General features: G+C 37.8%; 1 protein-coding gene and 1 non-coding gene across 3 annotated transcripts; one reads left to right on the forward strand and one right to left on the reverse strand.

The window, feature by feature from the left end:
- Window positions 1-24,898: 24,898 nt before the first annotated feature.
- LOC127082902 (ABC transporter D family member 1) lies at window positions 24,899-39,528 on the forward strand. 2 transcript variants are annotated; one of them, XM_051023126.1, is made up of 27 exons: window positions 24,899-25,089; window positions 25,223-25,403; window positions 27,013-27,160; window positions 27,954-28,233; window positions 28,506-28,730; window positions 29,353-29,550; window positions 29,713-30,167; window positions 30,319-30,457; window positions 30,546-30,624; window positions 30,751-30,989; window positions 31,107-31,411; window positions 31,518-31,623; window positions 31,709-31,867; window positions 34,042-34,141; window positions 34,218-34,326; window positions 34,837-34,927; window positions 35,927-36,051; window positions 36,170-36,319; window positions 36,407-36,479; window positions 36,899-37,079; window positions 37,156-37,314; window positions 37,439-37,597; window positions 37,692-37,928; window positions 38,311-38,474; window positions 38,632-38,684; window positions 38,784-38,862; window positions 39,120-39,528. In XM_051023126.1, exons 3-27 carry the CDS (start codon window positions 27,099-27,101, stop codon window positions 39,204-39,206), a joined length of 4,014 nt encoding a protein of 1,337 aa, XP_050879083.1. In that variant the 5' UTR covers window positions 24,899-25,089; window positions 25,223-25,403; window positions 27,013-27,098; the 3' UTR covers window positions 39,207-39,528. The 2 variants fall into 2 exon arrangements, with proteins under 2 accessions (XP_050879083.1, XP_050879082.1); XM_051023125.1 differs by having other exon boundaries at window positions 27,017-27,160.
- A 4,216-nt stretch (window positions 39,529-43,744) lies between these two features.
- Window positions 43,745-43,851, reverse strand: LOC127090174 (small nucleolar RNA R71). Its single transcript, XR_007791703.1, has one exon. It is a non-coding gene; the product is annotated as a small nucleolar RNA R71 (small nucleolar RNA).
- Between the last annotated feature and the right edge of the window lie 28,238 nt (window positions 43,852-72,089).

Genomic DNA, 72,089 nt, shown 5'->3' on the forward strand with positions numbered 1-72,089 from the left:
TTTTGATGCCTTGTATGAGCTTGCTTGAACATGCTTTGACTTGTTGATTTTAATTTCCATACTTCCACTTATCCTAATGCCATGAAATTTGGTGTGTTGCTCATTGAATGTGTTCTGTTTAAGCATGATTTTTCTTAGAATTTTTTGAGCCATTTTGGTATTGATATGCTTGTGTTCATTCTGTTTACATCAATGTGATTCCAACTTGCCTAGTTTGACATGATTTGCTTATGAAATGCAATTGGTGAAAGCTTTTGATGTGAGACCAATTGGAATTGGTTCTCATTTGATTAATTTTGATTTTGATTAACTTTCATGTTCTTTTTTGGTCTATTTCTCCTCCTTTGACCCTAGGCTTTGGCCTAAGGGTTTACTTCTCACATTTGAGTTTGTTTTCAGGTTGAAGAAGCAATTGCTTTAAGGAGATTAATTCAAGTTGATTAAGTTTGGTTTATTTGATTGTTATGGACTAACTTGGTTTGTTTTGTAGTATGCCTCTAGCTCATTTGATTTGAGTTTGTGCTTTGCACATGTGATTGATTGTGTTGACTGTTGGTTCTTAGCTTGTCTGTTTTGACTTTGTGATTGAGTACTGATTATATTTGATTGATTTCAGGTACCTTAGTTGCTATAGTTCATTATGAACTTGCTATTGCTTTGCTTGATAGCATTAGCATTGAGGTAGAATCTCTTGTCTCCATGTAGTCTGGAAGACCTGGCTTGTTACTTAGCCAGGCACCTGTCTGAAGTCCTCCTTAAGAGGCGATGTTTGTGATTGTTTAACTTTGTCCCCAAGCAGGAAAAGACCTCATGTGAGGCAATTGGTAGATAGAAGAGATATGTAGCCTATCTCCTACTATTTTGTGTGTCATTCACCTTGCTCACACCACATGTGTTGATGCATAGTGAGTAAAAACCCAAGATCTATCGAGTCATTAACTTGTGGAGAGAGTTCCAACTTTCTGAACTCCCACACCTTCTGATATTCAATGCTCTCCCTGACCAGGGATAAGAGTAATGAGGCATGTAACACCCTTCTAAAATACCCCAAATATTTAATTAAAACAACAAATATATATCAGAGTAGATATGCAATTAAGGGTGTCACACAATCACTTCACACCATTCACCAAAATAACTGTCATGCTCTTTATTTAATCAAAATAAACATTGCATAATTCGCAGCGGATAGAAATCAAATCAATCATGCAAAACATGTAACACATTACATGTAAACTGGTTCAACAACCAACAATAAAACAATTAAAACATCCCTTCCCGATGTTACATCTACCAGAGCATGACCCACTAAGGAACTACACTAGACTCCAAGTACTAGCTCCTACTCAATCACTGCTCGTTACCTGAAAAATAGTTGTAAGGGTGAGTTCCTCAATCGATATAAAAAGCATTATAAAATATCATGTAATGCTAAGTAAATAACACATTAATCACCCTAATTACATCACACATTCAGTAACGGCAACATCAACTCATACTCATAATCATACTCAACATAAACATCAAAACACACGTATAATATTGGAACACATCCATTCATATTATACACAATACATACATTATGCAATGAGACTCCATGCATGCGGTACTGACTATTCGTGAACATATAGTTCACCTCACCGATCAAATCCAGATACGGCTACCAAGCCCACTAGTCCCACTCATTTGAGACCTAGTGACTCACTCACTAATTCCTCACCACGGAAATTAGCTACCACCAACTCACTAATTCCTCACTATGGGAATTAGCTACCACCATACAGACTACAATATGCATGCTAAATCACCTAGCAATGCAAAATCATCAACAATAATCCACAATGATTTACTCACTAATTCCTCACCATGGGAATTAGCTACCACCATAAAGGCCACAATATGCATGCTAATTCACCTAGCAATGCAACATCATTAACAACAATCCACAATGGACATATGCTCACACTCTAAGCCATAAAACAGTCCATTCACCAACACATGCATAATATATACATTCACAACATTATGCATATTTTCACACATCATCAGTATATTTATCACATAATCATATCATGTCATGCCAATTAATCAATCACAGTATTAGCACACTCCACTAATACCTATACTGCTCAAAACAGCGGGAATAAATCCCTATTACATCATACGCCAATATAGGCCAAACACCAATTATGCACACATTATTCAAATATTAATTTTTTCCAATTTCCAACAGTGTTAACCGGTTAACGCCCTGGGTTAACCGGTTAACGCAACACAGAACACGCTTTCTGGCAAAAACTCAACAGTGTTAACCGGTTAACGCCCTGGGTTAACCGGTTAACGCAGACAGAACAACAATTTCTCAGAAATCACAACAGTGTTAACCGGTTAACGCCCTGGGTTAACCGGTTAACGCAAGCAAAACAACAATATTTTCACAGTTCATAACAGTGTTAACCGGTTAACACCCTGGGTTAACCGGTTAACGCAAGACAGAAAGCTGTTCCTGCGCTAACACGAAGCAGAATGCAGAATTCTCCGCATTTTCCGCCGTTGGAGGACTTCCGGACCTCCGATTCCGATTCCGTAAAAAGCTATACGTTCGGGAAATCACAACTCACACAAATACAGATTCAATTACAGTTTTCATATCATCTATTCATCACAATTTTTCAACATTCATAATCCAATTAGGGTCAAATCAACGGCTTATCACTACCCATTACATGTTAACCCATAATACCCATTAACCGACGATAAACCCCCCTTACCTGAGTTAATCCGGCAATCCTTTATCTTCAAGCTTTTCTCTTCTCCAACCTTCGTTCTCTTGCTCTTCCTCTTTGCCCTTTCTCCACTTCTCTGCCGCTTCTCTGTTTTCACGTGAAAACCCTCTTTACCAAATGAAACTCTTTTTCTTATTCCAACTTATATATTCCAATAATAAAATCCAATAATATTCTAAATTATTTAATTAAATTAATAAATATAATATTAACTTAAATTAAATAATTATCTTATTTTATCGGGGTAGTAGTTAACCTTCTCTTTAACTCTTGGAAACCTTCTTCACATTTTGAGTCCCAAACAAACGCTTGCCCCTTTCTAGTCAACATTGTCAACGGTAACGCCAACTTAGAAAATCCCTCAATGAATTTCCTATAATAACCTGCCAAACCAAGGAAACTTCGAATCTCAGCAACAGACTTAGGAGCTTCCCACTTAGATACCGCTTCTATCTTAGAAGGATCAACAGCAACACCACCTCTTGAAATCACATGACCAAGAAAACTAACTTCTTCTAACCAAAATTCACACTTAGAGAGTTTAGCAAATAACTTCTTTTCTCGTAGAACTCCTAAAACCACTCTCAAATGTTCAGCATGCTCTTCTTCAGATTTCGAATACACCAAAATATCGTCAATAAATACCACAACAAACTTGTCTAGGTACGGATGGAAAATCCTATTCATATACTCCATAAATACTCCAGGCGCATTAGTCACACCAAAAGGCATTACAAAATACTCATAGTGTCCATACCTTGTTCTGAAAGCAGTCTTCTGAATATCCTCAGTTTTCACACGTATCTGATGATACCCCGATCTCAAATCTATTTTGCTGAACACACTCACACCAACCAACTGATCCATCAAATCATCAATCCTTGGCAAAGGATACCGATTCTTGATCGTCACTTTATTCAGTTGCCTGTAGTCCACACACAACCTTATAGTACCTTCTTTCTTCTTAACCAATAACACTGGTGCACCCCACGGTGACACACTCGGACGAATAAATTTCTTATCCAACAGATCTTCCAGCTGACTCTTCAATTCAGTTAACTCAACAGCAGACATACGGTACGGAGCCATCGATATCGGCCTAGTACCAGGTACCAAATCAATCGAGAACTCAACTTCACGCTCTGGCGGTAATTCATTCACTTCTTCAGGAAACACATCAGGAAAATCACACACCACGGCTAGATCGCAAATCACCAGTTTATCTTTAGCCTCCAAAGTCGCTAACAGCATAAACAACTCTGCCCCATCTGCTACTGCCTCATTCACCTGCCTTGCTGATAGAAACAAACTCTTTCCTTCCTCAATCTCAGGAAAGATCACAGTCTTATCAAAACAGTTGATATAAACTCGGTTAAACACCAACCAGTTCATACCCAGGATAACATCAATCTGCACTAGTGGAAGACACACAAGGTCCATCCCAAAGTCTCTACCAAAAATACTCAAAGGATAATTCAAACAAACTGAAGTAGTAGTCACTGAACCCTTCGCAGAAGTATCAATCACCATACTTCCATGCATCTCAGATATCTTTAATTTAAGTTTCACAGCACAATCCAAAGATATAAAGGAATGAGTCGCACCGGTGTCAATAATAGCTACAAGAGGAAAGCCATTAATATAACACGTACCTCGGATCAAACGATCATCTGCAGAAGTCTCAGAACCCGATAAAGCAAAAACCTTGCCTCCCGACTGGTTCTCTCTCTTCGGCTTAGGACACTGTGGACTGATATGACCCACCTCTCCACAGTTGAAACAAGTCACAGTCTTCAACCGGCACTCTGCAGCCAAGTGACCACCTTTTCCACACTTGAAACACTTCTTCTCAATACTGGTACACTCATGGATACGATGTCCAGCCTGACCACACCTGTAACACTTAGCAGGAGCACTGGAGTCTCCCCCACTAGGCCTCTTCATTCCACTCTGCCTCTGGAAACCTTTGCCAGCTGCATACGGTTTTCCACGATCATTCTGATTCTTGCCTTTCCTATCAACCCTCTGCTGATAGCTCTCCGCTCTGGCCTTGGTATCCTGTTCGAAAATCCTGCAACAGTCAACCAAGTCAGAGAACACTCTGATCTGCTGATACCCAATAGCCTGCTTGATCTCGGGACGTAACCCGTTCTCAAACTTCACACATTTCAAAAATTCCCCAGTAGCCTCATCATAGGGAGTGTAATATTTCGACAGCTCTGTGAACTTAGCAGCATACTCAGTAACAGACCTGTTACCCTGCTTCAATTCTAAGAACTCTATCTCTTTCTTTCCTCTGACATCTTCTGGAAAGTACTTCCTCAGGAATCTCTCTCTGAACACAGCCCAAGTGATCTCAGCATCCCCAGCAGCTTCCAACTCAGAGCGTATAGCAACCCACCAATCATCTGCTTCCTCTGACAGCATATGCGTACCGAACCTGACCTTCTGGTTATCGGCACACTCAGTCACTCGGAAGATCCTCTCGATTTCCTTCAACCACTTCTGAGCACCATCTGGATCGTATGCTCCCTTGAACATTGGAGGATTGTTCTTCTGGAACTCACTCAGTTGACGAGCAGCTCCCATTCCCACAACATTCGGATTCCCTCCAAGTACTCCAGCTAGCATACCCAGAGCCTCAGCAATCGCAGCATCGTCTCTACCTCTTCCAGCCATCTCTATTCTGAGAACCCAACAAGATAAAACAATAAGTACTGATAGGGTTACACAACACCTATCACGTACAGGGGAAACAGAATAATTACGACTCGACTCGACCGACTATGCTCTGATACCACTAATGTAACACCCTTCTAAAATACCCCAAATATTTAATTAAAACAACAAATATATATCAGAGTAGATATGCAATTAAGGGTGTCACACAATCACTTCACACCATTCACCAAAATAACTGTCATGCTCTTTATTTAATCAAAATAAACATTGCATAATTCGCAGCGGATAGAAATCAAATCAATCATGCAAAACATGTAACACATTACATGTAAACTGGTTCAACAACCAACAATAAAACAATTAAAACATCCCTTCCCGATGTTACATCTACCAGAGCATGACCCACTAAGGAACTACACTAGACTCCAAGTACTAGCTCCTACTCAATCACTGCTCGTTACCTGAAAAATAGTTGTAAGGGTGAGTTCCTCAATCGATATAAAAAGCATTATAAAATATCATGTAATGCTAAGTAAATAACACATTAATCACCCTAATTACATCACACATTCAGTAACGGCAACATCAACTCATACTCATAATCATACTCAACATAAACATCAAAACACACGTATAATATTGGAACACATCCATTCATATTATACACAATACATACATTATGCAATGAGACTCCATGCATGCGGTACTGACTATTCGTGAACATATAGTTCACCTCACCGATCAAATCCAGATACGGCTACCAAGCCCACTAGTCCCACTCATTTGAGACCTAGTGACTCACTCACTAATTCCTCACCACGGAAATTAGCTACCACCAACTCACTAATTCCTCACTATGGGAATTAGCTACCACCATACAGACTACAATATGCATGCTAAATCACCTAGCAATGCAAAATCATCAACAATAATCCACAATGATTTACTCACTAATTCCTCACCATGGGAATTAGCTACCACCATAAAGGCCACAATATGCATGCTAATTCACCTAGCAATGCAACATCATTAACAACAATCCACAATGGACATATGCTCACACTCTAAGCCATAAAACAGTCCATTCACCAACACATGCATAATATATACATTCACAACATTATGCATATTTTCACACATCATCAGTATATTTATCACATAATCATATCATGTCATGCCAATTAATCAATCACAGTATTAGCACACTCCACTAATACCTATACTGCTCAAAACAGCGGGAATAAATCCCTATTACATCATACGCCAATATAGGCCAAACACCAATTATGCACACATTATTCAAATATTAATTTTTTCCAATTTCCAACAGTGTTAACCGGTTAACGCCCTGGGTTAACCGGTTAACGCAACACAGAACACGCTTTCTGGCAAAAACTCAACAGTGTTAACCGGTTAACGCCCTGGGTTAACCGGTTAACGCAGACAGAACAACAATTTCTCAGAAATCACAACAGTGTTAACCGGTTAACGCCCTGGGTTAACCGGTTAACGCAAGCAAAACAACAATATTTTCACAGTTCATAACAGTGTTAACCGGTTAACACCCTGGGTTAACCGGTTAACGCAAGACAGAAAGCTGTTCCTGCGCTAACACGAAGCAGAATGCAGAATTCTCCGCATTTTCCGCCGTTGGAGGACTTCCGGACCTCCGATTCCGATTCCGTAAAAAGCTATACGTTCGGGAAATCACAACTCACACAAATACAGATTCAATTACAGTTTTCACATCATCTATTCATCACAATTTTTCAACATTCATAATCCAATTAGGGTCAAATCAACGGCTTATCACTACCCATTACATGTTAACCCATAATACCCATTAACCGACGATAAACCCCCCTTACCTGAGTTAATCCGGCAATCCTTTATCTTCAAGCTTTTCTCTTCTCCAACCTTCGTTCTCTTGCTCTTCCTCTTTGCCCTTTCTCCACTTCTCTGCCGCTTCTCTGTTTTCACGTGAAAACCCTCTTTACCAAATGAAACTCTTTTTCTTATTCCAACTTATATATTCCAATAATAAAATCCAATAATATTCTAAATTATTTAATTAAATTAATAAATATAATATTAACTTAAATTAAATAATTATCTTATTTTATCGGGGTGTTACAACTCTCCCCCACTAAAAGAGTTTTCGTCCTCGAAAACATACCTCAAGCGAATAACTCGGGATAAGACTCCTTCATCTGACTCTCAAGTTCCCAAGTCACATTGCCACCTGCTGGTCCTCCCCAAGCTACCTTTACCAAAACAATCTCTTTACCCCGCAACTGCTTCAATTCTCGATCCTCGATCCTCATAGGTGATGTTTCAACAGTCAGGTTATCTCTCACCTGTACATCATCTACTTGGACCACATGCGACGGATCAGGAATGTACCTCCTCAACTGAGACACATGAAAAACCTCATGCAAATTCCCAAGTGACGGCGGTAAAGCGATACAATAGGCTACCTCCCCTATCCTCTCCAAAATCTAATAAGGACCAATAAGTCGAGGTGTCAACTTCTTCGACTTCAAAGCTCGACCAACCCCAGTTATCGGAGTAACGCGAAGAAACACATGATCTCCCTCTTGAAACTCAAGTGACTTCCTCCTCTTGTCGTGATAACTCTTCTGACGACTCTGAGCAATTCTCATCTTCTCCTGAATCATCTTAATCTTTTCCGTAGTTTGTTGAACAATCTCCGGTCCAACCACAACACTCTCACCGGACTCATACCAACATAAAGGTGTCCGACATCTCCTACCATACAAAGCTTCAAACGGTGCCATACCAATGCTCGAATGAAAACTATTGTTGTAGGTAAACTCAATCAAAGGTAAATAAAAATCCCAAGCACCTCCCTTTTCCAAAACACAAGCCCTCAAAAGATCCTCTAGTGACTGAATCGTCCTCTCAGTCTGACCATCAGTCTGCGGATGATATGCAGAACTCAATCTCAGCTTAGTTCCCATAGCCCTCTGCAAACCTTCCCAGAACTTCGATGTAAATCTAGGATCTCTGTCCGAAACAATACTCGACGGAATACCATGCAAACTTACAATTTTCTCAATATACAATTCAGCAAATCTCTCTAACGGATAATCCATTCTGATCGGAATGAAATGAGCCGATTTTGTCAATCTGTCAACAATCACCCAAATAGCTTCAAAATTCTTAATCGTCCTCGGTAAACCCGAAACAAAATCCATACTGATACTATCCCACTTCCACTCTGGAATAGCCAACGGTTGCATTAGCCCAGACGGCTTCTGATGCTCAATCTTTGACTTCTGACAAGTCAAACAAGAATAAACAAAACTCGCAATTTCTCTTTTCATTCCCGGCCACCAAAATAACTTTTTCAAATCATGATACATCTTCGTAGCTCCAGGATGAATACTCAGGCCACTACGATGTCCTTCCTCAAGAATACTCTTCTTAAGTTCGGTAACATTCGGAATACACACCCGATTACCAAATTTCAAAACACCATTCTCATCAACTCTGAATTCACCACCTTGACCTTGATTCACTAGAGTCAACTTATCAACCAAAAGCACATCGGATTTCTGACCCTCTCTAATCTCATCCAGAATACCACTCGTTAACTTCAACATTCCCAATTTAACACTATTGTGAGTACTCTCACACACCAAACTCAAGTCTCTAAACTGCTCAATTAAATCCAATTCCTTAACCATTAACATAGACATATGCAATGATTTCCGACTCAATGCATCAGCCACTACGTTTGCTTTACCCGGATGGTAATTCAAACCAAAGTCATAATCCTTCAGAAACTCTAACCATCTCCTCTGTCTCATATTCAGCTCTTTCTGATCAAACAAATACTTTAAACTTTTATGGTCACTGAAAACCTCAAATCTTGACCCGTACAAGTAATGCCTCCATAACTTCAGAACAAACACCACAGCTGCCAACTCTAAATCGTGTGTCGGATAGTTCCTCTCATGAACCTTCAGTTGTCTCGAAGCATAAGCTACAACCTGCTTATTCTGCATCAACACACCACCCAAACCCAACAATGAAGCATCCCAGTAAACCTCAAATGGTTCTGACGGCCTTGGTAATATCAGAATAGGAGCAGTAGTTAACCTTCTCTTTAACTCTTGGAAACCTTCTTCACATTTTGAGTCCCAAACAAACGCTTGCCCCTTTCTAGTCAACATTGTCAACGGTAACGCCAACTTAGAAAATCCCTCAATGAATTTCCTATAATAACCTGCCAAACCAAGGAAACTTCGAATCTCAGCAACAGACTTAGGAGCTTCCCACTTAGATACCGCTTCTATCTTAGAAGGATCAACAGCAACACCACCTCTTGAAATCACATGACCAAGAAAACTAACTTCTTCTAACCAAAATTCACACTTAGAGAGTTTAGCAAATAACTTCTTTTCTCGTAGAACTCCTAAAACCACTCTCAAATGTTCAGCATGCTCTTCTTCAGATTTCGAATACACCAAAATATCGTCAATAAATACCACAACAAACTTGTCTAGGTACGGATGGAAAATCCTATTCATATACTCCATAAATACTCCAGGCGCATTAGTCACACCAAAAGGCATTACAAAATACTCATAGTGTCCATACCTTGTTCTGAAAGCAGTCTTCTGAATATCCTCAGTTTTCACACGTATCTGATGATACCCCGATCTCAAATCTATTTTGCTGAACACACTCACACCAACCAACTGATCCATCAAATCATCAATCCTTGGCAAAGGATACCGATTCTTGATCGTCACTTTATTCAGTTGCCTGTAGTCCACACACAACCTTATAGTACCTTCTTTCTTCTTAACCAATAACACTGGTGCACCCCATGGTGACACACTCGGACGAATAAATTTCTTATCCAACAGATCTTCCAGCTGACTCTTCAATTCAGTTAACTCAACAGCAGACATACGGTACGGAGCCATCGATATCGGCCTAGTACCAGGTACCAAATCAATCGAGAACTCAACTTCACGCTCTGGCGGTAATTCATTCACTTCTTCAGGAAACACATCAGGAAAATCACACACCACGGCTAGATCGCAAATCACCAGTTTATCTTTAGCCTCCAAAGTCGCTAACAGCATAAACAACTCTGCCCCATCTGCTACTGCCTCATTCACCTGCCTTGCTGATAGAAACAAACTCTTTCCTTCCTCAATCTCAGGAAAGATCACAGTCTTATCAAAACAGTTGATATAAACTCGGTTAAACACCAACCAGTTCATACCCAGGATAACATCAATCTGCACTAGTGGAAGACACACAAGGTCCATCCCAAAGTCTCTACCAAAAATACTCAAAGGATAATTCAAACAAACTGAAGTAGTAGTCACTGAACCCTTCGCAGAAGTATCAATCACCATACTTCCATGCATCTCAGATATCTTTAATTTAAGTTTCACAGCACAATCCAAAGATATAAAGGAATGAGTCGCACCGGTGTCAATAATAGCTACAAGAGGAAAGCCATTAATATAACACGTACCTCGGATCAAACGATCATCTGCAGAAGTCTCAGAACCCGATAAAGCAAAAACCTTGCCTCCCGACTGGTTCTCTCTCTTCGGCTTAGGACACTGTGGACTGATATGACCCACCTCTCCACAGTTGAAACAAGTCACAGTCTTCAACCGGCACTCTGCAGCCAAGTGACCACCTTTTCCACACTTGAAACACTTCTTCTCAATACTGGTACACTCATGGATACGATGTCCAGCCTGACCACACCTGTAACACTTAGCAGGAGCACTGGAGTCTCCCCCACTAGGCCTCTTCATTCCACTCTGCCTCTGGAAACCTTTGCCAGCTGCATACGGTTTTCCACGATCATTCTGATTCTTGCCTTTCCTATCAACCCTCTGCTGATAGCTCTCCGCTCTGGCCTTGGTATCCTGTTCGAAAATCCTGCAACAGTCAACCAAGTCAGAGAACACTCTGATCTGCTGATACCCAATAGCCTGCTTGATCTCGGGACGTAACCCGTTCTCAAACTTCACACATTTCAAAAATTCCCCAGTAGCCTCATCATAGGGAGTGTAATATTTCGACAGCTCTGTGAACTTAGCAGCATACTCAGTAACAGACCTGTTACCCTGCTTCAATTCTAAGAACTCTATCTCTTTCTTTCCTCTGACATCTTCTGGAAAGTACTTCCTCAGGAATCTCTCTCTGAACACAGCCCAAGTGATCTCAGCATCCCCAGCAGCTTCCAACTCAGAGCGTATAGCAACCCACCAATCATCTGCTTCCTCTGACAGCATATGCGTACCGAACCTGACCTTCTGGTTATCGGCACACTCAGTCACTCGGAAGATCCTCTCGATTTCCTTCAACCACTTCTGAGCACCATCTGGATCGTATGCTCCCTTGAACATTGGAGGATTGTTCTTCTGGAACTCACTCAGTTGACGAGCAGCTCCCATTCCCACAACATTCGGATTCCCTCCAAGTACTCCAGCTAGCATACCCAGAGCCTCAGCAATCGCAGCATCGTCTCTACCTCTTCCAGCCATCTCTATTCTGAGAACCCAACAAGATAAAACAATAAGTACTGATAGGGTTACACAACACCTATCACGTACAGGGGAAACAGAATAATTACGACTCGACTCGACCGACTATGCTCTGATACCACTAATGTAACACCCTTCTAAAATACCCCAAATATTTAATTAAAACAACAAATATATATCATAGTAGATATGCAATTAAGGGTGTCACACAATCACTTCACACCATTCACCAAAATAACTGTCATGCTCTTTATTTAATCAAAATAAACATTGCATAATTCGCAGCGGATAGAAATCAAATCAATCATGCAAAACATGTAACACATTACATGTAAACTGGTTCAACAACCAACAATAAAACAATTAAAACATCCCTTCCCGATGTTACATCTACCAGAGCATGACCCACTAAGGAACTACACTAGACTCCAAGTACTAGCTCCTACTCAATCACTGCTCGTTACCTGAAAAATAGTTGTAAGGGTGAGTTCCTCAATCGATATAAAAAGCATTATAAAATATCATGTAATGCTAAGTAAATAACACATTAATCACCCTAATTACATCACACATTCAGTAACGGCAACATCAACTCATACTCATAATCATACTCAACATAAACATCAAAACACACGTATAATATTGGAACACATCCATTCATATTATACACAATACATACATTATGCAATGAGACTCCATGCATGCGGTACTGACTATTCGTGAACATATAGTTCACCTCACCGATCAAATCCAGATACGGCTACCAAGCCCACTAGTCCCACTCATTTGAGACCTAGTGACTCACTCACTAATTCCTCACCACGGAAATTAGCTACCACCAACTCACTAATTCCTCACTATGGGAATTAGCTACCACCATACAGACTACAATATGCATGCTAAATCACCTAGCAATGCAAAATCATCAACAATAATCCACAATGATTTACTCACTAATTCCTCACCATGGGAATTAGCTACCACCATAAAGGCCACAATATGCATGCTAATTCACCTAGCAATGCAACATCATTAACAACAATCCACAATGGACATATGCTCACACTCTAAGCCATAAAACAGTCCATTCACCAACACATGCATAATATATACATTCACAACATTATGCATATTTTCACACATCATCAGTATATTTATCACATAATCATATCATGTCATGCCAATTAATCAATCACAGTATTAGCACACTCCACTAATACCTATACTGCTCAAAACAGCGGGAATAAATCCCTATTACATCATACGCCAATATAGGCCAAACACCAATTATGCACACATTATTCAAATATTAATTTTTTCCAATTTCCAACAGTGTTAACCGGTTAACGCCCTGGGTTAACCGGTTAACGCAACACAGAACACGCTTTCTGGCAAAAACTCAACAGTGTTAACCGGTTAACGCCCTGGGTTAACCGTTAACGCAGACAGAACAGCAATTTCTCAGAAATCACAACAGTGTTAACCGGTTAACGCCCTGGGTTAACCGGTTAACGCAAGCAAAACAACAATATTTTCACAGTTCATAACAGTGTTAACCGGTTAACACCCTGGGTTAACCGGTTAACGCAAGACAGAAAGCTGTTCCTGCGCTAACACGAAGCAGAATGCAGAATTCTCCGCATTTTCCGCCGTTGGAGGACTTCCGGACCTCCGATTCCGATTCCGTAAAAAGCTATACGTTCGGGAAATCACAACTCACACAAATACAGATTCAATTACAGTTTTCACATCATCTATTCATCACAATTTTTCAACATTCATAATCCAATTAGGGTCAAATCAACGGCTTATCACTACCCATTACATGTTAACCCATAATACCCATTAACCGACGATAAACCCCCCTTACCTGAGTTAATCCGGCAATCCTTTATCTTCAAGCTTTTCTCTTCTCCAACCTTCGTTCTCTTGCTCTTCCTCTTTGCCCTTTCTCCACTTCTCTGCCGCTTCTCTGTTTTCACGTGAAAACCCTCTTTACCAAATGAAACTCTTTTTCTTATTCCAACTTATATATTCCAATAATAAAATCCAATAATATTCTAAATTATTTAATTAAATTAATAAATATAATATTAACTTAAATTAAATAATTATCTTATTTTATCGGGGTGTTACAACTCTCCCCCACTAAAAGAGTTTTCGTCCTCGAAAACATACCTCAAGCGAATAACTCGGGATAAGACTCCTTCATCTGACTCTCAAGTTCCCAAGTCACATTGCCACCTGCTGGTCCTCCCCAAGCTACCTTTACCAAAACAATCTCTTTACCCCGCAACTGCTTCAATTCTCGATCCTCGATCCTCATAGGTGATGTTTCAACAGTCAGGTTATCTCTCACCTGTACATCATCTACTTGGACCACATGCGACGGATCAGGAATGTACCTCCTCAACTGAGACACATGAAAAACCTCATGCAAATTCCCAAGTGACGGCGGTAAAGCGATACAATAGGCTACCTCCCCTATCCTCTCCAAAATCTAATAAGGACCAATAAGTCGAGGTGTCAACTTCTTCGACTTCAAAGCTCGACCAACCCCAGTTATCGGAGTAACGCGAAGAAACACATGATCTCCCTCTTGAAACTCAAGTGACTTCCTCCTCTTGTCGTGATAACTCTTCTGACGACTCTGAGCAATTCTCATCTTCTCCTGAATCATCTTAATCTTTTCCGTAGTTTGTTGAACAATCTCCGGTCCAACCACAGCACTCTCACCGGACTCATACCAACATAAAGGTGTCCGACATCTCCTACCATACAAAGCTTCAAACGGTGCCATACCAATGCTCGAATGAAAACTATTGTTGTAGGTAAACTCAATCAAAGGTAAATAAAAATCCCAAGCACCTCCCTTTTCCAAAACACAAGCCCTCAAAAGATCCTCTAGTGACTGAATCGTCCTCTCAGTCTGACCATCAGTCTGCGGATGATATGCAGAACTCAATCTCAGCTTAGTTCCCATAGCCCTCTGCAAACCTTCCCAGAACTTCGATGTAAATCTAGGATCTCTGTCCGAAACAATACTCGACGGAATACCATGCAAACTTACAATTTTCTCAATATACAATTCAGCAAATCTCTCTAACGGATAATCCATTCTGATCGGAATGAAATGAGCCGATTTTGTCAATCTGTCAACAATCACCCAAATAGCTTCAAAATTCTTAATCGTCCTCGGTAAACCCGAAACAAAATCCATACTGATACTATCCCACTTCCACTCTAGAATAGCCAACGGTTGCATTAGCCCAGACGGCTTCTGATGCTCAATCTTTGACTTCTGACAAGTCAAACAAGAATAAACAAAACTCGCAATTTCTCTTTTCATTCCCGGCCACGAAAATAACTTTTTCAAATCATGATACATCTTCGTAGCTCCAGGATGAATACTCAGGCCACTACGATGTCCTTCCTCAAGAATACTCTTCTTAAGTTCGGTAACATTCGGAATACACACCCGATTACCAAATTTCAAAACACCATTCTCATCAACTCTGAATTCACCACCTTGACCTTGATTCACTAGAGTCAACTTATCAACCAAAAGCACATCGGATTTTTGACCCTCTCTAATCTCATCCAGAATACCACTCGTTAACTTCAACATTCCCAATTTAACACTATTGTGAGTACTCTCACACACCAAACTCAAGTCTCTAAACTGCTCAATTAAATCCAATTCCTTAACCATTAACATAGACATATGCAATGATTTCCGACTCAATGCATCAGCCACTACGTTTGCTTTACCCGGATGGTAATTCAAACCAAAGTCATAATCCTTCAGAAACTCTAACCATCTCCTCTGTCTCATATTCAGCTCTTTCTGATCAAACAAATACTTTAAACTTTTATGGTCACTGAAAACCTCAAATCTTGACCCGTACAAGTAATGCCTCCATAACTTCAGAACAAACACCACAGCTGCCAACTCTAAATCGTGTGTCGGATAGTTCCTCTCATGAACCTTCAGTTGTCTCGAAGCATAAGCTACAACCTGCTTATTCTGCATCAACACACCACCCAAACCCAACAATGAAGCATCCAGTAAACCTCAAATGGTTCTGACGGCCTTGGTAATATCAGAATAGGAGCAGTAGTTAACCTTCTCTTTAACTCTTGGAAACCTTCTTCACATTTTGAGTCCCAAACAAACGCTTGCCCCTTTCTAGTCAACATTGTCAACGGTAACGCCAACTTAGAAAATCCCTCAATGAATTTCCTATAATAACCTGCCAAACCAAGGAAACTTCGAATCTCAGCAACAGACTTAGGAGCTTCCCACTTAGATACCGCTTCTATCTTAGAAGGATCAACAGCAACACCACCTCTTGAAATCACATGACCAAGAAAACTAACTTCTTCTAACCAAAATTCACACTTAGAGAGTTTAGCAAATAACTTCTTTTCTCGTAGAACTCCTAAAACCACTCTCAAATGTTCAGCATGCTCTTCTTCAGATTTCGAATACACCAAAATATCGTCAATAAATACCACAACAAACTTGTCTAGGTACGGATGGAAAATCCTATTCATATACTCCATAAATACTCCAGGCGCATTAGTCACACCAAAAGGCATTACAAAATACTCATAGTGTCCATACCTTGTTCTGAAAGCAGTCTTCTGAATATCCTCAGTTTTCACACGTATCTGATGATACCCCGATCTCAAATCTATTTTGCTGAACACACTCACACCAACCAACTGATCCATCAAATCATCAATCCTTGGCAAAGGATACCGATTCTTGATCGTCACTTTATTCAGTTGCCTGTAGTCCACACACAACCTTATAGTACCTTCTTTCTTCTTAACCAATAACACTGGTGCACCCCACGGTGACACACTCGGACGAATAAATTTCTTATCCAACAGATCTTCCAGCTGACTCTTCAATTCAGTTAACTCAACAGCAGACATACGGTACGGAGCCATCGATATCGGCCTAGTACCAGGTACCAAATCAATCGAGAACTCAACTTCACGCTCTGGCGGTAATTCATTCACTTCTTCAGGAAACACATCAGGAAAATCACACACCACGGCTAGATCGCAAATCACCAGTTTATCTTTAGCCTCCAAAGTCGCTAACAGCATAAACAACTCTGCCCCATCTGCTACTGCCTCATTCACCTGCCTTGCTGATAGAAACAAACTCTTTCCTTCCTCAATCTCAGGAAAGATCACAGTCTTATCAAAACAGTTGATATAAACTCGGTTAAACACCAACCAGTTCATACCCAGGATAACATCAATCTGCACTAGTGGAAGACACACAAGGTCCATCCCAAAGTCTCTACCAAAAATACTCAAAGGATAATTCAAACAAACTGAAGTAGTAGTCACTGAACCCTTCGCAGAAGTATCAATCACCATACTTCCATGCATCTCAGATATCTTTAATTTAAGTTTCACAGCACAATCCAAAGATATAAAGGAATGAGTCGCACCGGTGTCAATAATAGCTACAAGAGGAAAGCCATTAATATAACACGTACCTCGGATCAAACGATCATCTGCAGAAGTCTCAGAACCCGATAAAGCAAAAACCTTGCCTCCCGACTGGTTCTCTCTCTTCGGCTTAGGACACTGTGGACTGATATGACCCACCTCTCCACAGTTGAAACAAGTCACAGTCTTCAACCGGCACTCTGCAGCCAAGTGACCACCTTTTCCACACTTGAAACACTTCTTCTCAATACTGGTACACTCATGGATACGATGTCCAGCCTGACCACACCTGTAACACTTAGCAAGAGCACTGGAGTCTCCCCCACTAGGCCTCTTCATTCCACTCTGCCTCTGGAAACCTTTGCCAGCTGCATACGGTTTTCCACGATCATTCTGATTCTTGCCTTTCCTATCAACCCTCTGCTGATAGCTCTCCGCTCTGGCCTTGGTATCCTGTTCGAAAATCCTGCAACAGTCAACCAAGTCAGAGAACACTCTGATCTGCTGATACCCAATAGCCTGCTTGATCTCGGGACGTAACCCGTTCTCAAACTTCACACATTTCAAAAATTCCCCAGTAGCCTCATCATAGGGAGTGTAATATTTCGACAGCTCTGTGAACTTAGCAGCATACTCAGTAACAGACCTGTTACCCTGCTTCAATTCTAAGAACTCTATCTCTTTCTTTCCTCTGACATCTTCTGGAAAGTACTTCCTCAGGAATCTCTCTCTGAACACAGCCCAAGTGATCTCAGCATCCCCAGCAGCTTCCAACTCAGAGCGTATAGCAACCCACCAATCATCTGCTTCCTCTGACAGCATATGCGTACCGAACCTGACCTTCTGGTTATCGGCACACTCAGTCACTCGGAAGATCCTCTCGATTTCCTTCAACCACTTCTGAGCACCATCTGGATCGTATGCTCCCTTGAACATTGGAGGATTGTTCTTCTGGAACTCACTCAGTTGACGAGCAGCTCCCATTCCCACAACATTCGGATTCCCTCCAAGTACTCCAGCTAGCATACCCAGAGCCTCAGCAATCGCAGCATCGTCTCTACCTCTTCCAGCCATCTCTATTCTGAGAACCCAACAAGATAAAACAATAAGTACTGATAGGGTTACACAACACCTATCACGTACAGGGGAAACAGAATAATTACGACTCAACTCGACCGACTATGCTCTGATACCACTAATGTAACACCCTTCTAAAATACCCCAAATATTTAATTAAAACAACAAATATATATCATAGTAGATATGCAATTAAGGGTGTCACACAATCACTTCACACCATTCACCAAAATAACTGTCATGCTCTTTATTTAATCAAAATAAACATTGCATAATTCGCAGCGGATAGAAATCAAATCAATCATGCAAAACATGTAACACATTACATGTAAACTGGTTCAACAACCAACAATAAAACAATTAAAACATCCCTTCCCGATGTTACATCTACCAGAGCATGACCCACTAAGGAACTACACTAGACTCCAAGTACTAGCTCCTACTCAATCACTGCTCGTTACCTGAAAAATAGTTGTAAGGGTGAGTTCCTCAATCGATATAAAAAGCATTATAAAATATCATGTAATGCTAAGTAAATAACACATTAATCACCATAATTACATCACACATTCAGTAACGGCAACATCAACTCATACTCATAATCATACTCAACATAAACATCAAAACACACGTATAATATTGGAACACATCCATTCATATTATACACAATACATACATTATGCAATGAGACTCCATGCATGCGGTACTGACTATTCGTGAACATATAGTTCACCTCACCGATCAAATCCAGATACGGCTACCAAGCCCACTAGTCCCACTCATTTGAGACCTAGTGACTCACTCACTAATTCCTCACCACGGAAATTAGCTACCACCAACTCACTAATTCCTCACTATGGGAATTAGCTACCACCATACAGACTACAATATGCATGCTAAATCACCTAGCAATGCAAAATCATCAACAATAATCCACAATGATTTACTCACTAATTCCTCACCATGGGAATTAGCTACCACCATAAAGGCCACAATATGCATGCTAATTCACCTAGCAATGCAACATCATTAACAACAATCCACAATGGACATATGCTCACACTCTAAGCCATAAAACAGTCCATTCACCAACACATGCATAATATATACATTCACAACATTATGCATATTTTCACACATCATCAGTATATTTATCACATAATCATATCATGTCATGCCAATTAATCAATCACAGTATTAGCACACTCCACTAATACCTATACTGCTCAAAACAGCGGGAATAAATCCCTATTACATCATACGCCAATATAGGCCAAACACCAATTATGCACACATTATTCAAATATTAATTTTTTCCAATTTCCAACAGTGTTAACCGGTTAACGCCCTGGGTTAACCGGTTAACGCAACACAGAACACGCTTTCTGGCAAAAACTCAACGGTGTTAACCGGTTAACGCCCTGGGTTAACCGGTTAACGCAGACAGAACAGCAATTTCTCAGAAATCACAACAGTGTTAACCGGTTAACGCCCTGGGTTAACCGGTTAACGCAAGCAAAACAACAATATTTTCACAGTTCATAACAGTGTTAACCGGTTAACACCCTGGGTTAACCGGTTAACGCAAGACAGAAAGCTGTTCCTGCGCTAACACGAAGCAGAATGCAGAATTCTCCGCATTTTCCGCCGTTGGAGGACTTCCGGACCTCCGATTCCGATTCCGTAAAAAGCTATACGTTCGGGAAATCACAACTCACACAAATACAGATTCAATTACAGTTTTCACATCATCTATTCATCACAATTTTTCAACATTCATAATCCAATTAGGGTCAAATCAACGGCTTATCACTACCCATTACATGTTAACCCATAATACCCATTAACCGACGATAAACCCCCCTTACCTGAGTTAATCCGGCAATCCTTTAGCTTCAAGCTTTTCTCTTCTCCAACCTTCGTTCTCTTGCTCTTCCTCTTTGCCCTTTCTCCACTTCTCTGCCGCTTCTCTGTTTTCACGTGAAAACCCTCTTTACCAAATGAAACTCTTTTTCTTATTCCAACTTATATATTCCAATAATAAAATCCAATAATATTCTAAATTATTTAATTAAATTAATAAATATAATATTAACTTAAATTAAATAATTATCTTATTTTATCGGGGTGTTACAAGGCACACCCCTCATATCCTTTCATCTGCTTCACCTTGGCTCTTAATGTCAAGGTTAAGAGCACCATTTGCCCCACTCCAGTTGACTTTATAGTCTAACCCTTTGCTTGAGCCTAATTGCTTGGTTATAGTGTGTGCTACATGACTTTGTTTGACTGATTGTTTGCTTCATATGTGCATGTTTTCTTGCATACCTTTGTGCATTTATCATCGTTAATTGTCCATTATTACATGATCATCATCTCATATCTTTGTGATCCATCTTTGGTTTACCCATTGAGGACAATTGTAAGTCCATTCATTGGCCGTTGATCCTATGATTTGGAAGGGATAGAGTATAAGACCATTTCATTTGGCCACTTATGTCCATTGCTTAGTGCATGTTTGTTTGTTGTATGTGAGGATGCAATTATAAGACCATGTTGTTGGCATTTGTATTCCTATGATCATCCTTTGGAGGTTGGTATAAGTCCAGATAGATTGGCATCTGACATCCATGTTTTTGATTCTTTAGGAGATTGGTGTAAATCCATTTATTGGTATCCGGTATCCACCTTTGTTTGTGAGATTGGAGTAAGTCCATTTATTGGCATCCGGTATCATTGTTTGTGTTTTAGGAGATTGGTGTAAATCCATTTATTGGTATCCGGTATCCGCCTTTGTTTGTGAGATTGTAGTAAGTCCATTTATTGGCATCCGGTATCATTGTTTGTGTTTTAGGAGATTGGTGTAAATCCATTTATTGGTATCCGGTATCCGCCTTTGTTCGTGAGATTGGTATAAGTCCATTGATGGCATCCGGTATCACCTTGCCTTTGTTTGCTTACTTGTTTTGTTGCCTCATTCCAAAGGACACACTTGAATCATCTTCTATATGATTTCGAGAGGTGAACTTCTAGGAAGTTTTACACTCCATTCTCCATACCCTCTTTGTCCTAAACCTTTTCACATCGTTAATTCAAAAAAAACTTTGACTTGTTGTGCAAACATCTTCATGTCTTTTCAAATTAGAAACCTGGACCCTAAGTCCTTGACTTTTCAAACTTCACTTTTCATAACACTTCTTTGAATCAATCCTAATCATACTTTGACCATATTTTGTGAATACTCATAATCAGTTAACTTCACACATTCAATTGTTTTGTGGCTTTGTCCATTGTTAATATGTTTTACACATTAGCCATAGGTTTCAATTACCATAGTGGTTGATGTAAATCTTACCTTGTCCTTAGTGAGTTGATTGTAAGTCTTCCATACTTATTATAGGGTTAACCCCTCACTAGTATGTTGAAGCCGTCCTCGCATGGTGGATTGTTGATTCAGGTTGAGTTTTCTCCCATTGGTAATGAAAAGCCTTAGATCTTGTGTTTTAAAATGAACTCACTAATTTTTGGAAATCTTTTAGCCGAACTACGGCGTTTTGATCCTTACCTTTCATGGAAGGTACGTAGGCAACGGGTTCATCCGTTCAAACACAAAAATAATAAAAATTGTATATTCTCTTCTCATCATCCCATTCATGTTTGCACAATATGTCATAAACAAATAAACATTTTTATACAACAAGTGTGAAAAGGGCTCCCTAGGAGTACCTAGGACGTGATGGGTGCCTAACACCTTCCCATTGCGTAATTTACCCCTTACCCAGATTCTCCGATCTTTTCATTAGTTTTCTACGTGTAAAACTTCTTAGGCTTTTGTTCGCTTTTTAGCCATTCCTTTGGATAAATAAAAGTGCGGTGGCGACTCGATTTCTTTGTATACTTTGCTTATGGTTTAATCAATAAATCATATAGCGACCAATACACCGCTATAATAAGTACAAAAGGCTTCTTGATCCGGCCTATTTTTATTAGTGGTGGTCAGAAGGTTCAGTCGAACGCCTTCAATAATTCTGCCGCTACTGGTGGCGTCAGTGTCATCCAGATGCTCGACTTCTAAAGAAGCTTCTAATATGGCACTGATTCATAACTGAAGTAGCCAAAATGGTCCAGCCAGTAGTAAAACGTCCTTGGGTTTGACGTTCCTTAAGGCTTCAGTAGCTTCTCCTAGGGATTCATATAGTGACCCTAAAATTAGCTGACTGAGACATACATCTTTACCCTCATGCAATTGGTCGGCAAGAGTCAAATACCTCTTCGCCACCTTAAGTGATCTACAACAAAATATCATCTGGATAACCATAATGCAAGGAACGCAATATGTTCTTCAACAATAACTTCAATGGTGCCAGTAACATGGTAGTCTTCGATGTACTTACTAAAGTCGACGCAGTTGCTGTAGAAAACAATGTTATCTTCATTGGGGTCAAAGTTACCACCAGTAGGGTGAAGGTCGATGATGGTCACCACGTCGAAGAGCGTAGGTGTCAACATTCCATAAGGAAGTTGAAAAGTGTTTGTGGTACTTTCCCAATAGTACAGGGACACGACTACCATGTTTTGGCAGTATGCCAGACCGGTTCTCGACAATTGGATAAAGTAGAAGATACCTCTCTCTTTCCAGAATTCACTAATGTTAACTTCTATTTTGTATAACCAAGAGATGTAATCATCATGTTTTTTGGTTGGGGGAGCTGAGTGAAAGGCTCGCAGAGTAGTAGTCAGATGTTCTAGATTCATGGGTCCCTTAATGCTAACTAGAGGTTTTGTCCTATGATAAACAAGGAAAAAATCTCTAAGCTTAGTAAGATCTTCAGAAGGGGCATGCATAAGACCAATAAGGGCATGAGTTGTTTCAGAAATGGTGTAAGAAGTGAGTACCTGGGATTTATAAATATGCAACTTTTCCTTGTAGTTTGGAGGTTCAGGAACGTATTCTTGATTTTCAACAACTGTAGCACAAGGGATCATGTTGGGCATGGGGAGTGGACCTTTTACCGCCTTAGTTCTCTTTGTTGGAAGTTTGAGAAATTCTAAGAAATGTTGGAAGAAGAAAGTTTTTCTGGGTAAGAAGTTGAAGAAGATAGTGGAAAAAAGTTGGAAAATGAAGTAAATGCTATTTATAGTGAGGAATAAAAAACTCTCAAGTCTTCACTTTTTTGACAGAGACCTTTTTGGGGGGCAATTTATTAGCTGGGATTTTCGACAAGGGTAAAAATCTAAGCAAGAGGCAAAGATACATATACATTAATGATGTATGCCTAAAGAAGAGTCTTGGGTTGAAGAGATTTGAGACTTAATGTTTTGAAATGTTGTGGGAACATTTCGATCGCGTGGAGTTTCGACAACTTCGAGAGTGTTGAAGAGACAATTATTTGGGCGCGCAGATGTTACGTTCAAACATGAATAACTACCTGGAGGTTTCTTTCTAAAGAACACGTGGAGATAGCGCATGGGCGAGCTGCATGCAATGCTTCACGTGGAAAACACTAAAGATAAGAACATTAGGAGTAGTTATTTTCGTTTTAGTATATATAGGAGTTCTTTTGTAGAATTCGTGGGTGTTCATTTTACTATAGAAATCTAATTATTGCTTATGAAAGATGAGTGTAATTTCTACTTTTTTTTTAGTTTTGGATTATAACATTTTTTTATTACAAAGAAGGCCTAAGGCCAAAAACAAAAACAACAACCCACATCGCCTCAAGAAAGGCTACAATTGAAAAGATTTATCTGATTCCATCAAATCAGCTATCTCAACCAGAACTTCGCTAAAAACAAGAGAATCATCTATAAGATATTCTATTTTTGCTAGAGCATCAGAGAAGAATTGGTTTCTTTATAAATATGGGGCCCTGAAACAATATCCTGATCAACAATCAACTTTTTAATCTCTCTAATTAAAGTGAGAATTTCTTAATGCACTCTATATGTTTCTTAAGCACTACACGAAAATACTAAAATGCTCCCAGATTCTAGAGACGCATCTCCGAAAAAAGAGTTTGATATTTATTTTTTCATCCTACTAAGTACAATTTTCTTATTATCAAATACATTTAATTTGATAACACTATTTATTATCCACAAGTAACCTAATCATAAATACTTAAAAGTATAAGCTTTTTTCGTTATTGATAATAAATACATTTTACTACCATACTAATATTACGGTAACTAATTAAAATATTAGTTTTGTACTTAATTTATATTTAGGATTTCTTTTAATAATTTGAAGAAATATATTATGAAAATATTTATGAGCTTTTATGGGAAATAACAAAATCCACAGGTAACATTAAAATAATCGCCAGGGAACGCAATATTGACATTCAATGCAATTACCAACAAAATAAACCACCGAAAACCCGACCCGATCACTACTGAAAGTGAAGTTCATTTCGTTATCTTGCATCACCTTCTAATCTCCCATATATTCTTGAAGATCACTTTACGGAATTTTTTCAAACACCTTGCGTTCTTCTCAATCTTCAAATCTCCAATACAACGTAACTCAATCGAATATCTCTCAAAATCTATTGTTTTCTTCTTCAGCTTCGCGCTTTAATTTTAATCTATCGCTTCTTATCCGATTTGATTTTCGAGGTTTTTTTGGTTGAATAATTGACAATTTTGTTGCAGATCATTACTCCTAACACGGATCGTTGCTGAAATTGGTTTTGTCCATAATCAGTAATTGTCAATGCCAACAAATGTTTGCAACTCGTTCTGAGATTGGATTTTATATTCTATAAGGTGTAGTGATATACTTTCTTACATAGACTTTTGGATGGGACATGGTTAACACTATCGAGCTTTGAAGGTTAGTTTTTTTTGGCTTCGTACTGTGTGATTAATACTATCGTGTCGGTGATTTAGTTTTCTATGTTTCTACATGATTTATTTATGGTTTATACGTTACTAATTGTGCGAATGACTTCGTGTGTTTGGTTGGTTGTACACGGGTGGGTATGCGTACCTACCTACCATTATGAGTATGGTGAAATTTCTAAAAACTAGGGTATGTGTACAGTATGAGATATTGTATGAAAAGAATAAAAATGTAAACTTTAAATCATAAGAAATATTTAAACAAGGCAGAAGTTTTGAAGCAAACCAAATTACTAGTTTGTAACAAAACTTGGTGTTTTACATGGACTCGCTTGTACTTAATTATTGGGTCATGGATTTGGCAACTATTTAAGAATAATCATGCAATCCATGTTTTTTCTACTTGGGCATAAGCAAGACAGAATATAGAATGTGACTTTAGCAAAACGAAGCATTTTTAAACTTAGGTTAAATTTGGAGATCATATCGTAACATCACAAATTATAGGGTTTAAATATCTTGGTTATATAGTACAAAACAACGGAGAAATATAAGATGTAAACCATCAAATTCAAATTGAGTGGTTAAAATGGAGAAAGGTCCTAGGTTTATGTGATACAAAAGTACCGTTAAAACGTAAGAGAAATTTTTATTGAACATCGGTAAGACCGGTGATGTTGTATATGATAGAGTGTTGGGCTATAAAGAACAAACACTAAAATAAATTCAATGTAGAAGAAATGAGGGTGTTGCGTTTAAACTGTGGTAAGATTGGACGGGATAAGATTAAAAATGACAACATTAGAGAGACTTGGGTAGAAACGATGGTGAAAATTGAGCTTAAGTGGTTTGGACATGTTGAGAGAAGACTTATGAATTATGTAGTAAGGAGAATTGATTAGATGAAAGATAGTCAAACAACTAAAGGAAGACCTAGAAGAACTCTAAGAGAAATTATGAAATAGATGAGTTAGATAGAAGTATGAGAATTGATAGTAGAACATTATGGCGTGGTTTGATCCACGTAGCTGACTCCACTCAGTGTGATAAGAATTAGTTGTTGTTGTTGTGTATGATCGACACATTGTCCCAATTTATTGATAACACACACAATCAATGGTTTGTCAGTTGTCACCGACTATTGCAGGGCTCGCAATTAAGGTTAGAGCAAACACTTTTTAACTTTTGATGAATGCTATATTTTTGTTTGCCATTTTTTCTTCCTTTCACAAATTGTTTGAATACACGAACATGCCTTAATTTTGTTGCCCATGCATGAAAGTCTACGACTGCTATCATGCGTATATAAATAACACTTGCATTTTGCAATTCACACACTTTTGTTTCTAATTGCAAAACTTGATTCTATAGTTAAGCTTTTGATTTGTTGAGCTTATGTTTTATGTTTCCTTAGAGCACTATGATCCCTAGTTATCTAAGATATGTATATCAATATTATATTCACATAGTTTGGCGCGAAAATGGAAGGCTCATTAATATGGGGAGGATGATGTGCTTAAGCATGTTACTTTGCTTAAAGACTTACAACTCCTGCAGTTCTGTTTACTTACCTATTGTTTTTTGATGGATTATCATTCAAGCTAGATTTTTTGTGCTCCTGACTGTAAGAGGAGCAGCTACAACTATTCCATTCTTTGATTAATAAGGGAGAGGTTGATCTTCTGTCATGCCTTCCCTTCAGCTGTTGAAACTAACTCAGCATGGCCAGAGTTTTCTGGCTTCGAGGAGGTATTGAACTGTATATGTTTCTTTTGGTGATTCTTAATCTTATATGTAGTATTGAATTTGCCTTCTTATTTTTTGCCTAACTCTGTTTCACTATTAACTTAAATATCAAGTTTTCTGTTTTATCAGCTTTTTTTTTTTGCAATGTCTAGTAAGTTCTGATTTATGCATGGTTTCCATTTAGTTCAAAGTTTTCTTCATTTTGATTGTCTTTTTTATTGCATTCTCAATGAAATTGAAAAAAAAAGTTCAAATACATGATAATGGGAATTGCAACAGAACCACACTGACAGTTGTTTCATGCAAAAATAAAAGATTAAGTGGCAGCATATTGGTTCTACTATTTCAAAACCCCTCTACTCCAATCTTAAGACTTTTAATGCTATTTTGTTAGAAACTAGTAATTATAATTAAATAAATGCTAACAACACACTCTAAATGCTCTTTTCACCACACTTAGGGAAACTTAGTTGCAATCAGATGGGTCCAAGAAAGAGACAAATCTTTCTGAGGCTGAAGCATCAGTTTAAAGTTTCATATTTGATCTTATAATTTCCTTCTCATTGTTTCTGTTCCATTTTAAGGGCAATGCATGTCATTGCTGTGTTGGTTTTGCATAGAATATCATATTATCCTCTACATTGATGATAGCCATGTTTCCTTGTCTTAATAGTAGTATCTTTTTATTAATCCCATAACTGGGTTGATCATGTTATTAATAAAATCATTAGCTTTTTAACTTGTTTGCATGTATACTGTATTATTGTTGATGCTTTCTTCATGTGGTTACTGACAGGAAAGCTATACTACTTGCATCTGGTATCTTAATTGCTGGTGGAACAGCTGCATATATGCAATCAAGGTTTAGAGTTAATAAACGTGGTTTGTTTGGCCATTGCAATGAGCACAACAACAACAAAGAAGTAACAAAGGAAGAGGTTATAAATGACTCAACTGCACCAAAAAATAAACAAAAGAAAGGAGGCTTGAAGTCACTTCAAGTCCTTACTGCAATTCTTCTATCCGAGATGGGTCAGTTAGGTGTGAAGAATCTTTTAGCTTTAGTTGCCACAGTGGTAAGGGTGTTTTCTTGTGGAAGATTATGCTTTGTGCTTGGACTTTTTTGTGTTGAGATGAGCCATAGTAATAATAATAATAATTTAATACATATTCAAGTATTCATCATGGTATTTGATTCCTTCTATTTATGTTTGAAATTATATAATCCAGTCCTGGCTTAGTGATGCCTCGCTTGCCACAAAAACAATATTTTAGTTGACTCCCCACCCATCCACCAAAAGAAACGAATAATAAGAAGTTTAAACCAATGGCATTTAAATTTTTACAGGTGCTGCGGACTGCTTTGAGCAACAGGCTAGCTAAAGTGCAAGGCTTCCTATTTCGTGCTGCTTTTCTTCGGCGTGCACCATTGTTTTTTCGATTAATTTCAGAAAATATTATTCTGTGCTTCCTCTTGTCAACCATTCATTCTACATCAAAGTATATAACAGGGACTTTGGGTCTTCATTTCAGAAAATTACTGACAAAGCTTATTCATTCCCATTATTTTGAGGTATAAAATGTTGAATTGCATACTTATGATTAGATTATTTGTGATGAGCTATTGATTAATTTATATATTTCTAGTTCCGACTTCCCTGTGAAGTGTCCGTATTTTAGTTATCAACTTTCATCCTTCCTTTGTTTTTCCCCCCTTTCATATTTGCATGATAATTCTGTTGTCATCTCTGGCTGTGATGTTTGAAAATGCACTTCTAAAATATTTTCAGAATTTGTCTGTTGACACCTTAAATTCTGTTGCTGTCTTCTTCTGCTTATAGTATATGGTCATGGACTTTTAGCCTGGCTAACAGTCCATAGTTGGTCTGCTGGAATTTGATATAATTAAAAAATGAAAACAGGGCTTCATTGTCCAGCTGGTTATCATCTGGCATAGCTTTAGGATCTTTGGATGGTCTTAACCAGAATTATTCTAGTCTTGTTCCTTTAATGGGAAGTTACTTGAGAGTATTCTGACTTTGAGCAGATATTCTACCCTCTCAAAGCAGAATAAATTTCCACTATCCAATAGATACATTAAAATTCTTAGTAATTTAGTATGCATTGACAGCATTCATAGTTGGCCCCTTTAGTTGTTAGTGTTGCTGTATGTTTATTGTTTATTTTTCTTTCAGAACATGGTATATTACAAAATATCACACGTCGATGGTCGGATAGCAAACCCAGAGCAAAGAATTGCTAGTGATGTGCCAAAGTTCTGTTCAGAGTTGAGTGAAATTGTCCAAGATGATCTAACAGCAGTGGCTGATGGACTTCTATATACTTGGCGTCTTTGTTCGTATGCTAGCCCAAAATATGTCTTCTGGATATTGGTATGTCAGTAATTGAACTATACTGTTAAATAGATTTCTCACAGCAGCTTCTGCTCATACTTTTTGAGTCTTTGCTAATTCTTAGAGGCTCTTACAGCTTAGATATGACGTTAGCATCACTTTTTTTTTCTCTCTCTCAATTTACTGTTTTGGCCATTTCAGGCCTATGTACTTGGAGCCGGGGCTGCAATCAGAAACTTCTCTCCTTCGTTTGGGAAACTTATGTCCACAGAACAGCAACTGGAGGGAGAGTACCGACAGCTCCACTCACGATTAAGGACTCACTCAGAAAGTATAGCATTTTATGGTGGAGAGAAGAGAGAAGAAGCTCATATTCAACAAAAATTTAAGACTTTGGTTGGGCACATGAGTAGAGTGCTACATGACCATTGGTGGTTTGGCATGATTCAGGACTTTTTGTTGAAATACCTTGGTGCAACTTTTGCTGTTATTTTGATTATTGAACCTTTCTTTTCTGGTCATCTAAGACCCGACAGTTCAACTTTAGGGCGTGCAGAGATGTTAAGTAATCTAAGATATCACACTAGTGTCATAGTTTCCTTATTTCAGTCTCTAGGAACTCTTTCTATCAGTGCAAGACGGCTCAATCGTCTTAGGTATATTTGATATTTCTTTCCTTTCCTTTTTATAAATTGATATTAGAGGCTTTTATTGGTTCACTACTCATTAAGCATGGTTTATATGCAATTCCTTCATAAGATTCATATTGTCTTCCTAGAAGTTCTGACCTATATGTATATATTACAGCGGGTATGCTGATCGCATTTGTGAGTTACTGGCTATATCAAGGGAGCTAAGCTTGGTAGATGATAAATCATCCCTGCAAAGAAAAGGAAGTAAAAATTGCATAAGCGAAGCTAACTACATTGAGTTTTCTAATGTCAAGGCAAGTCAAATCCGTCCAATCATCTATCAACCATGACTACTTGTTGTGTTTTTAATGTTTTAATAGCGATTTTGCTCCCAAAAATCAGGTTGTGACCCCTACTGGTAATGTCTTGGTGGATGATTTGACTCTCAAGGTTGAACCAGGATCTAATCTTTTGATTACAGGTAGCCAGCTGAACTCTCTTCTCAATGTTATTTTATTATGCATTTCTTCTGTTGCAAAAGTTGCTGTAAAATATTATTTGTAATGGTTGATAGTTTGACATGCTATTGACAATTCTTTTGCTGAAGGTCCAAATGGAAGTGGTAAGAGTTCGCTTTTCCGGGTTTTAGGCGGTCTTTGGCCTTTGATATCTGGACATATTGTGAAACCTGGCATTGGCTCTGATCTTAATAAAGAGATTTTTTATGTACCTCAAAGACCTTACACTGCTGTGGGAACACTTCGTGATCAGTTGATTTATCCTCTTACTGCCAATCAAGAGGTTGAACCACTCACAGATTATGGGATGGTGGAGCTTTTGAAAAATGTAAAGTTCACAGCTAACCCCATGTCTTTCTCAATGCCATGTACATATGTAGCAGTTTATTGATAATTTTGTTGATATATTGTTATCATTCACTAAAATTACATGTGTGTGTTCCAGGTTGACCTTGAATACCTGTTGGACCGTTACCCGTCTGAAAAAGAGGTAAATTGGGGCGATGAACTTTCGTTGGGTGAGCAACAGAGGTTGGGCATGGCCAGACTTTTCTACCACAAACCTAAATTTGCTATTCTTGATGAGTGCACAAGTGCTGTCACTACTGACATGGAAGAGCGGTTTTGTGCTAAAGTTCGGGCCATGGGAACATCATGCATTACCATATCACATCGTCCAGCGTTGGTTGCATTTCATGATGTGGTGTTATCCTTAGATGGTGAAGGAGGATGGAGTGTTAATTATAGAAGGTATGAACTTAGCTATGCTTTTTATCATTGTTCCACTCTAGTTATGTTATTAAAAAAAAACTTTATGGTTATGTTATTGTTGATGAGATTAAGATTTGAACTCCAGGGAGGACTCTTCTTCCGAAATGGGGATTGATACAATGAAGACATCAGAAACAAATCGGAAGAATGATGCAAAAGCAGTTCAACGAGCATTTGCCATGAGTAAAACGGTGCGGATATTTCTGATTTTGATTGTGATGTCTTTTCTGTTCTTCGTTTACATTGGTTTTGAAGATTTCCACATTTTTCTTCCAGGACTCTACATTCTCAAGTTCAAAGGCAGAGTCATATATTTCAGATGTTATATGTTCATCCCCATCTACAAATCATACAATTTTGCCATATACTGTTCCACAACTTCATGGTAATACCAGGATATTTCCATTGAGAGTAGCTGCCATGTGCAAAGTATTGGTGAGTACCTTCTGTAGATATGATCTTAAAAAGCTTTGTTTTTTCCCTCCATTGTGTGTGCATGTGTATAATGTATAGTTGGACACTTCCATAGTAGTGATTGGTGCTTAATTCTGTACTCATTTTTGATATATTATTTATAAAATTCTTATAGAAATGACAAAATTCGAGAGAGTCTTGGGGTAGCAGCTATAGTAGAAAAGATGGTGGAAAATAGGCTTAGGCGGTTTAGACATGTAGAGAGAAGACCTGTAGATTCTGTTATAAGGAGAGTAGATCACATGGAGAGGAGTCAAACAACTAGAGATAGAGGAAGATCTAGAAAACTATATGAGAAACTATTAAGAAAGATCTCGAGATTGTTGAATTTGATTGAAACACGGTTTTTGATAGAACATTATGGCATTATTTGATGCTTCTAGCTGACACTATTTAGTGAGATAAGGCTTGGTTGTTGTTGAATTTATAGAATTCTTAGGTGTTGATATTTGGCTGTTGTAATCTTAAGTCCAACAACAAGCCTTATAACATACATCTCCTTAACCAATTTAATATACTCAAGTTCACACCTGGAACCTATAATTCTTGACTTATATACCGGCCAATTTAACATATTTCTAAAAATGAATGAAGTGTATTTGAATTGTTATTTGATCATATATCATGGAAGTCTTTCATTTTTTTTTTTAACTTTTAAATATCTATTAAAATATAGACCCAACCCTCCAAAGCTATCCCCTCTAGAAACTCCCAAAGTTCCCCTCCCAAACAGACACTAAGGCTACATAACTTCATTATTTATATGGTTTCTACTTCCCCAATATAAATCAAACTCATAGGATTTGGTCAACCAAATGCAATCACGTGAAATATAAGCCACATGAATTCAAATCAAAATACAGAACAGTTAACAGGGACTCCAAAAATATATTTTTGAAAATAATAATGTTCCCATAAATAACAAAGATAGGATTTAGAAATCTGACTTATTGAAAGATTGTGTAAAGACCAATTCGTACAAAAGCCTAAGCTGTTGGGTGATTCTATATTAGATATGCATGTATAGCTGCTGTATATGATACCCACTGTTAGTTAAGTTGGTTAGTAGTTATGTTTAATTAGTAGTTATTATTTACTAGTCACAATAACCTTTTGGTTCTGTTAACCCAATCAATGGGTTGGCTTTACTCGAATTCACATCTATAAGCTATCTTGCATCTGATCTCAACGTAATTCTGTATACAAGGGTTAAGTCTTCCTTTCTATCAGTGGCAAATCCCATGCTGCATAACTAGTGTGTCCTGCTGGTGAGTTCTTCTAAAGCGCATCTTCGTTGATTTCTTTTTCAACATCTATAGTGAACTCCTTTTTTATTCCCTCTTAGAGAAATTAGTTCAGAATTTTTCTCATTATAGAAATAAGTTAAGCAGGGGATTAAAGCTCGCCGTCTCCACCCCTTCCATGTTAATCCGTTGATTCCTTATTGCTCTTTCACCAAAGAAGATTGAGATCTAGGTAAAATCCTGGATGCTTACTTGACCTGGGAGCAGCGAGATGATTACTTCTCTCTTGGCTACAACCTTCCCTGATAACTTTCATGCACCAAATAGAGCAATGGCATGCCAACAATGCACTTATTTGAGGAATACAAAGAAGGCGAACGAAACAACTTATGAGTTTAACATTGGATTGAAGTATTTGTTGATCCACTTTTCTCAGTTGGTGATCTGGTCTCCCCATATGGGCATAACTTGATATCATTCTTGAAGATCTTCCCAAAGAATATTGTTCCATCATTTTGTTGGTCAGCATTGAAGGGGTCACAGTGACTTAATATAATTAATCCACCCTTTACTCAAGTCATCTAGGCTTAAAGTGTGGACAATGGATAGGCTCGCTCTTAGTTTTTCTTGGAATTTGAACTAAATTTAAAATGGGGTCTGCTACATGTGGTTCTTAAACTTTGTTAGGTGAAGGCCTATGGATAGTTTATATTAAATTCGGGCTTAGCTTCAGTAATGCATTTGCAATCACAATAATACAGGGATTAAATGAACGCAAGTACATGGCTGTTTGTGCATTTCTCATTGATCACTTAAGACGAGCCACCCGTTTAAAAAAATTATATAATGTATGTGCTACGCAATATGTTTTATGTGGACTGTTGCTTTCAGGTACCTACTGTATTTGATAAACAAGGTGCACAATTGCTTGCTGTTGCTCTTCTTGTTGTTTCAAGAACATGGGTCTCAGATCGTATTGCATCTCTTAATGGTATTTTCCCATCTTTGACTACGCATGATTCTGAGATTCCATGCATGTAATGTTAAAATAAAATTTATGTTCCTAGGTACCACTGTGAAGTTTGTTTTGGAGCAGGATAAAGTTGCCTTTATTCGGTTAATTGGTCTAAGTGTACTTCAAAGTGCTGCATCTTCTTTCATTGCACCTTCTATTAGGTAATTGGGTACACACCCTAAACCCCAATTGGGAACAAACCATCTGGAATGTATTTCTTTTATCTTTGACCAATATTTGATAGTACTAATTTTACATATGGTTACTGATGAAACGTTTGATCATCTAAAGATGTTCATATCAGTTTCTGAGAAATTTTCTGTTGTATATAAAAATGAAAAAAGAGAAAGTTGAATAGATAGTTTGAAGTGTGAAATAGGGTGATTGTACAAACCCATCTGGAATGTATTTCTTTTGTCTTCAACTAATAAAGGAAATTGCTAATTTTACATATGGTTGCCGTAGGATGAAACTTTTGATTATCTAAAGAAGTCCATATCAGTTTCTGAGAACTTTTCTGATGTATATAAAAATGAAAAGGGAGAAAGTTGAATACTGAATAGATAGTTTGAAGTGTGAAATAGGAGGGGGGGGGGGGGGGGGGTCTGCTTTGTTGGTCTATTATTCTTTTCACATATCAAATTTTGAGTGAATTGTATATTGCTCCTCAGGCATTTGACAGCAAGGCTGGCCCTTGGGTGGCGAATACGTTTGACACAACATCTACTACAGAACTATTTGAGAAGCAATGTGTTCTACAAGGTAATTGAAAATGAACTATTATTACTTTTGTTCCTTCCTCTATTTTTTTAAATTACAAGCACTGTGTTGTTCATGATTAGTTGCTGCTATTTGATAACTCAGTTAAGTATAATTTGCACAATGATTTTATTTGGAATGATTTGTAGACCAGTTTACTGTGTAGGTATGATTGCTTTATACTTTTCCCATTCAAATTCAACTCAGTTTTAATCTTAGTTTCTTGATCTCTTCAGTTTACCTTGACCATTTACATCCTGAGCCACATAATTTAACAATAGCTGGAAACTGGAAAGCATGATGGTTGTTTGTTTTGTCATGGAAATATACATTAGTATTCATAAAAATTTTATTGTTCTTGGTTAACAAATGAATTGCTGAGGATTTTGGTACTCTCCAAAACTACCCTCAAGTAAAAATGTAAAATCGTTATATTTTTACAATTCTGTCCCCGTCCTATGTAGTATTACATTGAATTTTTTTTTTTAATAATTCAAAATAAAGTTTTATCTCAAAGTAAGGAGCTATAGACCACAGTTAGGTAGTCTTGAAATAGGTGGATGCTTTTTAGAAAGGTATGAATAGTTCTTGTTTTCTGTAAACGGACTCTTCCGGAGACAAAGAGCGTGAGTATAAGAGTATTAATGGGGGTAGCTTGGTAGTCGATAGTGAAGTATTTTTTTTATGCAGGATTCATGTTCTCACAAAAATGTGGAAAATAAGGAATGAATGAATTGTATTTAAGTTTTGTAAATACAGGAGTTCAAAATTCCCAATGGTTCATTCACAGGAATCTTAAAAGATTCCACATACCCAGTGGTCCCTAAGCAACATATTGAGAACATCATTGCTTATGTTTAAATTTTAGGGATATGAATTATGATTTGCTCTCTGTCATTATGTTAGGAATAATAGTATTGGTATTTCAATTTGGCTTTGAAGCTCTTCAGGAAGAAGTTTGGAATTTAGTTTCAAATTTCTGTTGTCTGCTTATCTTTGTAGGTCTTCCACATGGCAAGCAAAAGTGTTGACGCAGATCAAAGGATAACTCAAGACTTGGAGAAGTTAACCACAGACTTGTCTGGACTGGTAACTGGACTTGTAAAACCATCCGTAGATATTTTGTGGTGAGTGATTCATTCATAAATTTGAAATTATTATATTATTCCTAGCATAGCAGTATGCATTTTACTAGCACTTGAATCAACATATTTGATGCTTTTCTTCTATTCTTTACTTCTCAAGGTTCACATGGAGAATGAAGATGTTAACTGGTCAAAGGGGAGTTGCCATACTCTATGTTTACATGTTACTTGGCCTTGGATTTTTAAGAACTGTTACTCCTGATTTTGGTGATTTGATAAGCCAAGAACAACAATTTGAAGGAATCTTTAGGTAAACCAATAACTGTGTGTTGCCTCAATCATGGCACTAGTTTTGTGAAAACAATGCTGACCTTTTCTTATCTTCTGCCTCTGCTAGGTTCATGCATGAGAGACTCTGTACTCATGCTGAATCCGTTGCTTTCTTTGGAGGCGGTGCTCGAGAAAAATCTGTGAGCATCCCAACTCTACAATATTTAATGTCTTTTCTTTTAGGGCGTGCTTATTTGAGTGTGTTAAATTCAGGTTGAAAGTTACTTTCACACTCTTCCCACAATCAAATGGGGAACGATTGGGTGTAATGAAGGCCAACTAATTACATGACCTTTCTAACAAGCAATAAGGAGTGAATTTCATTCTATTACATAATTCTCATATGCCACTTCTTTTGGACAAACAAACCCTAAATGTACTAACTTGTGCTTGAGTTTTTGTTTTATAAAATTTATTGATCTTAGGCTAAATAAAGGGCACTTGACTAGGTTGAAGGTTCAAAAGGAAATGCATGGCTTATTGATTTTTCTTCAGCTTGCAGTTTATGCATTTTGATCACTGCAGATTAAAAAAAATGTACCTTTTGAACATTGTGCAGATGGTTGAATCGAGATTCAAGGACCTTCTGGCACACTCCCAGTACCTGCTGAAAAAGAAATGGCTGTTTGGTATACTAGATGATTTCATCACAAAGCAACTACCTCATAATGTGACCTGGTTGCTGAGCTTGTTCTACGCTATGGAACACAAAGGAGACCGTGCATCGATAAGTACTCAGGGTAGGAATATTGGACTGTTCTCAGTTACTCTATTTCTCTCTTGCTCCCCACTGATATGCACAGTACTATATTACAGGTGAGCTGGCACATGCATTGAGGTTCTTAGCATCAGTCGTTTCTCAAAGCTTTTTAGCTTTTGGGGACATTCTTGAATTGAATAGGAAGCTTGTAGAACTTTCTGGTGGTGTTAATAGGATTTTTGAGCTTGAAGAGCTTCTGGATGCAGCACATTCTGGTACTCGTCATCCTTACTTTGTTTTATATGCAAACATGCCATTCAAATTATTATCTTCTTGTTTGTGTATAGAAGTCATTCTTTACCATTGTCATCATGTGCTAATGTTTTCTTTTATGTACAGGGGAACTCATTAATGGCGGTGCTATATCTTCAGTGAGGGATTATCATTCTAAAGATGTTATTTCTTTTTCTAATGTTAATATTATTACCCCTTCTGAGAAGATGTTGGCCAGAGAGTTGACATGTGATGTTGAGCTTGGAGGAAGCCTGCTTGTTACTGGTTGGTATAGTTGTTATTTTAGTACATTTTCCCTTTTGGAAGAGGGAACTCTATTCTGATTAGAATTTTAATCTTGCGTATCATATTTCAAAAGGTCCAAATGGAAGTGGAAAAAGTTCCATTTTCAGAGTTCTTCGAGGACTTTGGCCAATTGCAAGTGGAAGACTCTCTAGACCATCGGAAGGTGTGGATCAAGATGCTGCATCAGGTTGTGGCATCTTCTATGTTCCTCAACGGCCGTACACATGCCTGGGAACACTGAGGGATCAAATTATATACCCTCTATCCCGGGATGAAGCAGAGTTTAGAGCATTGAAGATGTATGGAAAAGGTATCTTTACTGCATAAAATATCAATGGCTTAAAAAATGTCTGGCTTAAGAACTGCCCTTCTTGTCAGGTTTAAAATGATGTGTAAGCACCACTGATTCATTTGATAGTTTAAAATGATGCTGTCTACTTTGCTTTTGGTTATTAGCCACCACTTGAGAGTAGGTTCTCTGCCTAGCTTCCCTGCAGTTGTGACTCGTGATAATGCATGAAATTGATTACATGTTCATATTTATAGCGTTGAAGATTTCCTTTCATATAAATTTAGTTTCTTAAAATTACTGTTTAGATTCCTTTTATTCTCTTGTAATCATTTCAAAGATGCACTTAGTTTATTTTGCTTTTCCCTTTTTAGCTCTGATCGTTAGAATCTTGCTAGTTCAGGTGAAAAACATCCTGATACTGTAAAGTTGTTGGACAAGCACTTGGAAGTTATCCTAGAGGATGTTCGGTTGAATTATCTTTTAGAGAGGGACACAAATGGCTGGGATGCAAATTTAAATTGGGAAGACACACTCTCTCTTGGAGAACAACAGAGATTAGGCATGGTATGCGAATGTAATTCTAGAATGATTTAGTTAAATTTCTTCATTAATATTTAAATATAGTTCTTATACCTCAGTTTTGAGCTTGACCTCTTAATTAGAGGAAGACATTATAATAAATCAGTGGTATTATTTTAACATTTACCTTATGTTCTGTAAGGCACGCTTGTTCTTCCATAAGCCTAAATTTGGTATCTTGGACGAGTGTACCAAGTACGTATGATCTATCTCTCCCTTTTTTCTCTCAAAGGATTTTTTGTTCTTATTTGGTGTTAACCTTGTTTGTTTTTCTTCCTGAAAAAATGATGGCAGTGCAACAAGTGTTGACGTTGAAGAACACCTATATGGGCTAGCCAAGAAAATGGATATCACAGTTATTACCTCCTCACAAGTAAGATTTTACTTAAAATATGTCATTTAAATATTTTGACAAGCCTAGAGTATTAAGAGCAGATCATTAGTTAGTTTTCATTGTTTCACTACAACGGATACTGCAAGTACTTATATGATGATCATAGACACACATTCCTTCTCTGCACATAACTATGCGATTTTTATACAGTTTTAGCAGGGTCAGTTAATAAACATTAACAATAGCCATCCAATTCCAAATCTGGTCAAACTAATTGTCTTGTCTCTTCTCCTCAGCGTCCTGCTTTAATACCATTTCATTCCATGGAGTTGCGGCTGATTGATGGCGAGGGTAATTGGCAACTCCGTTTGATCAAGCAATGATTCTCCGGTAGGTAGTGTTGATGCAGACTCTCCTAGTTAGTATATTTTGCGGAGTCATGAACATACTGGCTTATTGTGAGCGTTGGCCGATGATGGTATCCCTATTTTCTTTCATTTTGGGTTTACCATTTTAATATTTTCTCCAAGCTTCAAGTTTTGCAGCAACAACCAAAATGGTTGTACGAAGTTGAAACAAAACTATTTATAGCTGCAGTATATTAAGATCAATCATGTATAGTCTCCCCCCTCATATTCCTAGGTAGTTGATATTTATTCATATTTTGTAACCATTGTTTTAATAATAAAAAAATAGCTTGAAATATAGTAGCTCTTTGATATATTTTGTTACCGTTGTAATACTGTCATCAGTGCAGTGCATTGTAACAGGTTTGGTTTATTTTCTCCAAGTCAATCATTACTCGGTTACTCCTGTGCTAACTGAAATGCCCCTGTGGATCGCCTATGCTTTTGGTAGATGGCATATTTACAAATCTATTATTATTTTAGTCTATATTTTCAAATTTAAAAAGATCTTTCCACCTAATTTAGTAAGATTCACTCTCAAATTAGTGAAACCAATTGTTTTGGTAATAAAGAGGGCTGAAGTCTCATGGAAAATCTAAGGGAAGTGGTTGGAAAAACACCATATGGAAAATTTAAAAAATGACATAAAAATTCGGATGGTTAAAAAATAACATAAAAAATGAAGTCGGAATTGAAGTGAAAATAAAAGAAGATCCATAATCAATCCAAAATACAACTAGTATATATTACTAAGTATGTCAGACTATAGTTCCTCAGGCAACTTGACCTCCTTTATCCCTTTCCTTCGATGTTGTCTTTGGCACATTTGTGCCTCTTGTGGCTCCGTCGTGATGGGATTAAGGATTTGCCCCACCTTAGAAGATATCTCTATTAATGTCTATCTGTGCAATCTCCAGAATGCGATGACACCTAGGCAAGATATCATGAGTATGGTTTAAATGTGCTTGCTCCTTCTCTAGTATCTCTTGATGAGTTGGTCTCGGTGGATATAATGGAACAACCTGTACCACATACGAATGTGATATCTTAAAGAACCACCCGATGTATCCGTCGACATAGCTCTACTCGCTCTCAGCTATGGTACTCCGTGCCTCCTTGCTACCAGATGACTAAGATAATAATCAAACATTTCATCGATCTCTCTACCTGTCATAGCAAAAAGAGCAGAGACAACAAGTTGTTTGAGAAAAGTATGAGTGTAGCCAAACTGCTACATGAAACGCTCAGGCATATGAGAAAATGTGAGACGTGAGTTGCAAATCAACCATCCTAAGTATAACATCATCTCGTCAAATGACTGCGTCTCACAGTGATCGACATAGTTGTCGAAGTTCATATCCTCGATAACCAAGTAGTGAAGATACAGTCTGAAAAATGTTGGAACACACGAATCATTAGGCGTTGCAAAAATGTAATGAAAATGACACATAAACATTAAAAGACCAATAAGTATTATCGTCAGTAGTGTGATGCTGCATGTGACTTACTTCGTCTTTCACTTACAGCCCTCTGATAACTTCGGTTACAAATAGACCAAACAAGTGGCCCTACAGTTATACTCATGGATCTGTTCAAAGTCATTGAAGTACCATAGATAGACGACATCCACATAAGTGGCACTCTCGTCCACAAAAATCACAGTGCCAATCAAATATAACAAATATGCTCTCATAACATATGCTCTATGGAGTCCTACCTGTTCGTCATCACCTCTAGCCTGCTTTGTTCCAAGGATCTCATTCGTATATATCTTTTTTCAGGAATTCAAACCTAGCATGAGCCCCTATGGTTTTTTCAAACTCCCTCATGACATCCTTTGGATCAAACTCCCAAATAATCTACCATCATCTCGAGTGCCTCGTCTTTGCTAGCCCTCTCATGATCTAGAAGTTTCTCCCTGATTGGAAGATGTAGCAAATACGACACATCGTCGAATTTGATAGACATCTCACTAAGCGGTAGATGAAATGACGAGGTCTTGGTGTGCCATCTCTCCACGGATGCATTAAGCATCCTGTGGTTGACCGTAATATAATCGGTCATGCATAAGTCCTTCATCCCAGTTAGGGAAAAAGCAGCCTGGAACTACTTCTCATTCGACTGAGGCAAGTCAATAATCTTTCGCCCATGGTTAATAAATTCCAATGGATCACGGTCCTGTAGAAAAATAAGTTTATGTTAGAATATATGGTATGGATATAGTGACATCAATGACAACTCTATAGAGCCTCCTTCAAATTCCTGACGTGACGTTGACTCAGCAGTCTCATCAGTTAAAGGTGGCATTGGCTCAACAACCTCATCAGCATGAGGTCCCTCTAGTTCTTGAGGTGGCACTGGTGCGTGATAATACCGAATCTCATAATTTATTTTGACTTGATTTGCACATGTTTTTTTTAAATTATTTTGTTGCATTTTATAGTATTATACTAGTAGTTTATGCATTTCAAGATACCTTACGAGTAAGAGTTGATTTATGAAGAAACCAGACAAAAACAGTGAAAATGGAGAAAAGTGACAAAATTGCACTTATGGCCACCTACATGGCGCCCACCATGACTAGGCAGACGTGGAACCTACCAGAGAGGAAAAAGGAAGGCAGAAGATGCAGTCAAAGGCTCGTGGCGACCGCCACAAGCCTCATGGCGTTCACCATGCATATCGAAAAGGCCAATATCACAACTTTGCACTTGTGGCGACCGCATAAAGCTTCATGGCGACAACCATGAAGTTCGGCCATTGAAAAATCGCAACAGAAAAAATCAGTCTTTCCCTATTCTCCCATATTTTTCTCCCACGAAGTTTACACGACCAGGACTCAGTTCAACACCTATTAGACTATAAATTATTAGTTTTTAGAATTATGAGGCATCCGAGTTTGTACGCATACATTTTAGTTCTTAGTTTTAAGTAGAAAATACAATCAAAAGTGATAGACTCTCGCATTGGGGGACTATCACACCATAACTTGTAAAACTTTTATTGTAAGCTTGGATTAAAGTTGCCGACATTTGAAGTTATTTTCAGTCCAGTTCAGTGTACTCGAAGTTATTTCCACATTTAATTCCAGTTTACAAGTTCTTTATATAATTGCTTTATTTTAATTCAGTTCGTTTGAAATTTATTTACCTGTTCGTTTGAAATTTATTTACATGCAATGATGCTGCTAATTTCCATTACCATGAATTGCATATTTATGTTTAATACCATGTCTGGCTAAACTATTTTGAGTCCGGTATGTGAGGACCTTCGTTCCGATGGGACTCGGTAATAAGTTGGCATAAACCTTTTTATAAATTATTTTTCTGGTTTTGATTTTTAATTTTAATTTTGAAAAGTTTTGCACGAGAGTGAAAGCTTTAAGGTTTCGAGTCAAGATTTCACGAGAGTGTGAGACTTGAACCGAATACTAAAAATTAGGCATTAATCCTAAATACAGCGAGAGCGCTTATGATTAATTATAACTTATTGATTTTCAAAAAGTATTTCCTGATTCAAATGGGTTAGAGAGAGCAAACATTTGGTCTAGAAATATAATTAGAGTAAACAACACGAGAGTGTGAGATAAATTTTTTTAAACTAATATTTTTCTATTAAAAAGTGATTTAATACATTAGCACACGCCAATAAATTATTGAGTCCCTGAGGTACACTAGGATCCACATTCCGGTCTCTCCTTTCTGTTATATTTTCCAAACTTTATTCTAATTTTAGTATGAATTTCCCCTAAATCAAATTTTCATAAGCCTTAGATTTACATAACACCAATAGATAGCGGTAAGTTTGATTATTGGTTGTTGTAGATTTAATATCTTTTAAAACTACGCGATACAACTATGCACTTGCACTTAGATATTTCAATAGAAACATTAAGTCGCGATCAAGTTTTTTGCGCCGTTGCCGGTGATTAATTTAGTCAATATCGTAACTCTATTATTGCGCAGTATAGACTAAGGAAACTATTTTTACCTTTTATTCGTCACTTGTTCCTTGGGGGACGAGCTAATACAACCCATAAACAAAATCGAGCGTTTTATTCTAAGACGCTGAGTTAGTCAACTTTGTTTAGAATACAATATCCCAACTCCTGATATGACTGCAAATCATAACCGTCCTCTCAAGCATTGCACCTCCTGAAGAAGGACTATGTTGCCCCATCTGAAGAAGAGCCACACTCGAGCATTGCACCTCCTGCCATCAAGGCAAATAATTCTGAGTTAAAACCTTCACTATTGCAATCTGTGCAACATAACCAGTTCTCTGGTAACCCTACAGAAGACCCGAACCTTCATTTGTTAGTGTTTGTGTAGTACGCAGACACATCGAAAGCCAATGGTGTTAATCCCGAAGTCATAAGATTACGTCTCTTTCAGTTTTCTTTGAGAGATAGAGCCAAATCTTGGCTCCAATCTCTACCATCTAATTCTATAACTACATGGAACGAATTGAAGAAAGTTTTCTTAACATGATACTTTCCACCTAGCAAAACGGTTATGCTAAGAAGCTAAATCAAGTGATTTAGGCAAAAAGACAATGAATCTCTTTTTAAAGCATGAGAGAGATACAAGGATATGTTAAGGCCCTGCCCACATCATGGACTTGAGCCATGACTGACTATCCATACTTTTTACGATGGTCTCTTGTACAACACCAAACTAACCTTAGACGTTGTAGCTGGAGGCACTCTAATGGATAAACCCTACGAAGACGCTTATCAACTCATAAAAAATATGGCGCAAAACCACTATCAATGGGGAGGTGATCAAATTTCGGCATAGAAACCACTGATAAAGGCCAAAATGCATGAAGTAAATGGCATAGACCATGTCAATGCTAAAGTAGATACCCTCACTAAGAAGGTCGAGAGTTTATACGTAACTCCAGCAGCTACCGTAGTTGCCACAACATCTAATTGTGAGTTATGTGGAACCCCTGGACCAACACTCCCGAATGCCACCTATTGGTTGGTATTCCGTCCGACCAAGCAAATTATGCCCAAGGTAACCCATACTCCAATACTTATAACCCTGGCTGGAGAAACCATCAAAATTTCTCCTATAAGAACAACAATACGTTGTTTGCTCCAAACCTATCACCTGCTGCTCCTCTAGGTTTATAAAAAAGAGCTCCCACTACTCCTTAAGCACCTAAAAAGGCAAACCTCGAACTAATGATGAAATTTTTTATTGCAACCCAAATCCAACAAAACAAAGAGTTTACAAACCAGAACGTTCACATGAATGAGCTGATTAAACAATTGGCAAGTAAGGTTGATTCTATGGCTACTCATAATAAAATGCTAGAAACCCAAATTTCCCAAGTAGCCCAACAATAAGCAGCAACAACAGCCCCAATTGGAATATTTTCGGGCCAACCACAACCTAACCCGAAAGGCCATGCTAATGCCATCACACTGCAAAGTGGAACAAAATTAGATGGGCTGGTGGATCCAAAAATTCAAAAGCCTCCCATGTCTCAACAAAATTAAAAAGAAACCGAAAAGGTAACAAATAATGGACCAAATAACAATGGACATGGTAATAAAACCAAAGAGGCAACCGAGAAAGAGAAATCGTACGTGTCTCACCACCATATAAGCCACCCATTCCTTATCCTCAAAGACTGGCTAAATCCAAAACTAAAGGACAATTTAAGAAATTTGTAGAGCTTCTGAAATAGCTTAATATTACGATATTCTTAACAGGAGCTATTACACAAATGCCTTCCTATGCCAAATTTCTTAAAGAGATTATATCCAACAAGAAGAAACTTGAGGATAATGTGAGAGTGACGCTTACTGCAGAGTGTAACACCCTCATTCAAAACAACACGCCCCATAAGTTAAAAGACCCATGTAGTTTTTCCACACCTTGTGTAATCGGAAAATTTGTCAATAGACAAAGCCCTTTATGACTTAGGAGCTAGTGTAAGTTTAATGCCCCATTCGATTTGTGAAAAACTAAAATTAGGCGAACTAAGACCCACGAGAATGTCTCTCAAACTAGTTGACTGCTCTGTTAAATTTCCTGTGGGTATGCTCGAAAACATTCCCATACGAATTGGTCAATTTCACATTCCCACATACTCTAGAATAACGGACATAAAGGAAGATTCCAACATTCCAATCATATTAAGAAGACCCTTTTTGGCCATTGCTGATGCCATTATTGATGTGAAACGAGGAAAACTAACCTTCGAGGTTGGTGAGGAGAAAATTGAATTCATTCTTTCACAATTTCTGAAGGCACCCACTATAGATGAAACCAACTATTTCATAGACATCATCGACGAATGCATAAAATAAATGGAGATGGAACCACTTGAGGATACTGAAGTCCTAAAAATTCTAGCACCTCCTATATTAGAAGATGATGAATGATGTAGACCATATGTGGACGATAGCTTGAGGGAATGCCTCACACTAACTCTCAATCACATGCCTTGTCCAAAGAAACCGTTTGTAGAACTTAAGACGCTTCCCAAAAACTTAAGGTGTGAATTCCTAGATAAAGAGCTTGAACGCCCAGTAATAGTCAACGCAGACTTAGGTCAGAAAGAAGCCGAGCAATTATTGGATGTTTTAAGGAAATACCCTACATCCCTATGATACAACATCCCTGATCTCAAAGGGATCAATCCCTCTGTGTCCATGCATCATATTATGCTAGAGGAAGACTAAACAACCTCAAGAGAACACTAGAGGAGAATAAACCCTATTATGAGCGACGTAGTAAAGAGGGAGGTACTAAAGCTACTAGAGGCAGAGATTATATACCTAATATCCAACAATAAATGGGTCAGCCCAGTACATGTCATACCTAAAAAGGGAGGTGTTATAGTAGTCAAGAATGACAAAGGAGAACTTGTAGCAAAGCGTGTTAAGAGAGGGTGGAGAATGTGCATATACTATAGAAAATTGAACAAAGCCACCCGAAAAGATCATTTCCCTTTACCCTTTATCCACCAGATGCTTGAACGAATGGCTAGGCACTCTCAATTCTGTTATTTGGATGGCTACTCATGATTTTTTCAAATCCCAATTCACCCTGATGACCAAAAGAAAACCACTTTCACATGTCCATATGGCACATTCTCCTACTGGCGAATGTCGTTTGGATTATGCAACGCTCCTGAAACATTTCAACTATGCATGGTGGAAATCTTTGCAGATTTTACGGATAACATCATGGAAGTGTTTATGGATGACTTCTCAGTTTGTGGGCAGAGTTTTGAAGGATGTTTTACGAACTTGGAAATGGTACTAGAAAGGTGTGTAAAAGTCAACCTTGCTAACTAGGAGAAATGCCACTTCATGGTTCAAGAGGGAATCATACTTGGACACATAATGTCAGACAAGGGGATTGAAGTTGATAAGGAAAAGATAAAAGTAATATAAAACCTTCAACCTTCCAAAACCGTTAGAGAAATAGGAAGTTTCTTAGGTCACGTCGATTTTTACCGATGTTTCATCAAGGATTTCTCTAAAATAACTAAACCCTTAACTGGTCTATTGATGAAAGGCGCCGAATTCATATTCAATAACAAATATTTAGAAGCATTTCGAATTCTCAAACAAGCTTTGATCTCTGTACCTATTATACAACCTCCAGATTGGAATGAACCCTTTGAAATAATGTGTGATGCAAGTGATTTCGCCGTCAGTGCTGTCTTGGGACAACGTAAAGATAAGAAGCTTCACGTTATTTATTATGCGAGTAGAACCTTGACCTAGATGAATTATGCCACCATAAAAAATGAACTCTTAGCTGTAGTGTTTGCGTTAGATAAATTCCGCTCTTACTAAGTGGGGGCTAAAATAGTTATCTATACTAATCACACAACTATTTTGTACTTATTAAGTAAAAAGGATGCTAAGCCAAGCCTGCTAAGATGGATTCTGTTGCTACAAGATTTTGATTTAGAAATCAAAGACAAGAAAAGAATTGAGAATGTTGTAGCATATCACCTATTTATACTCGATAATGTAAAAGCTGACCAACTGCCCATCAATAATGACTTCCCATATGACCGACTTATTGCCCAGTTAGAAAATGACACACCTGAATGCTATCAAAAAGATGATCCTTGTTAAAAAGGAAACTATGAAATTGAAAATGAAGAAATCATAGAAGCCGAATATGCTCAATCCAAAATCCCTTGTAATGCTGGCTTTGTCAACTACCTAGCGGCCAAAGTGCTTCCGCCTAAATTAAATTATCAACAAAAGAAAAAGTTTTTCCATGACCTAAAGCACTATTATTGGGATGATCCCCTCCTATTCAAGAGAGGCACCAATGGTATTTTCCGTCGATGTGGCCCTGAAGAAGAGATAAACAACATTATATAACCCATTGCCACGATGCACCTTATGGAGGGCACGCAAGCACGTCTAAGACCTGTGCAAAGATCTTAAAATATGGCCTCTATTTGCCTAACTTATGGAAGGATGTCAACACCGCGGTTATCAAATGTGACCGGTGCCAACACACTGGAAACATTTCTAGACACGACGAGATGCCATTGAAAAACATTTTAGAAGTGGAAATCTTTGACGTATGGGGTATTGATTTTATGGGCCCTTTCCCATCCTCATTCGGAAACAAATTTATACTCGTTGTAATTGACTATGTGTCAAACTGGATCGAGGTTGTAGCTTCTCCCATAAATGACGCACGAGTCATGATTAGACTTTTCAAGAACATTATCTTCCCTAGATTAGGTGTGCCTAGACTCGTCATCAGTGACGATGGATATCATTTCATTTCAAAAATATTTGAAAAACAGTTGCTTAAATATGGAGTCTGACACTAAATAGCAACGCCTTACCACCCACAAGCAAGTGGTCAAGTTGAAATTTCCAATAGGGAAATCAAGAAAATATTAGAAAAGATTGTTGCAACATCTAGGCAAGATTGGTCTTCTAAACTTCATGAGGCTCTATGGGCCTATAAAACATCTTACAAAAATCCCGTAGGAACCACACCCTTTAAGTTAGTATATGGTAAATACTGCTATCTGCCAGTTGAGCTAGAGAATAAGGCTTATTGTGACATTAAGTCCCTAAAGATGGATTATTCCGCCATAGGTGAAAAGCCTATCTTAGACATTCAGGAATTAGAGGAATTAAGATTAGACGCCTATGAGAATTCCCAAATCTATAAGGACCGAACTAAAAAGTGGCATGATAAGCGTATAGCGAGGAGAGAGTTCAAAGATGATGAATTAGTTCTTCTTTTCAACTCTCGATTGAAACTTTTTCCAGGAAAACTCCGTTCTAGATGGTTTAGACCTTTTGAGGTTATCAAGGTTTTCCAAAATGGCGTCGTGGAGAGAATAGGTAAATCTAATGAGACACTCATTGTGAATGTGAAAAGACTTAAACATGATCATTGTGTCGAAAACAAAGATTACTATACTTGTTTACAACTAAAAGAGCCACCTGCCATTTCACAAAATTAATCATTTCATGATTGTGTCGGGCTACTGACATTAAATGAAGCGTTGTGTGGAAGGCTTTTGAATCTTATTTCCCCGATATAATACCGGTAAACTAACTTATTGATCATTACTAACTTATTTTATTTTCTTTCAGGTCACACTCACTGACTAACTTTTTCTAATTAACTAGAGAATGCAACACGAGGATAAAATGCGAGTCATTTTCAAAAACGACACCCAGAGGAGGCGTTTCAAAGTCCTAGCTGAAATGAACATCTCACCTACCTGTCACCCTGCTTTTCCCATGTTGGTAACCTTAGGCCTCATAGAAAGTGTGCGATTTATGTTTACACAGATGAGCTGGGACTGTTTCTCTGTTGCGAAACATCCCACCTACAGGAACCTAACCTTAGAATTCCTTAGCTCTTTTAACTACCGACCTAACCTTGGATTAGGACCATCCAGAGGCATAATTTCCTTTAGACTATTTAGAAGGAACTATCTCTTTAACCAAGGCGAGATAGCTCGACTACTAGCATTCCAACATCGCCCCTATGTCTATTCTGAGGTACCCACCGATGATGACATGAAATTTGAGCTCGACTACTTGTGGGGTGAGATTAGAGAAGATTACCCACCTGACCATCCTAGAATGAACCAAGACCTGATTCATAACCCAACCATTCGGTACTTCCAGATGGTTGCAACCCATACCTTTTTTGGGAAAGCTATGAACATAGGCCCAGTAAGTAGGTAAGAATTATTCTTCATTTTTAGTATCTTTCAATCCAGACCTATCAACTCTGCTGTTTTCTTGCTTGCTGGTTTAGATAGGGTAGTAAGTAAGGAGATAGAGAATATCTACATAGGCGGTACCGTGACCCACATAACTATAGCCTTACGTCTACGTAATCAAATAACTCACTTGACCCCTTGGTGTGGGTATGATTTGATTGACATGGATCATTGCCTGAATTCTAGATTAGTGAGACATGAGGGACCAAATGAGTATAAGATAGTAATCCTGAGTGACGTGGTTCACCAATTCACCTTCCCTAATCCCGAGAGGACTAGTGTGCACAATCACGATAATTGGCGTTACCCTCTCGAGATTCAGGATGAGTCTCCGACACCACCTGCCCCTGAGTACCACCCTAATCCGTCTTCTAATTCTTCCTCTTCCTCCTCTGATAGTTCACCTCCTCTTGGAGAGCACCATACATAGCTACAAACCATCCAAATAGATCTTACTACACTCCGAATTGACCTGACCACTCTCCGCCGGGATTTCATGAACTATACTGATGTGATGGCCAAGAAAATATATTCCAGGAAATCTACATCATTCGTAAATTCCTAAGGCCAGATATGGACCACATTAGAGGGTGATCTTTTCTCTAGTTTACTACCTTTCGTCTTTACTCTTAGGCATTGCGGACATTGCTTTGTTTAAGTGTAAGGGAGGATTATTTCCCATTTTTATCATTCAACTTTTTTTATTTTGTTCTCATTTTTTGTTTTATTCCTGTACTTAGGATTTCATTTTATATGTTGACTGATCATTTGTTAGTCGAGCTACTGGCATTAAATGTAGCGTTTCGTGTGAGGCAACCCGCAATTTACATTTTTTCTTTCATGTTATATTATGATATTTTTCCATTATGTTTTTATGTATTAATCCATTACTTATTGAAAAGAAAAAATTCTGCACCACTAATAATGATGCAGGCAAAATAATAGTCAAGAAGCCCAAAAGAGCAAGCTCAAGCGCACTAGAGGGCATGGCGTTTTCCATGACCTTATGGAAATCGCCACAAACCCTAAATCCAGAAAACCCAATTTTACAAAGCGTGGCATTTTCCACACACCTCGTACCGGTTGCCACGAACCTCCAAAAATGCAAAAATCAGTTTAAACCATATTCTTGACTTTCCAACATCATCCTTTCAAATTTCAAACTACCCCATTCACTCAATTCATTAATCCATTTCATCTAGCACATTCAATTACTCTATATTCCCAAAAATCTCTCATTATTTCTTCCCTCTTTCACCTTCCACTCTCATTACTATTTAAACCGACACATACCATCACCAATCTCACCACTCTCACTCTTACACACTTTTCTCTTCACCATACCTCATCCACAAACTCTAACAATGGCTCAAGGAGGAAATGCTGATTTCAATGGGGTGATCTTTCGTGAAGGCAGAGACGGTTGGAAGCAACAAAAACACTACGAAGCTCTGCTAAACTGGGACATTGTTCCGACAAGGTATGCAAATGACTCTTGCCTACGTAGTTTAGGACTGTATGACAATGTATATTGGATGCTAGATAGGTTAAGTTTGACACATTTTTATGTGCATTGAAATACCACTTATGTTATTTTAACCTTAGAGTTTCTTAGATCTTTAGCATACACTACACAAAGTTGGACTGCTAGAACAGTAGGCACTGTTAAATTCCGCATGTTCAACAGGGAATATGAGTTTAATCTTAACCAAATGGCTGCCTTGCTATAGTTTCCTCACAGAGAGGATGTTATTTGTGAAACATCCCTAGATACTGACTGGCCACATGAAGTTGGTCCATTCTGGGAACAACTAACCGGTAACCAGACTGATAGTTTTGAGGGCAACAACACGACACAAATCCATAACCCGAGTATACGTTATTTTCACCAAATGTTGGTGCACACCATTTTTGGTTGGGAAAGTAAAAGTAGAATTAATGCTAAGGAGTTGTCTTACATACACTCTATTTTTGAGCATACACGGGTTAATTCAGACCTGCTTTTGTTGGCGCACATGCAAGCGGTTCGCACCGCTAAGAAAGGGCACATCACATTTGGAGGACTCATTACTTCCATAGCTCACGCCCTAGACCTTCACACGGAGCTTGCTACGTTTGACCCTCTACCCATGCTCTCCCTAGATATTGATGTATGCCACCATATGCGGTTAATTAAGAACATGAGGGATGGGAGGAATTCACTGATGATAGCCAACAAGGTGGTCCCTATTATTATATTACCTTGCCCAAACCGCACCAATGTGCGAGTGAGGGAAAATTGGATCTATAACCTGAATGTCGGTGTTGAAGTCGGTTCGGAGCCCATGGACATTCCCGAGAATATCGCTGTTGATGGCACTCCCGATGGCGAGTATGATCAGAGAGAGAGAGAGTCTCTCCTATACACCAGTCTCCACCATACCACTCACCACATATTCCTGCTTCACCGACACATCACTCACTTTTCTAACCATTTTGGAGGTACTTCCTCTAGAGCTACGCACGCTACACTTGATGATATACTCAATGAGATCCATGCCTGAAATTCCACCGATGCTGAGAGGGACAACCTGATATATGCTATGCATCAACAACAAACATGTATGATGCAACATATATGCAAAATCCAAACACAACAAGCAACAATGATGAATCATATGGGTCAGATGCAAGCCTTTCAGACAAATATGACAAATGATGTGCAATTTATCCAGGCCACCCAAGTATCGCTTCTAGGGTGCCTGCAACACTTAAGGGAAACCCAGAACACCATGGCAGGTAATATTCAGCAGGTTCATAGATCAAAAACTACCATGGTGGAGCAGGCGCAACAGTGACATACCTTCCAGGCTTCTATAGAGCACCACCACCAAGAGATGCTAGAGCATCTCCAATTTTCCCAAGCAGCAGAGGATCACCGTAATAACCAATTGGACTTTTTATCTGAGCGGTTGTCTAGCATGAAGGTCCATATGCGAAGAGAGCATGGTCGAGATGGATACAAACGAGGCGGATATGGTCGAGGTGGACAAGGCGGTTGGTGGCAAGGGCAAGGCCAAGGCCAAGGACAAAGAATATATTGATTCTATCGTCCAGATTTATCATTCCTTTGTTAGGAACGTTTGAAGCCCTTGGTTCAACTCGGATCAAGGGGAGAGAAGTAAATAGGATCTGCAACAACACTTAGGTTTTCCTGGTGGTGATCATTTCTTCTCTTGTATAAACTTTGCAATTTGATAATAAATATCTCAATTCTAGTTTTAGAATTGGGGGCAGACGTACCCTAAGCAAGGACGAAAGGGGAACTATCTAGTGTTGTTCTCTCTTTCTCTAACTCTTTAAATTTTGCATAAATAAAATCTTGTGTGAAATTAATTGGAAACTTCATCTCGCTTAATTGTTGTGCATTAAAACTGTTTAATAAATTGTTGCAATCACTTTGGTTGCAACTAAGGAAAATTCTGTACAATTAATTCTAGTGAAATTAAGACTTGGTGTAGTGCACACACTAAGTGTTTGATAAAATTAACTTCACACAAGTTTATCAATACTTTGCTTGTTTTCTCATTGTGTTAACTCATTATTGGTGGTAACTATATCAAGTATTTGTGCATTTGATCGATTGATTAAGATAGTTGTTGATTATCTTTATCTTAGTCATTCCATTAGGTTTAACGCATATCTGATCTTTCCAGTAACAGACTGTTTAGACGATCGTGGTCTAGGGAGCTTTCGAAACCTTTAAAAACAATTTTAAAAAGCGCTAAATTTTAAATATTGATCTATTTAAGCCCCCCTTCTAGACCGGTACTATCATCTAACAAGTGGTATTAGGAGCACCGGTTCATCTAGTGCTTCACATATAACTTTTTAGAAAATGAGTAACGATCCTAAAGGGGCGTACAATAAAGCTCCTATTTTCACTGGTGAAAACTACAGTTATTGGAAAGATTGTATGCGTATTCATATCAACTCTATCGATATGAAGGTATGGAAAGTTATCCAAGATGGTCCTATGGAAATAACTATGACCAATGCAAATGGTGTTGTTATACCTAAACCTGAAGCACAGTGGAATGAAAAGGATGAGAAAACGTATAACTATGATTGGAAAGCCAGGAATATGATCATCGCCTCCTTAGGTGTTGATGAGTATTATAGGGTTTCCTATTGTACTAGTGCTAAAGTTATGTGAGACTCATTGCAAATTGCCCATGAGGGAATCAATTATGTCGAGCTAGCTAGAATCAACACTTTGACTCAAGAATTTGACCTTTTTCATATGAAGGATAGTGAAACCATTGCTGATATGCAAAAGAGATTTTCTCATCTAATCAATCGGTTAAATGCTCTTGATAAAACTACCCCTAATGATGTTGCTACTAACAAAATCTTAAGATGTCTTAATAGGGAATGGCAACCTAAGGTCACCGCGATCAAGGAAGGCAATGATCTAAGAATATTGGACATGACAAAATTGTTTGGTATGCTTCAAGAGCATGAGCAAGAGCTCATGAACCTTGAGAAACATGAAAAGAGTCAAAAGAAGGAAAAGAAGGAGAAAACAAATGACACAGAAAAGAAGTCTATCGCTTTAAAGGCTTCAAGTTCTAAGTCATCCACCAATGATATGCGTGAACGTGAATCAACTGATGATGATAAAGATTCAAATGAAGACATGAGGTTGTTTGTAAGGAGGTATAATTGATACCTTAGAAAGACTGAAGTTCAAAATTTGGATAAAAATCTAGTCAGTTATAGAAGACAATCAAATTTCCCAAATTAAGAAGAAAGTAAGACACTAAGTCAAGAGGCTCATGTTACAATTGCGGAAAGGCCGGTCACTATAAGTCGGACTGTCAATTGTTGAAGAAAGACAAAGAAAAAGACAAACGTCACAAGAAATCTAGCAAAGTTAGAAGAGAATACATTGTGTAGCGGTAAATTCATAACCATTAAGCTATGGATAAACTTGACGTCAATAAAACCAGAGTCGCCACCATGCTTTTATTGTTTCCAAAGGAAAAATGGAAAAGTACAAATAAAACCCAAAGATAAGAAGTTTTCACATCAAAACTAATAAAATGCCATAGATTACAGGTAAGGGGGTTGGTTACACAGGGGGAAGATGTTAGCACCCAAAGTATCATAGGTACTCCTAGGGAGCCCTTTTTATGTGTATGTGTTTATGGTATAAATGATGTTTGATAAAATATAGAATATGGGGATGAGAAAAGAATTCATTGATTACATTTTTGTGTTTGACAAGACCTTTGGTCTTGGGCCTACATACCAACATAAAAAGGAAGGATCAAAACCTCGTAGTTCATGGTAAAAATTTCAAAGAAGTTGATGAATTGATTTTAACAAAATGTTTAAGTAAAAGGGCATAAAAAGCCAAATATTTGAATGAGGTTGTTAGTTCTTTTTGTCTTTTGAAATTTAAGTCATTATGGTTAAGTTCATTTAAAAATTTGATTTAAATTTTTTTTTTAAAAAATTCAATGGCATAAGGCCAAAGTTTCTAATCATTAAAACATGTCTAAGTTTGAAATCACAAGCAAAGAAAGTTTTTGAAAAGAGGGAGAGATTTTGAAATTAAAGAAGTGGGAGGAGATGAAGAGACTACCCTAAGCGAAAATTAAAAGTTAAGAGTTGAAAAGATCTGACCAATGAGATGCAATCCAACAGACAAGAATGTCATATAGAAACCCATTTTCCTTTGGAATTTGATCAAGCAATAAGAAATAACGAATACGCAATGTCCAGACATCAATGACGATTAAGGCATCAAATAAAGATAGCCATATCCAAGTAAGCATTCAAATAGCTAGCAGTCTTTAGTATCTTCCAATGTATCAAAAGAAATATTCCTTGATCAACTAAGAAAAAAACATCAGACATAGACCATAATAAAATAACAATTAAGCACAAAGAAAAAGTAGCAGATGAATCAAAGAGGTCCAAAATCTTACATCGGATGAAAGTCACTGTCAAAGGTAGTTCAGTCTCAGATGTTGGCATTGGCCAAGTCCTTTAGCACAAGGAATGTTGCCTAATCTTAAGTCCAAAAATTCAGATCAAGTCCCAACAGTCCACCAAATGTTTGTTAGGGTTTTTTGTTGTTATTAGATGTTTTTATGGTCCTAAGACCACAAATAAAATCAATCGTAATCGGACTAGAATGCTATGCTTTGAGGATCAAATTTAGCTCTATATTAAGCAATCGTAATCAAACTTATGTAGAAGTCACAACTATCTGAGGTCGGGCAATAAAAATATAGGTGTTAATGCATGTTAGAGATTTGGTACAAAGAGCCAAACTCCTAAAACATAACACATACTAAAAGAAAATGGGAGGGACCTATCTCAGTCATACTTGTATTGATTCATCTGACACAAGGTCATTGATGAATCAATTAGCATTTAGACAATAGAGATTTTGTTGGTCAAATGAAGGAATGGGGAAGAATAGAGATGAAGATGAAGAGGGAAGGGGAAATAGAAACACAAATTGATCATGAGAGGAATTTCATCTGATCAATACCATCCATTCATTTTGGGAGATGAAATGTACATTTCATCAATCCCCTAAATTCAATGGTTTTGATCAAACAAAAGTCAAATCAACCATGACCAAAGCCCAAACAGAAAGTCAAACATCACAAGACCATAAAAATGGCTCAACATAATTTTTAAACATTTAATCAATTAAAAATCAATTTAAAAAAGAATTAAAATGCATTTTAATTTGGACAAAACCTGAAATCCCTTTAAATCACCAAATAAATGGCCAAGGAATTTATCCTAGGTCAAACAAGGTCAAAGGACCTTAGACAAAAAACTTCACAATTTTTAGAAAGTCAAAAGTATTTTTAAATAATACAAACTATGCACAAAACATTTAATTTATAAAAAATATCAAAATTAGTCCAAAAAATAATTTTAATTCAGAATATGGAAGACAAAAATATTTAAAGATTTTTGGTGAAAGTCCCATATTTTTTGGATTAAAAATAAAAGTTCTATGAACTAAATAAAATAAGTGGACTAAATAGAAATTCAGAAAATACAAAAGAACAAGGGCCATCAAATCTCCCTCATTAATTAAGGTGGCAGATCTGATGGACAAGCACGCGCGTTCCATGGTGAACCTGAGTCAATGCATCACACAAGTGATAATCAAAACCAAGGGCCAAGATTAAAACATTTTAAATGGATCAAATGGTTTGGAAGGTGCCAATGCACCACCAAAACTCTAGCTCCGATCATCTTCTCTGGTGGACCTCGCCGGACTGGTCCACCACAAACCATAAAAAAAATGAAAAGTAAGGACATGGTTTTTAAGAAAAAATTCTAAGGAACTTGAATCTGACCTCCATTTCATCCAATTCCAAGTATATTGAAAGATATATTGATTTGAAATTTGAGGTTCATGATCTGAGTTACTTAGATTTGACATCAAAGCAACTCAATCTAGTTGCTACATTGGTAGGATTTCAGCCAACCAAAAATCAAAGAGAATTGTGAAGAATTGAGAGAGAATTGAAGGCTCAAAGTTTCTGAAAAAATCACCTTCGAGTAGCTTGAATCTGGCTTGTGAAGGTAGAGAAAAACAAGAAGGGGGGGGGGGGGTGAAATGTTTTTACTGATAATAAAAACTTTTGCAAACATCACACACACAAAAGATAAAGCAAACAACACAGAAGTTTATCCTGGTTTGCTTGAAATTTAAAGCTACTCCAGTCCACCCGACCAAGGTGATTTCGCCTTCTATAAGGACTTAATCCAATAATCTAGAAAGATTACAACAAAAGCGTCTAAGAGAACAATGATCTCTTAGCCCTCTCAAGTCTACTGACTTCACAAGTCACTTGAGGAAATATTCAACAACTATTTGAGAATTACAAGGAAGTGTATAGTGCTTCTAGGTAAGCAATATTACACAGTAAGATCAATGAGAATTCACACTAAGAGCAACAATGCGAACAAATTTTAACAAGAATAAAAATATAGAATTGAGTTTGCAGTGTTTTTGTATATTTTCTTCGTATTTTGTATGAAGATGATTTTGCCTTTATATAGTGCTTGGGATATGATGTCGTTGGCTGAAGCATTGATGTTGATACCTTGCCAATGATGGGAATTAATTTACATTAAGTTTGTTGTCCTTTACATAGAAATTTTGGAGAGTATTTATTCTTTTCCAAAAAGAGATTCATACAAAATATGTAATGCTTCGGTACTAAGTCTTGTGGTAGATCTGTCTGGCTTGAATAAGAGTGCGCGAAAATCCAGATCTCTTTGTTCAGAATGTATTCTCCAAATAGTTGTTAGAAGTGATTTTTTTCTTCATAAGTTCTTGATATGTCTTAGTTGGACCTTCTTCAGATGTACAAATCATCAGAGTAACTATGTGTGGAATCCTTGAGATACAGAGTATCTGAGTGTAGCGGGGTATTCGTTACCATTAGAGATATTGACTAAATCTAAGGTAAACCATACAAGTCGAGTCACCACCGCACTTCTATTTATCCAAAGGAATGGTTAGAAAGCAAACAAAAACCTAAACGTTTTATCGAATCAAAAACTAGTAAAAATGTCAGAGATCGGGGTAAGGGGGTTGGTTATGCAACCCAAAACATCCTAGGTACTCCTAGGGAGCCCTTTTCATACTTGTTGTAAGGTTGGTATTTTGTGAAAATTTATTTGTGCAAACATGATTGAAGAGATGAGAAAAGAATATACAAGTTTATTTACATTTTGTGTTTGGATGGATAAACCCATTGCCTACGTACCATCTTAAAAAAGATTAGGATCAAAACCTCGTAGTTCGGGGTAAAAATCTCAAAAAACGAGTTGGTGAATTGATAGGTCAAAAAGCCTTAAGGTCTTTTGTTATCCAAGGGAGAAAACTCAACCCAAAACCCCAAATCCACCATGTGAGGCTAGCTTCAACATGCTAGTGAGGGGTTAACCCTATAATAAGCATGGAAGACTCATTGTCCATCACTAAGGATATAGGTGAGTATTACATCTACCTCAAGGATAACTCAAACCTAATAGCTAAAGGTTATGAAAAATTTGATAAAGGGAGTGTCCATTGAAACCACAAAAAGGCATTTGAATGAGTGGTATTTACCAATGAAAAGTATGTACAAAATATGGTCAAAGTTGATTTAAAAGTTCAATTCAAAATAAGTATTATGAAAAGATAGTTTGAAAATCAAAAGCATAAGGCTTAGGTTTCTAATGTTTTGAAAAGAAGTGTTAAATGTTTGCACAAAAGTTTTGGCTTGGGTTAGAGTGGAGGGAAGAAGAAGAATGGCTAAAGTCCTAATCATACAAGAGATAAGGGATAAGAAACAAGACCACAAATGGAGTTCCTCTCTTGAGATCATATTGATGATCCAAGTAGATCCCATCCTTTGGAATATGCAAGCAAAATAATAGTAAGCTCAAGCAACAATCAAACAAGCCTCTTAAGAGATCCTCAATATATCTTGTATCTTTCACTTTGGATGAACATGGAAATGGTTCTTCAATTTGAGCTCTCATAGGATTCCCTAGCACAAGAGCACACACATCAAAAGTTTTATGAAGCAAATCAAGAATGGACAAGAGTGAGTTTAGAGGTTTGGTCCTTCTAATCCATCTTCACCATTTAAAGTCCTTTTACTCCAATTTGCATAGGGAAAGTCCTAGAAACTAAGTCCATTTGTCCATTTCTTTGCATTTGGTCCACAACAATCAAAACAAAACACAAGCACAATAATATATACACAATTATGTGCTCAAGTGAGCAAAAGGCAAATTGCATTAACATAAACATGTGCTCAAATGAGCAAAGGGGAAAAGCAAATGAATAATATGTGCAAGAACAGTAAATTGCATAAATGTAAAGAGCACGAATTAAATGTTAATGGTCAATGGTTAGTGTTAGTAGTTAGTGTGCCATAAGGCAAATTTAGCGCTATGTTAAGCAATCGTAATTGGACTTATGTAGAAGTCATAACTATCTGAGGCCGGTCAATAATAATGTAGGCAACAACACAAGTTAGAGGTCTTGATTAGTGAATCAAACTCTAACAACTTGCCATGCCAAAAAGAAGATGAGAAATGATCTTGTATTGGTTTAAGTCCTTTGCATGATTTAGAAAGCAATCTATCCTTAATGCAAAGCCATTCACTTGATCATTTGATCAAGATGAATTAGATTTGAATCAAGGAAGATTAAACCTTCCTAATCAATGCTAACCATCAACCTTTAACTCATTAATCAAAAAGAAAAGAAGGTGAAGAAGAAGAAGAAGAAGAAGAAGAATTAGAAATGAAGAATTAAAGTGCATTAAATGAAATGGAATGTACCAATCAACGAATGTTGACCAAAGATAGGAAAGATCAAGGTCAAACAATAGAAAACAGAAGCAAGATGAAAATTGGAAGTCAAGAAATAAATAAAATATTTTTGGCATTTTTAATATTTAAAATAAAACTTGAATTAAAATATTAAAGAAAAGTCAAACTTCAAACTCACTTCAAATCAACTTTGAAAAGTCTAAGTGAATTATCCCAAGTTCAACAAGGTCAAACAAAGTTTGACAAAAAATTTCAGCATTTTTAAAAGTCAGAAACTATTTTTAATCAATTAAAAATGAATAAAAATAACCTAATTGAACTAAAATCTCAAATAAATCTCAAATCAATTAATAAATTGATGAGAATATTTTTCATAGATTTATCATCATTCAAAGAGGTTGAGAAAATATTTTTGTATTTTTTGAATATCAAAAACTATTTAAAATGAATTAAAAATGATCAGAAAAGAGAAAATTACTAAAAAATAGCAAATTATAAAATAAAAAATATTAAAAATAATTTTTAGAAACTAGAAATTAAAAGAGAAATAATGCAATTGGTCCCATAATTTTTGGACCAATAATAAAAGAGATATGACTTTTAGAAAATCAAATGGAATTAAAAAATGAAATAGAAATTAAAATCAGAATTAACATAAGTGGAAAAACGAGAGCCCTTGGATCTGAGCTCATTAATTGAGCTGGCAGATCCAAGCATCCAGAGGCGCGCGTCCAACATGTTCCACAGTCAATGCAACCACACACGGTATTAAAAAAAGTCATAAGGTTGGACTGCTGAGATTAGATCTGGAAATAGAAATGGATGGTCCAAATCTGATCTGGAGACTAGACGGTGGCCAGCGCCACCGTCTTCTTCGGCAAGCTCCGGTGGAGGTCAAAAATTGCAGGTAAAAAAATGTTAACTAAAATGCACGATCCAGGCACCATTCGAAAGGTGGAGTGATGTACATCACTCCTATGCCACTCAATTCCACTCTAGATTCCTATTAAGAAAGAAATCAGAGATGGAACCTTGGGGGTGTTCAACTGAACTTGCTCGATTTCAACAATTAAGCACACAATAATGATGCCTCTATAGAGAGGACTTTAGACAACACAAGATCAAGGAAAATGGAGCAATGTATGATGAGATTCGAAGCAAAATTCAGCTGAGCAAAACCTTTGGATTGTGAAGAATTGAGTCACTCTCTTTGGTTCCTTTTGCAAACAGAAGGTTTAATGGATCAAAGTGAAGAGGCTTAGGAACTTTAGATCTAAAAATTTAACCAATGCAATTGAATTTCAGATCTGAAAATTTGAGAGAAAAATGAAGTTTGTTCCTTTGGTATGGGTGGGGATTCAATTCAGCATGGATTTAGGCTCCATTAGGTTGAAGAATTGTGAAGCTATGGCATGGTATTTATAGATGGAGAGAGCTGTAAGCAATGCTGAAAGTGTGACTTCAAATTTGCATGAATGGAAAGGGCCTCCATGCATGGGCCTGTACAGGCGCATGTAGGGCCCAATTCCACATGGCTTGGCAAGCTGAGATCATGAATGAATGAAATGGATGTGCAATTTAGGTGTAATCAGCTCATGCATGGCAATTGAATCAAGTTTTCAAAAATGCACCTAATTCTTCATGTCTTGCAAAATGATGCTTCCAAACTCCAAATGCAACCTTGTGAGTAATGGTTAGAAAGCTTGTTGCATAAGGAACAAATGCTATGTTGATCAAAACTCCAATTGGGCCTTGGAAATTACTGAAATTTGAGCTTGAAGTGTAGGGTACAAAACATGCATATGTGAAGTTTCCAAATTTGGCCAATGTTCAAGCCCTTCTGTCTTAATGATGCAAGCTCCAAATGATAAAATCTTCAACATGAAAGTTGTAGATATTTTCAAGAAAATCAATTTGGACTTATATTTTGAATCATTTGGATTTTTAATGAATAAGTTATGGGAACTTGAAGTTGTACCTTTTCACATTTCAATGCATTTGGCCCAAAGTGACCTAAAATGTTTGCCATTATCACATGTATTTCTTTTGAGATTTTGCAATTTTGCTCAACATAACATTTGAAGTATACACAATAAGATTTCCAATGCATTAAGTCTCACTTCAATATAATGAAAAATGAATGAGTTATGTTCTTGGGAAGTTGACCCAAAATTAGGGTTTCAGTCAAAATGACCTATAATGTCTTGGAATGGATGATGACCTTCCATGCTTCAAATCAAATTTTGATGAACATGAAAGTTGTTCATATTGTCCTTAAGAACATTGTTTCTCTTAGGGTCATCTACATTTGACCAATACATAAAACGTTAGGTCTCAGTGCATTTCAAAATAGTCAGATGAATTGACTGATCAACTTCTCAAGTCCACAACTCATATCTTGATGAATTGATGATTGAGGGCCCTAAAATAAGTTCAAATATGCATTAAATGATGAATTAAAGAACTTCCCTTGATTGTATTTGACCATGGGTTGAGGTTGCTTCGTGGGCAAGGCATTGTTGATGATCAGATGAATTAGGGTTTCCTTGGGAAACAAACTCCAAAACCCTTGACTTGATTTGATCAAAATGATGAATTGAGATACTTGGGAGGCATATTTGATGGATGAGAGCTTTGGGAACCATTACCATGCTTTCTTTCATCTTCTCTTGACCATATCATTGCACAAAGGATCTCCTAGGAGCTTTTTGACCTTGTGAATGCTCAAGCTACAAACAAGAAATGTTAGTGACATATTTTTGTGCTTTTGGTTAGTAGATAAGAATAAGAAAATCAATGATATACAATCAAGCATGCTTGGTGATCTCAAACCACTCACAAGAGAGATCCCACCCAAAGGCAAAGGGAACCAAGATACTCATGATCCTTGAGGCTATGCAAATGCAATGTTATGATGCCATGAGGGATATTAGGGCCAAAATTAGGGTCTTACAGATGCCCCTATTTAAGGTCATTCTAGCCGTAGAAGTGAAGGTTAAAATCTTCGTCTCGACGAGGTAGAATGAGCTTAAATAATAACAAAGAGACGAATTTTGGTCCCTAAGAGACCTCATGATGCAGATGTATATATGCAAAAGGGTAATACTTTGTGGGGGTATGTGTCCACAAAGAAGAAAAGAAATTCGGAGAAACTAGCAATCCATATGAGTAATTCACTCCGGGGGACAGAGACTCTGTGACTCTTATGGGGATAGAAAAGGGAATAAATTGCGTGAGCAGGGCACGAGTTAGATTTACTGAGAGACACGAGAGAGATTCCATGAAAAATAAATCAATGGAAGGACCCGAGCTGAGTCAAAGGCGCATGTATTGGGGAATGTGCCAATACAGCGGAACTATCCATAAAGGATACTTCGGATGAAAATCTGGACTCAGATGGGGAGAATCCACTAAGGGATCTCGCTGGGGAACATCCAAACAGGACTCCTCGGAGGAAACACCAGGATGAGGTATTACCGATTACTAGGTAATAAGCTCAAAGAGACATGTGATCCGAACACCGGTATAAGGGTGAGAGAACAACATGCTCGGGGAGAATGAATATCTAAGACCGGTACAAAGGTGAGAGATATCAAACATCCAAAATCATTTGAGGAAAACCTAAAAAGGTATATTTCAACTCAGGAAAATCTGACTCCACAGGGGACAAAGGTCATAATAGGGAGCAAAAAGGGAAGGAACACCAGGGATACCGGTTACTGGGCATATAATAGGTGACCAACCAAGGCGTGAATTGGGGAATATTCCCAAGACACTCATCATCCAAAAGAGGGCTAAAAATCAAACTCGATTACAGGATGGGCATTCGGTTCCACGAAAGGGGATACGAATCTTACTCGACTGGGGAAGAACAGAAGACTTCGACCAAAGAGCGCATGAGATATATTATCTATTACTGTCACAACGTAGATAACATACTCGTATGGAAGATTATCCACAACCGGTTACTGGGTTAAAAAAAGGATAAATCGACCGAAAAGAAAGGACATCGAGGATACCGAAAACCAGGTATAAAAGGATGACCAATCAAAGGGAAAAACGATCATTACCAACAAACGGTAAATGAAAGATGACTCGCTGGGGATACATTGACAAAGGCAATGATCCGGGAGATATACTCAAAAAGGGTGAAGGACTCTCAATACCGAATATTGGATAAAGATAACCGTCAAGGGGGATTACATCTCCCAGATACTGGGTAGAAAACCACGGAAGAGTAACCATCATCGAAAATAAGGTTAACTCTGCAAGGGGATAAAAATCAGGTTTACGACTACCGGTATAAAGGTAGAAAACCAATAGACTCCACCGTGGAAAAGATGGATAATTACTGGTTACTGAGCAATCATTCATCTGAACTACATGGAATCGCAGGAAAAAGACACGAGAAACCGATCTAGGATCAAACTAGAGAGGCACGATGAAACAAGACTTGTCCCTATGAGGATATAACTCAATGGGGAATTCCATCCCAATATATGTGTTGGGAGGAAACAGAAACAACTATCATCCACGAGGACATAACTCGGTGGAGACTATGGAAGAAAGGATAAACACTTTCTGCTTATGTGGCTGACTCTATATGGGGAGATCAGACAGAAACATCTGCTTTGGGGAAACATTACCAACCAGCAGGAGATAACAAACAAATATATATGGCTAATAATGCAACATGAATATCTGAATGTGAAAATTATGCATATATGCGTGGTTTATGTATGATGAATGCTGACAAAACAGACATGTCTAACACAAACAGGTCCAACAAATGAACAAACATCCGGTACTACATCTCAAGAGAGAAAGCCAGACCCAGTGGAAAACATCCAATCTGATGAGGGGCAAGAGATACCAGGAAACAAAAATCTCTGCAGGGGAAAGAACATCAGCCATTCCAACTGGGGACAGGATCATCGCGCAGATAAACTCTGTCGTAGAAGCACCTCTACCGGGGGAATTATCAAAGGAGGGGATGGATCTCTGGGGAACAACCATCAATCAGAAACTTCCAGAGATCACCAAATACTGCCCTACCAAAGAGATCACATCTGCTGAGGAGGAAGGATCACTAATCTACTGAAGGAAGGAGGGATGAATATCTTTACCCAACACCTTGCTCGAGAGAAAAACCACAAAAGGCTCCAGAGGAAGAGGACACAAGCATGCCAGAAATATGAACAAATGTCTTACCCTGTTGAGAATCATACCATCGTCGGGAGAGCACTGAAGACATCCCCAGTATCCGTTTATCATTGTGAATGTTCACTTTGTTTAAAAACAAGTTAGGAAAACAATGATATTTCTCAATTAAAACATGCAAAATATTTGTTGAATGAAAAACAAATAAGAGCGCAAAGAATTGGATAAATGCTCAAATTTATTTGATGGAATGGTAGTCTGCAAATGGCAAAACTCCATAGATCTTTACAAATTTGAAATTGGTGATATATATTGGAAAAGGGCTACATTGAACATAATGACCATTTCTCTACCAACTCTGAATCCGATGTATTTGAAGCTTCAGTTGACGATGACTGAGCGAGAATCTCTGACGAATGACAGTTTGTAGAACAAAGTCTTGTCAGGATGCAGTTACTTGCCAAATCCCTAATTTTTGCCTAGATTGCCCCAGGGTGAGGTACTCAATCTAGCGGGATATATATTCATTTTTTTATGTCTCTAACTTTTGCCTGAATCGCCCTTTCGGGTTTTCAATCCACCGAGACGCTCATTTTCGCCTAAGCCGCCCTTTCAGGTTTTCAACTTAGCGAGCTATTCTGTTTTTTATTTTAGGCGAAGTATTTCTTGACTGCATCTGAATTCACAGGACGAGTGAAATCCTCCCCATCCATAGTTGTAAGTATCAAAGCACCGCCTGAAAAGGCTCTCTTGACAACATATGGACCTTCATAGTTTGGAGTCCAGTTGCCCCTGGAATCGGGCGCGAAAGACAAGACTTTCTTGAGCACAAGGTCACCCTCTCAGAACACACGAGGCTTGACCTTCTTATCAAAGGCTTTCTTCATCCTTTGCTGATATAACTGACCATGACACATGGCAGTCAATCTCTTCTCTTCAAACAAATTCAATTGATCGTAACGACTCTAAACCCATTCAACATCAGTCAGCTTGGCTTCCATCAAGACTCTCATTGATGGGATCTCCACCTCTACTGGGAGCACAACCTCCATGCCATAAACAAGAGAAAAAGGGGTTGCCCATGTTGAAGTGCGGACAGACGTACGATATCCATGCAAAGGAAATGGCAGCATCTCATGCCAATCCTTGTATGAAACAACCATCTTCTGGATAATCTTCTTGATGTTCTTATTAGCAGCTTCAATAGCCCCATTAATCTTGGGTCTGTAAGGAGAAGAATTATGATGTGCTATCTTGAACTCACTACACATCTCTTTCATCATCTTGTTGTTCAAGTTGGATCCATTGTCAGTAATGATCTTATCTGGCACACCATAACGACATATGAGTTGATTCTTGATAAACTTCACGACCACCTGCTTGGTCATATTAGCATACGATGCCACTTCAACCCACTTGGTGAAGTAATAAATTGCTACGAGAATAAATCTGTGACCGTTGGACGCTTTCGGTTCTATCATGCCAATCATGTCAATTCCCCTACATAGAGAAAGGCCATGGTGATGAAATCACATTCAGAAGTGTCGGGGGAATATGAATCTTATCCGTATAAATTTGACAATTGTGGCATTTCTTCATATATTTGCAGATGTCAGACTCCATTGTCAGCCAATAGTAGCATGCTTTTAACATCTTTATAGCCATGGCATGTCCATTGGAATGAGTACCAAATGAACCTTCATGGACCTCAGTCATTAACAAGTCTGCTTCGTGTCTATCCACGCATTTGAGTAGAACCATGTCAAAATTTCTCTTATAAAGCACATCGCCATTGAGGTAGAAACTGCCTGACAATCTCCTCAAAGTCTTCCTATCTTTCACAGATGCCCCAGGCGGGTAAATCTGGCTCTGAAGAAAGCACTTGATATCATAATACCACGACTTATCATCTTGCATCTCCTCTACTGCAAATACATGAGTTGGTCTGTCCAAGCGCATCACAGTGATAATGGGAACTTCATTCCAAAGTCTAACCACAATCATCGAAGCAAGCGTAGCAAGAGCATCTGCCATCTGTCGCAACTAGGCGAAAAAAACAACCGGCGAAAAAAAAGAACAGAAGAGTCGCCACCGTTCGTTATTTATCCCAAAGGAGGGAAAGGAAACAATCGAAGAAAACCTGAAGAAAGGAAAAGAAAAGGTCTCGCAACCAAATCTTGGGTTCGGGAGTTGATTATGCGAAGGGAAGGTATTAGCACCCCTACGCATCCGTAGTACTCTACAGGATCCACTCTTGTTGTTCTTGTCTAAAGGGTGTAGGTTTATCTAAGGTACTATTTACTAAACGAAAGGTTAAAATAAAATGACTCGCAAGGATGTCGCATCCACTGCCTACGTATCTCATCTGGAATGAGAATCAGAGTCTTCGTAGCTCAGCTACCTATGGGTTAAAGAGAAGTGTGCTCGCTAAGACATCGCATCTTATGCCTACGTATCTCATTTGGAATGAGAATCAGAGCAAAACTTAGTTCAGCTAACTACGGGAACAAGGGTCTCGATTGCTACTAGGGAAAAAGAAAGGGGAAGGTCTCAATCGCAACGAGGGCGAGAGAAAAGAATCGCAATAAGGGCGAAAGCCAGCGAGGATTAAATGTTAGTTGTCAGTCAAACTCGGCAAGACATCGCATCTCGTGCCTACGTATCTCATCTGAACATGAGAATCAAAGTTGTCGTAGTTCGCCGAACTAGGGGTTAGGGATTGTCATTTAAACATGGACTTACAAAAGAGGACACCAGCTATGTCAAAGGAAAGTGGGCAATGTGTTCAACATCCTAGCAGTAGGCGTCGCAGCTTGCTGAATCGAGTCTTAGGCAGTTACCTCTTTGCAATAGAACAGATTGACATGCCACAAGATCGGAGACGCACGGAAGGTCTAAAAGTGGGGAAGCTCTGCCCTAGAGTTGTCATGCAATGTGGACCTATGTGTTAGGGTTTACAGAGGGGAACATCTACCTAATGTTAGCATGCAAAGAAATAAGGGAATTCTATCTATGTTATCATACAAAGGGTTCTACCTAATGGGTGTTACCTAAACGGAACAAGAGTCGATGAATGGAGCAAGGAGAGGAACCACGGATAAGGGTAGATGGCGATGCCTGAGGCAATCGATTTACAGGTAGATAGCGATGCATGAAGCAATCGACTTACAAAAGGATGGATGAATACGTGCTGGTTCTGTTAAGTTTTGAAAATGATTACTCGACGTTGGATCGAGCTTTTGATCTTGTTTTGAAGTGATTATCGAATGTTCGTTTTAATTCTTGTGTTAACAGATGAATAAAGAATGAAAGAATAAATATTATACACTTTATGGAATGGGGGTACATTTGTTATGAATGGGGATTTTTCATGGCAATCAAACAATAAGAATATATGCCTCATACATCATACAAGTAGGCAATAGTTAATCAAACAATAAGATGAGGAAACAAGTGTATGATCAAGTCAAAGAATCTAATAATGGAGTATTAAACAATGCATGGAAGTATGAACATGTTAAACAATCAAACAATAGTGAATATGGATGAAAGAAACAAGTGTAGCAGATGACAGATGAATCAGACAGATAAAACTATGCACACAAAGGATCACTGAATTATTTAATTGGGAAATGAGGTAAGGATCAAATAAAATCAAGGTAAAAGGCCTATAATACACGGCATATGAGATGAACAAGGGAGGATCAAAAGATATCTTCAATTGCCATAAGCTATCCCTAAGTCAAACATCAATCATAGAAAAGTCAACTGAAAATTCTAGTCAACTGAAAAATTATCAAGTAAATAGCAAATTAATCAAGAAAATTATGAAAAATTAAACTAAGTTAAGTGAGGTCGTGACATCATCATCCCCTAAAAAGATTTTAAAAATAATGAAAATTGGTACATAAATTAAATAAAATAAAACAGAAGTCAAATTAAAAGTCAACCAACCAAACTAGGTCAAAAATAAATCCAAAATAAATTGAAAATGTGAAATAAAATTCCAAGAAAAGGTCAGGTTGACCATAAGACAGTGGTCAACCTTCATCCCAAAAATCAAAAGCAAAAAAATAATTTTAAGTTATGAAAATAAAATCAATAAAAAAAAGTGTGTAAAAATGGACCATTTAGAATAAATAATTAAAATAAAATATTAATATTAAATAAATACGAAAATAAAAAATTATATAAAATTAAATAAGACATTAAGAAAAGTGAAAAATATTTTTAGGTAATTTTATGAATAAAGAAAATATTTTAAAATAATTAAAAGCAAAATAGAAATTAAATAAGAATTAAAAAAAGAAAATAAAAGTGGACATGTGTTAGTGTTAATGGGCCAGGAAGTGTGGGGTGGGAAAAGCAACAGCGCAAGGCCCATGGTCCAGCTCAAATATTCAGCATGTGACACAACTAAATAACATTTTATAAAGAAAATTCATGTGACATGGCTATCAATTGGTCAAGTACTTTAAGTGACTAAATGACAAAATAAGAAGCACAACCAGGATTAAAACATGAATGCTAGATCCAATAGCTCCTACAGTGACACGTCACCTTCTTCCTCATGAAGACAAGAAACCCTAATCCCATGCAGAAAGACGCAGCCATGCAATGATTTTTCTTCCACTTCCACTCAAGATTACAACCACCATAGGGCACCAAATGAGATGAAATAAAAACCAAAATTCAAGTATGAAATGTGTAGATTATCATGGTGACTTGTTTTAGTAAAAATAATGGCTTAATCATGGAGAAAAGTTGACCACAAGAGGTCAACATGGACACGGCATAACGGAAAAAAAATTCAGCATGCATAACATGAAGAACATATGCATATGATTTGGCATGGCACACAGTGATGATCATAGATGAGCACGATGATGAGCATGATAAACAATAATAAGCATAGCATGGTGAACAATAATAAGCATAGCATGGTGAACAATAATAAGCATAGGTATACCTTTCATGGTCATGGAAGATGAGTGATAGAGGGTACCTAGTGGAGGCTTGATCCCATGCCTCTTTGATTGTGGAGAGGAATGGAAGGATATGAGGCTGCCTTCTTGGTGCTTCAAGAGACCTTGAGTGAGAGAAAGGAAGCTGCTATGTGATGGAACTTTCTTACTTGCCACGAAATCCCACTGCTCTCTTTGGGTTTAGGGTTTCTTGTGCTTAAATATGATGAAACAAGTGTCTAATGGGCTGAAATCCATGTTATCCATAATGCAAGGTGAGGTGTATTAGGTATGGCATGTGAAATATTATTATTTTGGGCCAAACTTAAGTGATTAAATATCCAAAGCATGTCCACATGAGGAAAAAACGTGTGCTGATTTTATGCATGGCTTGGCAAGTAAGAAAAGAGTCCAAGATGGTGACTTTATGGCCATGTAACTTGATGCTCAACTCACCAATTGGAGAAATAATGCAAACAGTAGCAAGATATCATGGAGCTTAGCAACTTTCATGTTGAGCACAAGTTGAAATGATGAATGGAAGAAGGTGAAAAATGGGCCTCAAGTTCAGGTTTCATCATGCAGAATTGGCTGGGCCAGTTTGGCCTAAAATCTGCATAAAAAGTCATGTCATGATGCCCACTTTAGGTGAATGTATCTCTCAAATCATGGATCCAAATGATATGATTCCAAAAGGATGTAAAAGAGGACATGGAAAGGTACAATTGTTGTGAAGAAAACATTTTCCATTGATGCCTTGAAGTGAAAGTAAACTGGCCAAGAAATCTTGACAAACTTTGAAGATTTTGGACTTAGAAATTTTTCTAAGTGTCCTAAAAAAATGTCTCACTTTGACTAAGCATAACTTTCTCAATTTTAATCCAAATGGAGCAAACTTTATATCTCTAGAAAGCTTGGAATAAGAGGAAAAACTTCCATTTTGGAGAAATTTTCAAATGGAGCTTTTATCTTGATGGACAATGGGCTTAAAGTGAGTGCAACAATCATGAAAACTTGCCCTAAATGGAAAGTCAACCATTTCCAAATTAAGTAACTTTTCCAATTCCTGCTTAAATGATGAATCCATGACCCAACCTTGATCAAATTTCACATGTAGGCTCCGTTAGGCATGAATTTTGAGATTCCACCCTCAAATTGTCAGGAGTTGACTTTTCTGGCCCTATAGTTGACTTTTCCCAAACTGTCTGATTCCCAATTCTGTTGATCAATTGAAGCACTTCTGGCTCAAATAAAAAGCTGATTTTTTGTATGTAGACCCTTGTGGACATATCGAGGTCCATGGAAAAGAGTTTCACCCAAAGAATAAAAAATAAACTGATTTTGTACCAAACCCTAATTTAGGGCAAAATTGATCAGGAACTAATTACACTGATTGCCAATGGATCTTTTTGAGATAATTGTGAGTCTTCTTAGGCCAAGATGCCTCTCCAAACATGACATGGATGACCCCCCTCTACTTCTAACCAAACATTGCCTGTTGCAGGTAGCCATGAAACCCTAATTTCCTGATTAAATCCAGATGAACACTCTGATAGCTCTGAATCCTTCACTGATGAACTGAGGACTATAATAAGACACCTGGAGCCCCCTGAGAACCTTGAGACTTGTATATTTAGAGAATGAAGTCCAATTCTCAATCTTGCTTTGTGTGGGCTCCTTCTGTTAAGGAGTGATCAATCAAAACCTGATTCCCAAGTCACCAATGCAGTATGCAATGAGTATGACCTAGTATGATGTCAATGAAATGTAAAACATAATCCCATGCTTCCAAGAAAAATGAAGGGTAAATTTTGGGGTATTACAGCTGCCCCTATTCAATCAATTGGAGACTCGAAAGGAAGATAGCAACGACTTTCGCACTTTCGAGGTATCAAGGGATTGATTACAATAAAAGCCCGAAAATTTACACTGAAGTGAAAGAAAATGAAGTAACAATGCCTGTCAGGATCGACATAGAGGTGGTCTTGAAAAAAGAATCCGTCTGGTACGGTGAGAGTCGGTCTGAACACCGAAAAAAGAAATGTTAGCCTGAATACCAAAATAAATGGTAACACAGAAATAACCATGGTCTGCATGCCGCTCATCAGTCTGAATACTGGAA

Source organism: Lathyrus oleraceus, chromosome 5 (genome assembly GCF_024323335.1).
Source record: "Lathyrus oleraceus cultivar Zhongwan6 chromosome 5, CAAS_Psat_ZW6_1.0, whole genome shotgun sequence".
Classification (NCBI taxonomy): Eukaryota; Viridiplantae; Streptophyta; class Magnoliopsida; order Fabales; family Fabaceae; genus Lathyrus; species Lathyrus oleraceus.

Excerpts from the sequence above, each read along its gene's own strand:
- LOC127082902 (XM_051023126.1), top strand. The coding sequence starts at position 27,099 with ATGCCTTCCCTTCAGCTGTTGAAACTAACTCAGCATGGCCAGAGTTTT. Across the intron at positions 31,412-31,517 it reads TGGAGTGTTAATTATAGAAG|GGAGGACTCTTCTTCCGAAA; the intron begins GTATGAACTTAG and ends TTTGAACTCCAG. Across the intron at positions 37,315-37,438 it reads TCTGGATGCAGCACATTCTG|GGGAACTCATTAATGGCGGT; the intron begins GTACTCGTCATC and ends TTTTATGTACAG.